Source organism: Lytechinus variegatus, chromosome 3 (assembly GCF_018143015.1).
Source record: "Lytechinus variegatus isolate NC3 chromosome 3, Lvar_3.0, whole genome shotgun sequence".
Lineage (NCBI taxonomy): Eukaryota > Metazoa > Echinodermata > Echinoidea > Temnopleuroida > Toxopneustidae > Lytechinus > Lytechinus variegatus.
This window is the reverse complement of record NC_054742.1, coordinates 68046032-68118120: the sequence shown is the minus strand read 5'-3', so window position 1 is coordinate 68118120 and position 72089 is coordinate 68046032. Positions and strand designations below refer to the sequence as shown.

Sequence of the window (72089 nt, the reverse complement as noted above, 5' to 3'; positions counted from 1 at the left end):
GCTTGACTATTTTGATTTTGTTTACGGTTGCTTCAGCATGAATTTTGGGCTACCGCAAATTTTTAGGATATTTTAGGTGGAAATGGCGGTCGTGAAAATTTGTGGTTTATGTGTATTTTTAATTACAGTGCTCCGTCATTTAAAGGTCCACTACTGGCATATCAAAACGACTCTTGTTAGCAAAAAAAATATGTAGGGCCTATAGTTACCGAAGTTCCACAGTATAATCAACATTATGTGGAGCGTTGTGGCCCAGTGGATAAGTCTTCGGACTTTGAAACAGAGGGTCGTGGGTTCGAATCCCAGCCATGGCGTAATTTCCTTCAGCAAGAAACTGATCCACAATGTGCTGCACTCAACCCAGGTGTACCGTATCAAACAACATTTCAAGAAGCAATTCACGACTCCTCTGAATCCCCTGTCACCTCCCTAAAACCTTAATAGAACCTTTCTCAGCATCAAGCGAGCGCGGAAGATAGGAATCCTATCTTGCATGCGAATCCAACTATTTAACCCATTGTCTACTGCTTACTTTCATTCCCATAGGCTTTCTTTAACGACCACTCGGTTCGAAGAGTCAAGGAGTTAACTGATTTTCTATAAAGTGGTATCGTGAACAGGAAAGCTGAGATAGAATGGCAATGTGTAACAGGCCTTATCTCTCCCTTGACATTTCGTTTACGATAAGTCATTTACAACATCGGTGCATCTATAGCGTTGCGTTCTTAGACACACTGAATGTTTCATGGCGTGTAATGAACATACAACTTAGAGAGTCCTTTACTTTCCAGACGGAGAATCAACCAGGCGAATGTTTATGCGTAATATACTTTTACTTTTACTATTAATTTGATACACGCTAAGAAATTTGGGTTCAATTTTACACCCCTAGGGATGCACAGATACACCCCAAATAGGGGTGTATAGTGTGCACCCCTATTTTGGGTGTCTATCTGCACCTTAGAGGGTGTACACGTCTACCCCTTAGGGTGCATAATGTACCCCACATAAAATAACAAAAAGATTGTCGAGACTTCCGGTCCATTCAATTTCTGTATCGATCTTTTAGTTACTTTAGTTGGGACTCGAACTTTCCTGTTTTATCTGTAGTCAAGATTCTTCCCGCTATGCCAGCGAGAAGCACTGAGTTTGGATGAGGTCCCTAGCGATATGATCTGATTCTTTCAAGTAGATCTATTTACTGTTTCTCAAAATCTATACGTAATCAAAAGTGTTTTTGAAACAATTATCACATAAATATTGAATATTTAACAAATTGTTTCACTTCGGTAAAGTGTGAAGCTAGTGTATTGTTATTTCGGGTAATCTGCGTTCACAAATCAACTTTATATATATCATACTTCTATCAGCGAGACTGGTGGAGTGCACGCAAAGAGTTCATGGGTGTACAACAGACACGGACTCTCGCATAAGAGCTAACTTGCACCTCGATTGTATTGGGAGGTGTACGCACGTATCGTACACCCAATTTGAACCGGGATTTCTTAGTGTGTATATACTGTTGAAATATTATGCGATATACATAAAACTGGATATACTTTTTAAGCCAAATGTGACAAAGTTTTTTATTAGGATCACCCCAAGACCGAATCTACTCGAATATTTATTTCCCTACCCATGCAGCAAGCTGTAAATTGATCATGAAGTCTGACAATCTTAATCCACTAGAAGGATAAATAGTGTTCTACTTTAATACTTTGCCACTCCCAGAAGAAGTCAATAGCAATAAAAAAAAATGCAGTATATTACCATGCATTAAAAAATAGGCATGATAAATGATGTTTGAGGGGGAAACAAATCATCCAACCGCTTGATAAAAAAATAATAGCAAAGGCTTACAAGACTATCCGAACGCACAATCACATTAACCAAACCGACTCCATGGTCCCGTTGCATAAATATATTACTGGAGAGTTTTCGCAGCAATCACGACGCGGCCGCTCTCTGCAACGCACCAGTTCCTTCGAAAATGTTCGTCAAATCACAATAGAGAGCAGCGAGGCTTTAGTCGGAAGTTGTTCAGGACAGCAGCGTCGCCTCGTGACCCAGGACAACGACACATTTCAATTGTTTGTCCGCTCCAAATCTTCGGTCGATCTGCTCTCCCGGTCCACCAACTTTCGACAATAGCCTCTCAGCGCTCCATTGTGATTTGATTTGCATTTTCAAAGGAATTTGGTGCGTTGTAGAGAGCGGCCGCGTCGTGATTGCGAAAACACTACTATAGACTCTAGTAGCGTTGCCATCCAACGGTAACCTTCATGGAATCCTTGATTCTGATTGGCTGTTGATCATCGTTACCATGGTAATTACCATTGGATGGCAACGTAACCATAATGGTAACTTTTATGCAACGGGGCCCAGACCGACCAAATACATACCTGATATTTAATAACATGCCATCGGTCAACTTTGAATCGATTTCGTTGGTGTGACTGTAACTTTCATGACAGTGACGATGAATCATTCACTTACATCGTTCCAATTAATTGTGTTTCAAAAGAATTAAAAAAAGGGGACGAAAACGATGGTCAATCATTAACCCTTCTCGAAATCCTTACTTTTTTCACCCTTGCTTTGTGCTTGTTAAGAACATTAATTTCGTTGCGATTATTTATTGCCGAACCCACAGAAATCTTAACAAACAGGTTGTTCGAAAAGAAGGCATCGGTCCTCCATTCGCATCCTGTGTTTATCTACCGCGTCGTATTTGTTAAGATAACTTTCAAACATCGTCGCGTCAACGGACAACCTCTCTTATTATTATTATTATTATCATTATAATGAACCCATATTATGAGGATATATGCCTCTGAGGAGTGTAATACTTCTTTTTCTTGTATGTACTACCGTCTTCTTCTGTCTCTGGTTTTCGTCGCAATAATATCCTTTCCCGTCTTCTCTGCGACACTTAAGGGCATCTGATGAAAGTAATTAATTCTTCCAGCAGTATACTTCCTGGTCTGATAAAACAGAGAAACGCAGCATACACACGATGCTGGTGATGGATGGTACACCACTGTACTACAATAACACATGTGACAGGTACTTTGTGCCCGGAGGGTGTCCAAATTGGGCGCGGTGGGCAGAATAATGCATCAAAGGACTTGCCGACAGTTTAATTGAAAAGCAATATTCCCAGAATATATGTATCTTTCTTTTTATTGGAAAGCCAGTGCTACTTTCTGCCGTTTCCTCCCCCATTTGTAATCTTCATGAGGTATTGGGTTGTGAAGCCACTAACAAGTTGATGGTGTGTTTTGATATACTTTCCCATACTTCTATTTTCCTGCCTTTTAATTTCGTTTTGTTCTGAACTCTAACAAAATATACAGGCCAAATCTTTATCTGTGTAATAATGATTGATAATTGAGGATTCACTATGACGTTAATAAATGCAGACTTTATCACTTTTCTGTAAGTTCTGTTGATCTTTGGACTTTTCTCTCCCATTTAGCAGCAAAACCAATCCATAAGTATGTCGGTATTTAATGTAAAACAGAGATGCTGATCACCAAAGCACATTCAATAGCAGCCACGCTAGAACACCGGTAGAGCTTAACAACTTCTTCCTCTTTATTCAAACCACGTCCTTATTCCTTGCATGTCGCCCTTTTAAATGCTGCAGGAAATTGAATCTAGATCGTGCATTTTAAGGGGCAAACTTAGGTCCCATACATCGACATCGATGTATAGGGGAACGAGGGGCTTACATGGGGAAAGGAAAATGACTCAAGATCGATAAGACTAGTGTGATGTGTTGGTGGTCTTCCAGGGAGAACTCTTTTTATACCCATCACCAGAAGAGCATTTCCAGAACCTAGCAAACAGAGGCAAATTCATTTGGCAGAGGCAGAATTTATACTTTTTCTGAACATTTTTAATATTTTTTTTCTCAACTCATTCATCCGCCTACGCCAAATTTACAGACCGAATGCTTGAAAAAAAAATTGTCGATACGAATTAAAAGTGCTCCTCATTTCTATTAGGTACCCCCCCCCCCACCACCACCACTACCCAGGTGGATCAACTGGGGTAGAGAATTTGGTTTTCTTGTACTTTGGGCACCACGTCCCTCCCTCCCCCAGACGAACTAGGGGGTGGGTGAAAAAAGAGAAGGGCAATGAAGGAGAAGGGGTAATATGGGGAATAGATGTAAATTTTAAAATTGTATTTTGATTTTGTTTTGCTACCTCGATTCACTCGCTCGTATCACCCAAACACCATGTACCGCCCCCCTCAATCCCTAAAAGGTTAGATTTGTGACTATTGCTTCAATATTTCAATTGCTTCAATATTCAATATTATCGTGACTGTGATTAGCGTTGGTGATTCTAATCATGTTCTAGTTTAGTTTCATACGTGCTAAATATTCGTCATTAGCCTTAGTTTTCACTGGAATCATCATGGAAGAACAGTATGTCATGTCATGTCGACTAAACTGAAAATGGGCAATCAATCCGTGTTGCTTTTTTGTTTTTTTATACCAAAAATAAATACTATACTATACTATTCAAATTACGATTTTTGTTTTACCGTGTGAAAGGGCGGTTAGATGGTTAGACATTTCAGATGTGTCATTTCCATTTTTATACAAAACTAATCTCCGAGTGCCGGGATGATTATCTATTCCTCATCTCAGCTCGTTCTTATCAGTCCATTTAGGCTGACGAACGGCTTGAACGGGGGAGGACATAAAATGTAATGGAGAAACCCATAAATATGCTAATTTTAAAAAATCTTTCGGTGGGATTACACACTGACATATACTATTCATCACTATCATTCAGCGGATTATTTTGCGTTGTTATTTCCTTCTTTGAAAGAGAAAAATCCTTTAAATGTCAACCTTATATTTACGCCCTTATTGACGCATATACCTATTTGTTAAACATGGATCTAGACGTGTATGATAATGTGAGCAGGTATACTTTGAAAATTTGTTTATATTTATTCGTTCACCGTAGATACATATAAATTAGTTAGTTTTCACCAAGATGTCATTCTTGCACAAGGCATGTTAGTGTTTTATAAATACATGGAGGGGTGGATCCATTTTCCAAGGGGGGGGGGCGCGCATTTTCCCGAGGAAAAATTTTGACAAGCAAAGCAAAACAAAGAAAGGGTTTCTACATATATCCCCAAATTAAGAGTATTTCGTCCACGAAAAAAAAACTGACAAGCAAAAAAAAAGAAAAAAAAAGAAAGGGTCTTCAGTTTCAAGGGGGAGGGGGACTTCTGTTTTCGGCATTTTCACCTCCAAGTTATTACAGTTAAAAGGTAATCAAAAAGTTGTCTTCATACTCTTCAGCTTATTCGATTGTTCCCCTCAGATTTCTAAATATACCTTTTTCTCCCTTTCATTTTTCTTTTTTTTTCACAAAGATAACATTTTCATGAGCTTTCCTGTTTCGAGAAAAAATATGTTCCTCTGGGCATCATAATTGAAGCACAAATATCGCATTAATATGTCATTAAGATAAAAAAAATTCTATAACATGGAAGAAGGGTATTACACCAATATGTGATGTATCAAGAAGTTCTAAAAAGGGAGAGACAAGTACAAGAGTACAATGTGAGCCCCCCCCCGTTTTTCTCGGTATTGATTGCATTCAATCTACAATCGTATTCAGGTTAATTTTCCATGTACGCAATCCAAAAAAAAGACTTCATAATATTTCTAGAACAATATAAAGGCTGCCTATTCTCTTTATAAAAACCTTCTTGGAGATGGTGGAACAAAGGTTGTTTTGGCCTGATGATAGGAGTTATTAATCGCAGTTTAACGAGCGAGAATGCGTCTACCAGACCAGTATTCCTATGGGCATATATCACTTGATTGTGACCTTCTCCGTTATTTCAAAGGACTTTTTTTATTCTCGACAACAAGAAACAAGTGAAAATATGACAAAGTCTCTACCTGCTACCTCAACCAACGACAGGTAGGGGAATATACGCCGCCTTATTTCCCGGGCGGCGCTGCAGGGGGACTGTTCCTTCAAAGAGAGGGAGCTACAGGAAACGAAAGGGGAAAAGGGAATAAAAATGAAGAAAGAAGAATATAAATGATAGGTATATAAAACATCAAGTGATACCCCAATGCAATTCAAATAAATGATGTAATTTTGGGGTCAACTTGCTCCCCCCCCCATTTAAAATACCCTGGCACCGACCCTGCTTATCTTATATCAGCAAAAAGGCAGGAGTTTTTGAGGATGTCTAAATTAAGAGGTTTATGAAGTTCATTCGAGGGAGTGTTCTTGTTTTCATTATTTAATTGTATCATTATCATTTTGGGAGGGGGCGGCGAAAAACTGAAATCTTAACACAAGCATCATGAATTATTTTATGAAATATTTCATTTTTATATTTTCTAGGTGGGGGAGGGGGGGGGATCAAGACTCGTTAAAAAAGATGAAGACACCCGCGAAGCGACCGAGCTTTTGCACTTCCTTAACTGAAATCAAGGGAATATACTTTTGGTGAAATACGGCCATATCAATTTCATTTAATTTTTTTATTATTTGGAACTTTACGAGAATGACAACTGATCAAGACTTTTTAAATGAGAAAGGATGTTGTGCATGCAGAGTAAGAGGAAGTTGGACTGTGTAGGACAGTGATATCTCATGCGTATTGAAGCGTAATCGTGCAATATTCCACCCGATTTAGTTCGTTGCATAATGCATCCAAAATAAAACACTCGGGTTTGTACTATTTCACTGTCTCTAACATAAAGTATTATTAGTAACAAATATTGAACCTAATCCACAGCAGTACCAGAAAAAATTACACTGCCATGAAATTGTGGAACTTTATTCCTGGTGATATAAGGATCATAGTAGAAATTCGGCTACAGACTGCATCGTTGATCTCAAATTTACACCAACTCGGCTCTAAATCCTCCTCATGCCATGGGTATTGCAAATCAAATTGAAACTATACTAAAGATAATAACAGATGATACACACGGGGAAAATGTCATCCGAAATTAATTTTGCTTGATTTATAGGAACATGTCTGAGCGAGGATACTGCGCCCCCGAGAAAGGCTCAATTTCGGCATGATTGAAGATTATCTTTGATTGTACGCAGTTTGGCAGTGGTCGTTATTCTATACGTGTATCTGGATTAATTGACTTCTATCTGTTGACAAAGAATAATCGACCCGACCTATTTCAATATTTTAAAAAAGGAAAAAGAATGGTCTAATGTAGGCATCATAACATAAAACGGTATAGTTCTATACATTTATTTTGTTACCTTGTGAATAATTACTTTAACCCCACCCTTCTCTCCTCTATCTTTCTCTCTCCGATATAAATAAATAAACATATTATATTATATATATATATATATATATATATATATATATATATATATATTAATATATATTATATATATTATATATATATATATATATATATATATATATATATATATATATATATATAATCATATATAATCAGTCTTCATCTGAATTGTGTTTATTTTGTTTATTTTCCTGCCCTTCTCCATTCCCTCTTGAATATTGCTCAAATATTCGTTTTCATGATTGCTCCTGTTTACTCTGTCTTTATATCTTTGAGATAATACATATTCATAAGCATGATTACATACAACATTGCGACTCTAAATCTATACATAAATATACATAAATAGGTATACGAACACCAACGCAATTGTGGCTGCTTTTTATGTCCTCTTTAAACATCTTGGCAAATCCTCCCCATATATCCGACTGTAAATCAAAGTAGTTTTTAATTAGAACATCGATATCGTGTAATCTTCAATCATCTTTGTATTTTGATTGCAGACGAGGAATTATTAATGTTATTTAGATTCATGAGTAGCGTGCTTTCCGACGTCCTTCAATTCCAAGGACTTTAGAAAGCATGCAACTCATGAAATTCAATAAAATAATGATTTTCGCAATCAATATTCCTTAACGACGATAAGAGATGTTTCCATTTTTTAATCAACAAATGTTTCAGAGCTTTCTACTGTAGATATGAACACATTTAAAGGGTGGGTTAACAAAAATTACTCCTGGTGGGTGTTTCATAAAGCCGTTCGTAAGTTAAGAGCGACTTTAAGAACGACTGGTGATCCTTTCTTTTGGTAAATGGTATACACCATTGGCGATGGTTTAGAGCGTAAGAAAGGTTTACCAGTCGTTCTTACAGTCGCTCTTAACTTACGAACAGCTTTATGAAACGGCCCCCGTGTATGGTAGTGATATGTGATTTAGTGAAAAGGAAGGGTAGACTTCTCTTGCCAATTCGTACACAGCATTGCGAAAGAAATACACATTTAGCAATATTTGTTACCAAATAAACATGCATGTTTACTCTTAAAGAGAAATGCCAGTAGTTGCAGTAAACACTGATTTCATGAGAAACTCTGTAAACTCAGGTTTAATTATCAGAATATCATCGAGGATCTAGATCTGGTACAGTTACATAAACTGAACTTTGTGAAATCTTGAAATCTACGCTGAAAAACGTTCACACTGAAGATCACCAACACAGATAGGCACACGTGGGACATTGTATTATTATTGCTGGAATAAAGACCCGACGGAAGTGACCGAATCCGCGCTTATTTTGCTTATTTCTCAGCAATTACACAATTTCTCCCAGAATCATTTGGCACATATTTTTTATTCATACAAACAGATACTTGGGTGATCATTATATTAGATTCTGTAAAAAGTCATTTTGAGATCGTTACCAAAACTGGAATTTATCTTTAATGCCACATTCACATCTGGTGGGTATTTCATAGCTGTTCGTATAGTTATGATCGACTTTACGTATGCCTCGTGATCCTATCTTGTGGAAAATGATACTCCTCATGAAGTGTTCATGGGTGATAACTTAGCGCGTAAGAAAGGATCACCAGTCGTTCTTAAAGTCACTCTTAACTAACGAACAGTTTTATGAAACGCCCCCCGTAGGTACCCTAGACAGTGTCCAAAGTATGCAAAGTCTGTTGAAATTATGCTATAATTTTCAAAATTATGTTTGTCAGGTATCTCTAACTTCTACTTCAAGTCCTCAAATTATGTTAAATTTAGCAGCTGAATTTAGAAAAATTATTCCATGAATAATGCTAGATTCCACAAAAGGACAAAATCAAACTTGATTAAGAATTATTCTAGATTTGGCTACTGGTGTATATACGGGGAAAGGAAACGCAATCACTTTGGCGATGCGCATTGAACAAGTCTTATCGAATCAGTAAGACCTTCATATCTTCTCTCTCTCTCTCTCCCTGCAGACGTCCGCATCTTCGACTACCTTCAGTCGAAACACGTGCAACTGGCTCCTCTAATCCAATTTCATCATCCAACGAGCATGAAGTCACATTGATTACCAACCAACAGTTCCTCTAAAATTAAATTTGCCGACGGTCAGGGAGAAAAAAAAGAACTTGGGATTTAAGGTACGGGACGAGAGACAGGGAATGCGATCTTTCCCTTTTCGATTCTGATTCCCAGCATGCACTCCTGCACGCGCGTATAAGGTTTATCATGTTGCAATTACCTCCTGAGAAACGTATGAAATTTCATCAATATTTCTTTCATTGTCCATACCACGCTCGCATTCTGCTATCGAATTTATCTTAAATCTGATCAATTCAATGCATTTTTCTATATATACACATGTCACATACAAACACAACCATGTCTTGCATTTTGCGCTGCATTAGTTGTCTTCAATGGAAGCGTCGTGGTGTAGCGGTTCTGACTCTCGCCTTGTAATCAGAGGGTCGTGTGTTCGAATCCCACCATGGCCTAGCGTCCTTTGGCAAGGCGTTAATCCACACTTTGCCACTCTCCACCGAAGTTTTAAATGGGTACCCGGTAGGTTTAAAAAATCTATATGTAGTATGCCTAGCAATTGAGTCTTGGAACTCTCGTTGGAATGCTCCCAGGGAGTGGAGAGGTGCATACATTGTATGCGGGCATGCAAGGATCCGATGACCGGGGTAATAATATGTCTGTAAAGCGCTTAGATACGTCGTTCCGATGTATTAAGCGCTATATAAATGCGGAATATTATTATTATTATTCAATGCGAAAGTCACATTGGTGAATCCCACTGCAGACCGATCAAAGTTATTGCGTTGATTCCAGTCACACCATCGATCGGATTGGATTCAGCTTCATTTGTATGACTGTATTATGCATAATAATTCTGTGATTTAGAAGTTTGGACATCGTAAGAGGATTCCAACGGAATAATATCAAAGACATTTATTTTTCGTCTTTCATTTCTTAATTATCTTTATTTTTTATTAATTTTTTTTTTTTTGGGGGGGGTTACTTAAATAAAACAAAATCGGCAATTTGAACTATTTGAATCTTACTTTGTAAACTGACCATGAATTTAGCGAAAATCAAATTTTGAGGAAATTTGAATAATTCATCAGGAATCTATTGACTACCAAAATGCATCTCGATAGAGGCTTAACCTTTGTGCTTTTAGTATGTCTATATGAATGAAAAAAAATCATTTTTTTTAAAAAGAAAACCTCTAGTGTTGACAGCATTGCAAAGACATGCAGTCTACTCATATTTCCACATTTCGAAAATTCATCCAATTTCACTTTCATCACGGATCTCGGATAAGTAATGTATATACATAGTCAAATCCAAGTCAGCTACGTAGTATACCCTGCATATGTTATTGTGAAATTATTGAGTTGCTTTCATATTCACATTTAATAGGTGATGGAACCTTCTTTATAGAATGCAGATTTTTTTATTCATTTTTTTTGGGGGGGGGGGTCATGCAAGGGAAATGTCACATACTCCTCATATTTCGTCATGATTCTTGACAATGTGTATCGACTTAAACATTTTGTTTATCCGTCGTTACGCTAAATGCCGTTAAAATGTTGATTGAGTAAAATGCATATAGGTGGTCCAGCTTTGAATGTTTCGTTTTTAATTGATGTCCTTGATTCATTTCATGTCGTTTCATAGAATGCTTTTCAAGAGTCTCCAGACGTGGGAGGAAGCACAGGCGCCCGTTTCATAAACAGGTACAACTGTTGTAACTGTGTCATTATGGCAACTACCATGGCAACAGGGCCCAGTAGCCAATCAAAATCAAGGACACCATGGTAGTTTCCATAATGGCAAAGTTACAACAGTTGACACTCTTTATGAAACGGGCTCCAGTAAATGCAATGTCAATTAGTTCATCTTCTTTTGAATAAAAGAGTAAGTACGTGGGTGGGTTGCTTTCAGAATATGAGAATTCAAGCGACTGAAGGTTTTTTTTTCTTTTCATGCTTGAAGACTTTCATACATTTTAGAAATGAATCGATAATACAAAAACCTTAGGCATAAAAGGATGCAGATTTGGTGAGCTGTCTTTTATGCTTATCATATTTGTTTACAAAGCTCTGGGTATAAAAAGTAACGTCGGTCAGATATTAAAGATGGGTTGATGTAAAATAGGTATCCAACAAAAATGTAAGAGTTTAAAAAGAAAATATGATAAAAAAGAAATGACCACCTTTTATGCAGTGTAGATATTAAACAATGGTTATATTATCGGAAGGGATCCATATTCACAAACAACTTTTTTTGCAACTGATATCTCTGAATTTTATTGGTTAAAGTATGTTTAAAAAAAAATCGTCAAGCAAAGTCTTCATGAAAGCCCCCTATCTAATGAAGATATGAAAACAGCGCACATCCCTAGTATTATCGGTTAGTGACGTATGATGAACCAATGGGGCCAGAAAAGGCACATTGAGTATGGGAAAAAAATTCTAAAACGATGCGAGAGGGGAATTCTTTAACCTTATTGATTAATATCTAGATATTGACATGAATCCATACGCCAGTGTAATCGATGTATGTTGGTTTTTACATGAAAATTAATGTTTGAGATGAAATGATCCATAATCACGTAAAGTTATTTCTATTATGACTACAACAATTTTGCAGGTTGCCCACCTTTTAGATTGATTCATATATTATTAAATTCAATTAATTTATCTCGTTTATATTTCATAGTGCGTACACGTCGTAAAGCAAAGAAAATGTATAATATAATAATGCAAACTAAGCACGATTTGACGAATCATTTTATTGTTAGACTGTTAGACGTTTTCCAAAATATTTATCTTGCCTGTGCCTTTGATTCGTATGTTTTATTGGTTTGTATAAAGGGAAGTTTCTACTGAACTGTTTGATTGATACCCCCTAGGTTTCAGGTTTTTAGTGACAATTATTTTGCTTCATCACACTTAAAGAGATGGAGTAGGAGAGTGGGGTTGGAGAATAAACGCGGTCAGGGATTGCACTTTCTTTGCATAAGCATGGCTTGGCTTGGCTGCGGGATTGGCGGCGATTGACTGGCAATAACCCAACTCATGTTTCCCTCCAATTTGCGAGTCATAAGGAAGCTTGCGTCAACAGAGACCCTTAGCTGCGGGCATGGATTAGAAATGGATACGACCCGAGTTGAGCGACTTGTATTTACATACGGCAAGGGGTGCATACTGCTTCAGTGCCTCGCTAGGACGTAAAAAGGGGGAAAGTTTGTCCTCGCTATAGAGAGAAGAGTTGAAAGGGTCGTGACCTGATCTATCTCTTTTGAGATCCTCAGTTAAAGGTATTTAGTGCTTTCTCGGAATACGCGGAATACGCATTGTAGGCTTTTGATACCGTCATCTTTTATGATGGCATTATGTGCGCATACATTCGTAATTCCGAAGCTTCGTTATTCCGAAGGTTCATTACTCCGAAGGTTCGTATTTCCAAAGGTTCGTAATTCCGAAGGTTCGTAACGAACATCGAGGTGTAGGCAATTTACTTGTTTCGGAATTACGAACCTTCGGAATAAAGAACCTTTGAAATTACGAAGTGTAACCAATATGTGTACCTTGAAATGGACTGCAGAAAACCATCCTGATTGAATAGAGTGAAATAGCGCAAATTTATCAATATCACCGGGAATTCGAGAATCTCCCCATGCACATATAATGCCACAATATCCCGCACGATATGAACACTTTTACCATGGTTGCAAATTGAGAGATTACCCAATATAATGCTTTAGCTATTGGCATTAATCGAAAAATAACATTTCGAAACTCTTTAACTTTATTTAATTTCTTGAATATTAGTAGAGGTATAACATATCGGCATTAATGATTTGCTATCAATTATTCATAAACCCATATAATATTTATTGATACACAGAGCGTATTTAAAGACATCGAATCTATCTAGAAGACAATCAATATTAATGGAGGATTCCGGTAATTCTTGTTTTTCCCAGATTATGGACTTGCAATTATAATGTCTCGCAATATTCACTTGAAGTTTGAAATATAATCGTCTTGCAAGATCCGAGTTTATATTTTTGGTTTAGTTTAATAATTTATCTTATGAAAATAAAACATAAATAATGTAGAGTTCATGAAAGCATAGAACTGTACGTGGAAACGTAAACACAAACTAACAATATTTAGTGGAGCGTTGTCGCCCAGTGGATTAGTCTCCGGACATTGAAACAGAGGGTCGTGGGTTCAAATACCAGCCATCGGGTAATTTCCTTCAGCAAGAAATTGATCCACAATGTACTGCACTCAACCCAGGTGAGGAAAATGGGTACCTGGCAGGAATTTATTCCTTGAAACGCAGCGCGCGTAACAGCTGCACTGCTAAAGCCAATTATGCTGCATATACTGTAGAGCGCTTAGAGACTTTTGATAAAGTAAGTATTAATCGCTATATAAGCAAGTATAATTATTATCATTATTATTATTATTTACTGTTACGAAAGATACCGTCTCTTTTCAAAGTCATCGGGAAAAATTGAGCTTTTTCTTCTTAGATGGTCAATAGAAAACAATGAGAGAAATAATTATACAAAATTATTGACTTTATATAGATCGGTGCATGGACTGGCGGTCTATACAGCAAGAGCTGCCACGATCCCAAGAAATGATTCAGTCCAAATGTACCGTCATGATATAGCTGGTACATATATACCCCTCTATATACGAACTTTCTATTATATTGAAGAAGGGGGGAGGGGGTGGGTCCCTCAAAAGCAAAGAGTGTTTAAAACAAATTGTAACAACATGGTTACCCGTCATCAGATATACACTTGTTCCAAGTTATTATAATTCTTCGAAACTTTAATCGAATCGAGTGACTTCTCGAAGCCATAATGAATTGCAAAAGATGTTTTTAACATTCACTATTTTTTTTTAGAAAGTAGCTCTTGTATATACTGTCAAATCAAAATGGATATTCATCCCCACAGCTCAAGGGATCATTGACTTGGTTCCGAAAAGTCAATGAATAAATCTTAATTTGAACAAGAGAGATTGTAATTCGAGGTCTAGAAACAAATGGGGGCGTACCACCCCCACATCGTCACTCTCCCCTCTCTTCATATTCCTTATCACTGTCCCTCTGTCTTTTCTCCCCTCTTTCTCTCTCGTACTCTCTCTCTGTCCTCTCATCCTCTCTCTCTCTCTATCCTCTCTTTATACCCTTCTCTCCCCTCTCTCTCCTCCCCCCCTCTCTCTCTCTTTGCGATAAATCTGTACTATACCCCTCTCCCACAAAAGTAATCATGATCTATAAAACCAACTTTCATTTCAGATCCAGTGGCCTTTTCTTCCACATCACTCCTCCTGATAAAATGCCATGATGGTCAATAGTGACATCCGTCACAGTAAGTTTATTCATTCCGACTTTCAACTACTCACGTTGTATCAACGTTTGGCATTTCAACGTGTCAGTTCCTCCATGGATACAATGTCAAGATGCAGAACAGCAAAAAAGAAAATTGGTTTTCGTAATAAAAAGCACGTGCAACAATACAACTCTGAATTCACAAACAAAAAATGAAGCAATAATTGGATATTCATTTGTTATGTTAAGAAACAGTTATTACAGGTGTCGTGTACCACAGAGAGAGAGAGAGGAGTAGAGTGGGAGGAGGAGGGAGTGGGGGTAGGGAATTGGGGACGCGGAGGGAGTGGGGAATGAGGGTCTCATTGCTGTGTTAAAACAATATACTTACAGCCTCTGCCAAATGCCAAATTATAACATGCTTTTATAAATTATCTGGTGTGCATCAATCTGTATATTGTTAGGTATTTCTGAAGAAAAAAATCGAATAAGAAATCTTGATCAATTTAGAAGTATAGTTTTCTTTTATCACTTTACCTTCATAAAAAAGGCAAAAAAAAGATCATAAACAACCCCAGAACGATTATAGATGTAAAAAAAGCTAAGCATTTGTAAAATGATCTTATAGAGACTTTATTATACTTAACATACTTAATGTGCCTTAGGCTATAAAGTTAATATCCTTTAACATTTACCAAGTAATACTTGCGTTATTCAATCCCTTGATATAGAGGGTTCTAATGAACATGATGAATGCGAGAATATAGTTTCAGAGCTTCATATTTGCGGGAATGTCCTCATAAAAAACCGAAGACATGAACCGTTTTCGTTTTTTATCACCGGTAATTTTCCGTGCATTGCTCTCAAATTCACTTCGAACTTTCTCGAATTTCATATAAACACCCGTAATTTTCTGCTATCCATATTCATTTCCCGGAAAGCGAACTAACTTTACCCACCCTTGCCTAAGTCTGGAAAATCGTGTTCAACTCTGTTTTATGAAATGTGTTTTTGCAATAGTGAGATCATGATTGACTCTACGAGATGATTTCCCGAGCTAAGCTTGATAATCGTTTAGTAGAATAAATGTTTGCATTATTCTGTTGTTCCAATTACACTTACACAGAGACAGGTTACTGACCCCCCCCCGAAAGATATATTTAAAACTAAAAATAAATAAATTAAATGAATAATAAATAAAACAATTATACTAATGGGTACACGTTACTTATTTCTCATAAGAATACATAATTTTGACACATGGATATTTAAAGCCCTTTCGTTGTTTTTTCTGACTGAAGGTCTTACTGCACTCTGCCTGAAAAAAGATTAAACAATTCGACCAGATTAGCACTGACCTCACTTGTGAAATTTTAGTGAAAGTTGGCAGATATGACTTGGCTGTAAATCCAAAATATACCACTTTATTAGACTGAAAGATAACAATCAAAATGCAATTAACATTAAGATTTTGTTAAATGACTAAAAGATACCAGTAATACGTGAATTTTATTCTAATCATTATTTTCTTTTTTTTTCTCGGGAGGGTGGGGGGGGGGGAGAGTTACCTCTATCTTTAAATGTTTAAGTCTTGTTCAAAGTTTCAGCAAACAGGGATTCATTCTGCTTTCTGCTGCATTACCAAACTAACGAACGCAATGCCTTTCGTGAAGATCACCATATTCATGACATTACTTTGTTTCATTCTAACCAATCTTCCATGAAAACGTTGCCGCATCGGTTTCAAACTTAAATTCACCACTTTCTTTCTCGTCAAGCATAGACAGGATAGAGTCTGTGCAAAGTCATGACAGGCGACAGCGTGGATATTCACCCACCCCACGTTGGGACTCACGGATTCGTGAAACTTGAAGAAGAATCTGAGCGATGTGGCTTGGGATGACATGAACTTGGCACCGTCATTAAGCTTTAATGAGATCCTCCTGTTTGTAGCCGTGAAAATCTGGCTGAAAAGCGAGAAGGCTTGTTGGTGTTGGATGACGAGATCCAGCTTTCAACGCTGCTCATTTCCACGTAAGGACTTGACGCTCTGCAATGATGTGGGGCACCTCGATCGTTCGATTGGTCGGTCGGTCGGTTGGTCGTAGAAAGGGTACTCGGGTGTTCGTTGTTTCCGAAGAGGAAATGAGGTGTTCAGCCTTTGCCGGGGTTGGAGCAACTGAGTCGGTTATTGAATTGATTTTCTGAAAATGAATGATGCCACCTCTTTTTTGTTGTTGGTGAATCACCGACTTTGGAGTGTGCATGCACTCCAAAACGGTTACCATGGATACCCATTATCGGGTGTTAGAGGGAGCATTCGTGTATGATGCCGGGTGAAATAAGGATAAATACGGATATCCACTGTTGTTTTAAAACCTTCCAATCAAACATTCTTTTTATTTCATATCTTACACAACATGCATGCTACCCCCTCCAATATTTTGCATAATCTCTTATCAGAGTGTAGATTGCCCTTTTTGGATAGTCGACACCTACAGACTATTTTCATGCCTTTACCTCTCTTCATCATGCTCATAGCTTCTACGTTCCTGTTTGACATCAATCAAGGATGAAGCTGCTAATAAAAAGCTCAGGTCTTGAATCTTCCTCTGCATAGAGAAACCGTTTAAATGTGAGAAGATTTAGTAAAAAAAAAATTTCCTACGATATTCCTCCATTAAAAACATCAACCTTCACTGTTAAAAAAAACCTGATTTTACAGAAAAATAAAAGAAGATTTTGCAGAAAGCAATACCAGAATCATTCTTTAAATTCATGAAACAGGAATTTTTCTGCATTTTAACAGAACAGGTCTGTTAGAAAAAGGGGAAAAGAGTGTTTTATTTAAGGAAATTTGTAAGATTACACACACCAAATACCAATTTCCTGTAAGATTACGCAATCTGGTAAGATTACAGGTGTTCTCGAGACTCTGCTGCAGGAACTTCTTTTAGTTTAAGGATAAATTTTCTAACAGTGTTTATTCCAATACCAAAACATGAACGAAATACAATTAATCACGGGTGGGGGGGGGTCATTGGATTGGAAGGCAAAAATAATTAATCATCGTATCTCTAAGCTGCTGAAGGAAGTGAAAGATACCTGAGGACACTCATTACCTGTCTTTGAAAAACACCAGTTTCAGGTTTCTCTTTTGAAAGTGACTTTGCCGAGTCTCACGAAGACAAGGGGGAGGATGCTAATTGGTGAGGAGAACAGGTAAATTTTATTTTTCTTGATTAATTCTTCTCGAGCCAGTAATTGATGAAAATATCGGAGCGGATTAATTGGTTGAAAATAGGGGTGTTTTGCAGGAAATGATCGGTTTAAGTCGTAGGCCATCATGAGAGAGGCTGAAGAAATATGGAACAATTTCATATTTTTGCTTATTGTACATAGGCGGCGGAAGGGGGGGGGGACGGGGCAGGGGGTCCTGTCCCCCCTAAATTTGAGGTGGGGCCCCTAAATTTGTGTTGATAACCTGTTTTTTTTTTGCTTGTCGAATTTTTTTACCTGTGTCCATCCCAAAATTTCAGGTGGAATATCTTCTACGCGATATTGCGGAAATTGCACCTTCTGGATACAAATGCTTTAATATTTGTGCCTTTATGAAAACAATGGTTTATTTATTGTCTTGAACTATTAAAAAAAAGTTAATTTAAGATTTAATAATCCACAAGGAAGGGATGCTAAATGTTAAACATCATTCATCGAAGGCCTAACCGATTTATAGTTCCAGATAGAACCCTGTTTAAAGAGGCCCTTATTCTTTCTTCGACACAGACCATCAATTTAAAAACAGACGCGGGAGGTCTTTTGAATACAATATCGACCACATACCCGATCGTCGGGTTGAAGAAAACAGGCCATCTCGAGAGCCATGTTCACATTATAGGTACTTTTTTAAATCACATTCTACACTGTAAAAACTGTGATGTTAGTACTGACACCAGTTGGTGTTAATAGAGGACCACACCCTGAGGTGTTTAATAAAATTACACCCTAGAGATTGAACATAACACCAAAGAGTGTAAATGTAACAACCAAAGGTGTCGTAATAACACCTATAGGTGTAAAACTAACACCACCAATTTAACATCGGTGTAAAATATCTGGTGTGGTCCTCTATGTACACCGGTTAACACCACAGTTTTTGCTGTGTATAGCCCACGTTCACATCGGATATGTTTTCTGATCCGTATAGATACCACATGTTTGGTCTGACACCATTTTGTGAGCTACAAACGCCGATCGCATCTATAGTTGTCCATGCTCACATTGAGTAATCTGCTCATGACAACCCTTCGCATCTGTTTTGGTTTTGTTAAAATCAAAGATGTCTGAAGACATGTCTTACATCACATCCTCCACATCTTTTCAGAATTCAGTCTGCCGTTAGGCACTATATATTCTTCTAAATATGACACTCCCAATCAGACATTATCAGCGGACTACCACAGGTTAAGCATGGATCTCGAAGGATCCATGGTTAAGTCCGAATTAAGTTAGGCCCGAATTCTTAACTTCTTAAGGCTAATGCGCCCTTGTTCTACATTACGCCACGGAAGAAATACCACGAGTTCCATACTTTAAATCCGTCTTAAATTATCCAAGGTTTTGTTTATATAAGTATTAAGTCATAATTCCTGGTCTGTTCCTGGTTAAAAATACGCACCCTGACGGCTACGTTCACCCATTAAACCCAAAGAGCACCAGACATCATATACATACTGTATTGAGGAATAAGAACTTTTTGAAAAAAATGCCCTTGTCCTTAATACGTCAGCCGATAAGATAGGCAAGATATACACTGGAATTATCAATTAATTTATTAAGATCAATCGTTAAAAAATCATTAAAAATACAATATCTGCATTATCATAGACGTGTTCTTCAGCGTTGTAACTGCTGTATTGTCTGGCCTTAATCTATACCGGCTTTGATATGACTTGACGATGTGAACCCCGCATACGTTGTGAGCTTCCATTACAAAGCTGAGTCTCTCACCACGAGATTTGACTTGTTATGTGAGAAAATAGCGTCGTGTAAAAAGATATTCAACTTCGTGCGGATCTGCCATGTTGCCGAATTATGTGAAGACGGGGATGTTTTGACTCGGTTGAATCTGATTCGTTACATGCTAAGGTTCAAATGCTGTGCACATAAAGTCTGCATGAATAATGATTAAAAAAATTACATAGTACAAGGAGCAGGAGACTAGATGACGTTCCGAAGGAGCAGAGGAGGGGGGGGGCAGGTTTACAATAAGGGGGGGGGGGGGGTAGACGATCTAATCTCCAAGCTGACGGAGTAACTGAAAGTGCAAAATTTAGGAGAGCAAATAAATATGGATACATGCAGAAGAAGAGACGATTGATTAAAATGATATAAACAAAAATATAAAACGTAAAGTTTGTTGACGGTTGATGTATTTTGTGTGTATAAGCAAAGAGAAATTTGAACTGCATGCGAGAAAGATATGGAATATCAGATATGAAACCCCATTCGTTCTCCTCATCTTATTTACATAGCTCGAAATTCTAGTGTTATTATATAAGTCCTTTATTTTACATGTTTATTTAAAAAAATACAAACATTATAAAGAATATAAAGTTTTAATAGAATCAAAATTAAGTGATGGGTTACAAGATCTTTCCAACATCATACTCTTTCGAATACTCGAGGAAAAAAACGATTAGGCGATAGAAGATATCGAAAATAGTACAACATGACTATTTGGCATCAATAAAAGTGCATTTCAGAGAATATTGAGGCAAGAGAACGGAAATGAAGGGGTAATTAATGATTGAAAAGTTTGAAAGAAGAGGGATCACTCAAGAGCTTCTCTGCTCTCCCAGGCTTTCGACTCTCATCGATCTGTCAGGAAAAGGAGATAAAAATAAACCTACCATGCAAGGATCCATTGAACCTATAATGATCCAGTGTGGTCATATGCGAACATTGACACCGGATGGTGAGCGTAAAGAAAGCCTTAAGCCACTTTCATACTGACAGCCGGAGTGGAGTTACTTCGGAATCCAGAAGGAGTTACTCCACTTTGGAGGGTAGTATGGACATTTTAGGATTATTTCGATCCGGATTCAAAGCGAAGTGCTGAATCCACTTCGAAAAGAGGATTACAAACGGAGCTGGTCTGATCTAGTCCGCACCGGAAGTCCGGTATCGCCTATCCTTGAGCCTTGAAGAAGTACTCTCCCAAAATGCGTGCACGCTGTCCTGGAGAGGGTTGTGCTGTGTGAGGTGCTGCTAGTGCTTCAGGTGATGTGGTGATCCCGTGGTGGTATTCTTGGTGCAGTATATACAGTGTGCTAGGTGCAGTGTGCGGGTGGTGCGTGTATGTCCCTCTCACAGCATCTTAAGGGGAGGGGGAGGCAACATTTGCAGAATGATAGGCAATGTTGCTCCTCATTCATTTCCACACAAATGGCGCGAACTCGCTTAGAAATCACGGAAACGACTGCCTTGTCAGTTTGAAAGGGGTGTAATTTCGGTCCGCAGTACAATCGTATCAACTCACTCCGGGGTTACTCCGGAGTAACTCCACTTCGCCTTCAGTATGATAACGGCATTAGTTTTCTGAAAATTAATGTGGTCTAATAGATATATGTTCGATATCTTTCTCCCTGAGTGGGTATGGTCCAATTTATTATTTGTTCTTATACCCTTACCCCAAGCATCTTAATCTACATTCTCCCTTTCTCTCTCGCTCTCTCAATCTCTCCCGCCTTTCCCTTTTCTGTTATCTTTGTATCTCTCTCGCTAGAATGACAATTCAATCTCTTCCCCCTCTTTGTTGCGATCATCCTACTTAACCATCAAACACATAGGTGTTCCAAATGAGGATAAAGATTTTAATCGATACACTTTTACCATGCTCCAAGCGCCAAAATTACATCTTAGATATACTCAGAGATTTGTAAAGTCGTACACTGTCGGCACTGTAAACACAAATACTCTCCCAAACAGCTCGATCAAAAGACACCATGTTACACAGAAAGGAGCCATGGGTATTCTGTCTGCCGACTTACGTCGTAAGGTACGTCATTCTTGGTGAAATGAAGGAAGGAAGCTTTGCGAAGTGCTTTGTTATATCACTGTGGAGTATAAATATTAAACATACCGCTCCACAGCTAAAATAACATAACGAAGAATCTTAAAAATTGATTTCCTCATGTATTCAGAATGTCCACGTATAGACTGACAGTATGGGAGGTGAAAAAGATGTGTATATATTCAATTTTATATAGTCGGCTAAATGCACTAATTTTTCATCATATATAAATCGCACAAAATGGGTTGTCTTTTTTATAGACGTATCTGCAATGAATATTCACGCTTCATAATAATAAGACTTCAACTGAACAAAAAAAAACACAATTACATTTAAAATTAATGATTGATCAATATGTACGATTCCTCAGTTTAAGTTGATCTACCTTGACTGAAGCCTAAATTGAAATTTCATCAAATACATAATACACTGACAGTTTGAGTTAGTAATTACTGAAATCGAATGAGTAAAGTTTTTAAAAAAATCCCGATATATTAAAAAACTGAAATCTACATACATGTACATAAGATGAATATCCTACTGAGTAGGTTTTTTTCTTTTGCAATGTAGGCAGGATTTTACCATTGATAATCTTTCCAAATCTTCCACACGTCTTCTTCTCAGTGCAGTGGCGTAATGAGCCAACATTTTTGATGGGGCTATGTCGTATCGCGTATAGTCTAGGAGCCAGGGGGCTTTATTCAGAATTTTTGGTGGGGAAGGTTTGAAAAGCATATCCGGGGTAAAATTGTGCGCTGATTCCAAAAATGCCACTCTTATTGACCGTACTCACGCCATTTTGGTCATTTTGGCCAAATTTTGGCCAAAAATGACCATTTTGACCATTCTTTGGAAAATGGTCCCTTAACAGACTGCTTTTGTAGCCACATGCAATTAAAAGGATCTATCTTAAGTAAAAATGCACACAGATTCCAGATAAAGTGCTTTCATTTGCCAAATCACAATAGCAGTGGTCATTTTGGCCATAATTTGGCCAAAAATGACAATTTTCATGATTTTTTGGCCGAAATGTGTTACAAATATTGATCAGAGCTTCGACTGGATGTTTTTAGAAATCCACATTTATTTTCAAAATGTGCGCTGGATTATAACCATCAACCTCATGTAATTTATTCCGTCAGTTTTGACCTATGAGGGTCATTTTGGGTACTTAAGACATAACTGACCATTCGCGCAATTTGCATTATTAACTGATCAAATAGGCAGGAAATTGAGGTCTTCAGCATGTTTTTTCTTCTTCCCTCATAAAATGAGAAGGCATTTAAATGTCCTTTAAGTGTAAAATTTTATGCTGATTCCAAATATATCATTCATAATAACCCTATTTAATAGCTTGTGGTAATTTTGACCACTTATGACCCTCAAAATGGCCAATGACATAGGTTCATTTTACCCCAAATACTTCGAACGTTACCAGAACCATTACAAGGTGTGCTGCGACTCCTAACATTGGTGTGTTAATCCTTTAAATTGAACATCTCACAAAGTATTTTGACCTTATGTAATTTATTCCATCAGTTTTGACCTATGAGGGTCATTTGGGGTACTTTATACATAACTGACCCTTTACGAAGTTTTGCATAATAAAGTGCACATATACATGTAGGCAGGAATTTGAGGTCTCATAGCGTGTTTTATCTTCTTCCCAATATAAAATGCAAATGCGTTCAAAAATCCATCCTGTGTAGAATTTTATGCAGATTCCAAATATATCAGTCTTATTGGCCCTATTCAATAGCTTATGGTTATTTTGGCCACTTATGGCCCTTAAATGACCAATGACATCAGATCATTTTACCCCCAAATACTTCGAACGTTACCAGAATCGTTACAAGGGCATACTGTGACAACTAACATTGGTGTATTAATCCTTGAAATTGAACATCTCAAATTGAACATCTCAGTATTTTGACCTCATGCAATTTATTCCATCAGTTTTGACCTATGAGGGTTACTTGGCGTACTTTAGCCACAACTGACCATTCACGCAGTTTTGCATATAATAAACTGCACATAGACAGGAATTTCAGGTCTTCAGCGTGTTTTATCTTCTTCCCATATAAAATGGAAATGCATTCAAAAGTTCTTCTTATGTAAAATGTGATGCTGATTCCAAATATATCACCCTATTTAACAGCTTTAGATTATTTTGGCCACTTATGGCCCTTAAAATGGCAAAAAAACATCAGTTCAATTTATCCAGAAATACTTCGAATGTTACCAGAATCTTAACAAGGGTGTGCTGTAATACCCAACACTGGTGAATGAATCCTTAAAATTGAGCATCCCCAAAGTTGACTACCTTGGTCATTTTGGCCACCTTGACCCCTCCCCCGGCCAGCCGCCTGCTCATTGTGTATGTTAATTCATGTGATATCGAACATGGTGAGGAGAAATTTTGGATTGCGTTAATATTAGCATCAATTATTGTTAAATGGGGAAGTTTGAAAGCTTCTTGGTGGAAATCAATGAAATTATTCCACACAGACCATAACTATTGGACCCTGTGGTCATTTTGACCACGTTTCCCTCAATATTGACCAGTGACCATGGACCCTAGGAATCTCCAATTAGTGGAGAGATCAGCTAAGAGAGAGACCTTGCATGCTTTGATGAGTCAAAAAGGGCTCAAATGCTGGTCAGTATCATTATCAGCATGAGCTACCAATAATCGGTGAAGAGTGTCGATAATTGTGATAAAATCCTTTACATCGTGCATACATAAGGTTGTTTGACCATGGCACTGTCGTCATTTACATGATTTTAGCCACCTTGACCACACAGTAAATGTTTATGGAAACCTCACATATATGGGGCAGTAAATTCAGGAATGAGACACTTTAGCATCATTTACATGTTATTTTAAGACACTTTTCTAGATTAATGTAGATTAATGATTCCAAATATATTAGTCTTAATGACCATTTATGAGCTAGTGGTCATTTTGGTTGCTTTTGGTCCCGAAAATGACCAATCACATTTGCATGTATCAAAGAGGATTCAAATGTTGTTGTCGCTCCGTATTGTTAATAAGATGTATTATATCAATTATTGATTTCAATATGATATGACTAATAGCACATTATCAAAATTTTGAAACCAATTTGGCCATTTTGACTATCTATCGCATGTATGACTTTTGTAAATAAACATGACAAGAGCAGTTGTGGAAATGCGTTCAATCCCTTTCGATTGGAAATATTAAAAGCTCACCTTGAGTAAAAAAAAATGTGCCAAATACCTCACCATTTGGTTATTGTGTGGTCATTGAGTAGCCATAACACTGATGTTATGGCTACTCAATGATATCATTCCCTCCTTTTTTATTTAAATTATACAGATAACTATATTCTAGAGGAAGGCACTAATCCTGAACTCAAAGGTGCGTCATTACAAAGCTATTGGTCAAAGTGGATTTCACGAATAGATTTAACCATGGTGCATTTTATTACCTTTGCCATTTTGTGTAATGTTTCACAAACCTCACATTGGCATGATTGGTAAAGTTGAAAGTGGAAAACTTGCCCTAAATTGTTAAAGAGTGACCAAAATTCGGCACAGAGAATAATTTCATATGGAGAATGTATTTTATTACCCAGTACGTCTTCAAAAGAATTAAGAGTAAGTTTGCTGCTCACCAATCATGCCAATGTGAGCTTTGTGAATCACTGTACAAGAAAAAACAAAGATTGTAAAAATGAATGATAGTCAAAGCTCTTTGTGAACTTCACTGTGACCTATTTTGCTTTGTAATGATTCAGTACAATTTGACTTTAAAGAAGGAAAAAAATTCTGGCTATTTAGGAACATACAGTGATCAAAGGGGCCACAGTCGACAGTCACATGATATCTGGCACAATAATTTTTACTCAAGGTGAGCCTTTAATATTTCCCATGAAAAGGGATTACGCATTTCATCATGTTCATAGACCTACAATTGCTGCTAAGTCATGTTTATTTCAAAATTCACACATTGGATAAACGGTCAAAGTGGCCAAAGTGGTCACATTTTGATTATGTACTATTAGTAATATCATATTGAATTAAATAATTTGTCATTGATTATGATTGATACAACAAATCTTACAAAAATGTAGAGCAAGAACATTGGAATACTTTTGATACATGTAATTGTCATTGCTAATTGTAGGGACCAAAATGACCACTAAGTAGTCATTAAGACTGATATATTCTAAATCATTGTATTAATCTGGTGCAGAAAGTTTTTGTAATATGTCTTATCTAACATCATTCTTGAATTCGTTTCCATGAATTACAAAATGGTTAATGTGCCTAAAATCATGAAAATGACCAAAGTGCATGGTCAAACAACCTTATGTGTACTTGATGTAAAGGTTTATTGGTGTAGTAGCTCAAGCTGAAAATAATATTAAGCACCATTTGAGCCCTTTTTAAATCAAATAATGTGTGGTCACAAGAAATTATTGAGGAAAGGTGATCAAAATTACCACAAAGTCCAATAGTTCGGCCAATAACATTGATTTATATGGAATCATTGCATTGATTATCACCCCAAAGCTTTCAAACTTTTCCAATTTAACAATAATTGATGCTAATATTAACACAATCCTGAATTGTCTCCTCACTATGTTCACTATAGGCTAATTTAGTATACACATTGGGCAGGGGACAATCTGGCCAAATTGACCAAGGCTGTCAAAACTATTTTGGGACACTCAATTTAAATGATTAATACACCAGTGTTAGGTGTCAGAGCACACTCTTGTAACGATTATAGTAACATTCAAAGTATTTTTGGATAAATTGAAGTATTGAACAGATGGTATTGGTCATTTGGGGCCAAAAAGTGGCCGAAATGACCATAATCTGTTAAATGGGGTCATTAAGACTGACATATTGGGAATCAGCTTGAAATTCTACACAAGAACGACATATGCATCATTCCCATTTTATAAAGGAGGAAGATAAAGCACACTGAAGACCTCAAATTCCTGCCGATTTGCACAGTTATTATGCAAAGTTGCACGAATGGTCAGTTACCCAAAATGGTCAAAAGTCAAAACTAATGATATAAATTACATGAGGTCAAAATACTTTTGAAATGTTCATTTTAAAGGATTAATACACCAATGTTCGATGTCACAGCACATCCTGGTAACGATTCTGGTAACATTGAGGTATTTTGGATAAATTGAACTGATGTTATTGGTCATTTTTATGGCCATAAGTGGCCAAAATGACCATTAGGTGTTCAATAGGGTCATTAAGACTGATATATTTAGAATCAGCATAATATTCTATACAAAAGGGACATTTAAATGTATTCCCATTTTATAAGGGAAGAAGATAAAACACACTGAAGACCTCAAATTCCTGCCTATGTGCGAATGGTCAGTTATGTCTAAAGTATCAAAATGACCCTCATAGGTCAAAACTGATGGAATGAGGTCAAAATAATTTTGAGATGTTCAATTTGAAGGATTAACACACCCCAATGTTAGGTGTCGCAACACACCCTTGTAACGATTCTGGTAACGTTCGAAGTATTTGGGGGTAAAATGATCTGATGTCATTGGTCATTTTAAGGGCCATAAGTGGCCAAAATAACCATAAGCTAATACACCAGTGTTAGGTGTCAGAGCACACTCTTGTAACGATTATAGTAACATTCAAAGTATTTTTGGATAAATTGAAGTATTGAACAGATGGTATTGGTCATTTGGGGCCAAAAAGTGGCCAAAATGACCATAATCTGTTAAATGGGGTCATTAAGACTGACATATTGGGAATCAGCTTGAAATTCTACACAAGAACGACATATGCATCATTCCCATTTTATAAAGGAGGAAGATAAAGCACACTGAAGACCTCAAATTCCTGCCGATTTGCACAGTTATTATGCAAAGTTGCACGAATGGTCAGTTACCCAAAATGGTCAAAAGTCAAAACTAATGATATAAATTACATGAGGTCAAAATACTTTTGAAATGTTCATTTTAAAGGATTAATACACCAATGTTCGATGTCACAGCACATCCTGGTAACGATTCTGGTAACATTGAGGTATTTTGGATAAATTGAACTGATGTTATTGGTCATTTTTATGGCCATAAGTGGCCAAAATGACCATTAGGTGTTCAATAGGGTCATTAAGACTGATATATTTAGAATCAGCATAATATTCTATACAAAAGGGACATTTAAATGTATTCCCATTTTATAAGGGAAGAAGATAAAACACACTGAAGACCTCAAATTCCTGCCTATGTGCGAATGGTCAGTTATGTCTAAAGTATCAAAATGACCCTCATAGGTCAAAACTGATGGAATGAGGTCAAAATAATTTTGAGATGTTCAATTTGAAGGATTAACACACCCCAATGTTAGGTGTCGCAACACACCCTTGTAACGATTCTGGTAACGTTCGAAGTATTTGGGGGTAAAATGATCTGATGTCATTGGTCATTTTAAGGGCCATAAGTGGCCAAAATAACCATAAGCTATTGAACATGTTGAATAGGGCCAATAAGACTGATATATTTGGAATCTGCATAAAATTCTACACAGGATGGATTTTTGAACGCATTTGCATTTTATATTGGGAAGAAGATAAAACACGCTATGAGACCTCAAATTCCTGCCTACATGTATATGTGCATACTTTATTATGCAAAACTTCGTAAAGGGTCAGTTATGTATAAAGTACCCCAAATGGCCCTCATAGGTCAAAACTGATGGAATAAATTACATAAGGTCAAAATACTTTGTGAGATGTTCAATTTAAAGGATTAACACACCAATGTTAGGTGTCGCAGCACACCTTGTAATGGTTCTGGTAACGTTCGAAGTATTTGGGGGTAAAATGAACCTATGTCATTGGCCATTTTGAGGGTCATAAGTGGTCAAAATTACCACAAGCTATTAAATATGGTTATTATGAATGATATATTTGGAATCAGCATAAAATTCTACACTTGAAGGACATTTAAATGCCTTCTCATTTTATGAGGGAAGAAAAAAAAACATGCTGAAGACCTCAATTTCCTGCCTATGTGAACAGTTAATAATGCAAATTGCGCGAATGGTCAGTTATGTCTTAAGTACCCAAAATGACCTTCATAGGTCAAAACTGACGGAATAGATTACATGAGGTTGATGGTTATGATCCAGCGCACATTTTGAAAATAAATGTGGATTTCTAAAAACATCCAGTCGTAGCTCTGATCAAAATTTGTAACACATTTCGGCCAAAAAATCATGAAAATTGTCATTTTTGGCCAAATTATGGCCAAAATGACCACTGCTATTGTGATTTGGCAAATGAAAGCACTTTATCTGGAATGTGTATTGTGTGCATTTTTACTTAAGATAGATCCTTTTAATTGCATGTGGCTACAAAAGCAGTCTGTTAAGGGACCATTTTCCAAAGAGTGGTCAAAATTGTCATTTTTGGCCAAAATTTGGCCAAAATGACCAAAATGGCGTGAGTACGGTCAATAAGAGTGGCATTTTTGGAATCAGCGCACAATTTTACCCCGGATAAGCTTGTCAAACCTTCCCCACCAAAAATTCTGAATAAAGCCCCCTGGCTCCTAGACTAGTAACATTCATAAAAAGATGCGGGATAGCGAGCAAAAGTTTTCGACATTTTTATTTACAAAAATCAAATTTTGTGATAGGTTTTGAGATAACAATAAGAGAATAATATCACTTTTCACCCTTCTCTCTTTTCTTTTCTACCTTTTTCTTTTTTTTCTTGGTCGTTCATTTTGTCGGGGGGGGGGGGTATAAGAGCCCCCCTCCCAACCCTTCTTCATCTAGTGTACGCCACTGCCTCTATGTTTAGCATTTCCCCGAATGTTCCTCATCACACGTTTGAATGAAACATGCTCTTGTTATTCAGGAGAAGAACTGCGTGAATGCCCGATACATCATCACCTTTCCGCTATGTGCGAAGAGGTTCAGATGAAGAATGTGCGCCCAACCCTCCAGGATATTTATCAAATCAATGCTGTGGGTGTTCATCGCGGTGTCTGGTTTATTTTACTATTTATTGCTTGTATCGCCTTACATATACTGGAAAAGTATGGAACGCCAACTGTCTTGAGGTTGGTGCCTTTGTTATGTCAGGAGGAGAGGCGTGAAAAGGCACAACTCCAAATTCGCATCTTTTCTTAGAACAATAGAGAAACTTTAACGCGCCATTTACCTGACGAGATAATTTATCTCGACTTGTTAACATGTTATAAGTCGACTTGGCAAATAATGTAAACAGTTCGTTGATATATTTTTAATTCCAACTGTCCTTTATATTGATCAATAAATAAAAAAAGTTATGGTAGCATATCTCGCAACGAAAACGGGTCGACTTGGCAAGAAAACACATCTTGCCATTTAGACATTATAAATCTTTTAAACCGATACGACTAGACATCTCGCCAAATAGAATAAGTTAAAATACAATCTTATTTAGAATGGGAATGAAATAACGGAATAGAAATATACCGCGACTGTAAAATACTAAACTCTATGAAAGGGCCCTTTATGCGCGTATGACACTTTTGAAGAAACATCCCAAGGGCAAACTGACAACCGCCACACCGCAGCCGTTTTCAGCATAATATTGTAATCGGGAGTCTTTCCCTGTGAGTTTTGCCGGTATTGCAGACGTAAAAGAACCTAACATGAAAAGGCCGATATAGCTTCTATATCGAAAATTTCCTTAACTACCAAAACATCAAAAAATATTTTTTTAAATGCGCGCTTGCTTCGCTCGTTCTCGATTTTTCCTCCGGATTTTGTCCCATACACCATACCCTCAAAATGTTTGCGTCATCGCGCTTTCCTGTCCAAAAGGGTTCAAAAGCTTTCGGACAAGATCAAGGTCGTGATTTTTTCCGCGATAAAATCATTTCCTTGTTATAAACGCGCCAATGGCGTAATGTGATTCCTTAAGTGACAGTAGAGTTCTAAAGGAAACAGTAAACCCTTTACTTCGCGGTTTTTATTTTCACAAGATGTTGATGTATGTCGTCTTTTGGTTAAACTTAACACTCCGATTGGGGAGATAATTTTGAAGTTTAGGGAAGTGATTAAATCTGGAAGTGCTCGTAGCCCACGGCGCCTCGTTATCGCAGCATAATGGCGAAGAATATTCAAGATCAATCAGACGATTAATTCATCACGGCTCGTGAGTTAACCGGTCGAAAATTTCTTCGGGTTCAGCATTGTTTTTTTTAATGGAAATTTAAGGCTAATACAGTACATTAAACAAAGATGTCAGATTTAGAAAGCGATATGTATCATCCTGGATTAGGGGCCCGTTGCAGAAAGAGTTGCAATCGATCGCAACTCTAAAAAACATGCGCAACTTGATTTTCAACCAATCAACAGCGCGCATCTGGGACTTGCGATTGATTTTTTGGCTTGCGTTTAAACGCAACCCTTTCTGCAACAGGTCCTAGATTGCTCCTCTTTATCCATTTTTGTCTACGCTATACGCAAAACCACCAGTCTGGCAAATAGACGCATGCATAATATAATCGAGGTTAAAAACTCCTTCTTTATGAGTCCATTCTCCCCCAAATAAAAGATCATTTGGCTGACATCAGATATTTTTTCATCAGATAATTATTCACTGAAAAAAAATGAAGTGCTAATTTAGCAATTACAGTGCATGTATAGGGACTGCTCTACTAGTGCTGATTTTCTAGTTCAAATTTGAACTAGAAAATCAACACTCGTAGTGCAGTCACACTGTATGTGCTAAATTAGCACTTCATTTTTTAAGTGTTCTTTCATTTTCTTGTTTTAAATTAAAGTTGAATAATAGAAGCCAGATATGAGAAGCGAAAGTGGTTTTATTTTTTTTACACAATGTACTTTCCCAAATTGTGCTTTGATAATGAATTGAATTCATTGGAACATTATTGGCACCTGCCAATGTACTGTTCAAGACGAAAATATAAAGTAACACAAAACATAATTATATTCAATTCGAGCAAGATTTGAGGCAAAGCAAAATAAACACACAGTGAAAAACAAGGTATAACAAATTGTTCAATACAAGTAATTATGAATGGAATACTGACATTAATGGCAATGAAAATCCATATCCGCAATGAAAATGTGGAGCGTTGTGGCCCAGTGGATTAGTCTTCGGACTTTGAAACAGAGGGTCGTGGGTTCGAATCCCAGCCATGGCGTAATTTCGTTCAGCAAAAAACTGATCCACTATGTGCTGCACTCAACCCAGGTGAGGTAAATGGGTACCGGTAGGAAGTAATTACTTAAAAAGCTGTGTGCGCTATGAACGCCTAGATTAGCCGCCGGGTTATATAGGAGCGCCTTGAGCACCTATAACAGGGTCGATATGTGCGCAATATAAATACCCTATATTATTATGATTATTATCATTAAAATAACGCAAAAGGAGAGGGGGGGGGGGGGATGGGATGGGATTGATGGTGACACGATACTCCTGCGACATTTGCTCCGATGTATCTCAGAGGGCATAGAGTTGGAGTTCAGAATATAAAAATAAGTATTAGGGTTTGTTTAGTTTTTGAGGTTTGGTTTTATGTTTTGCTTAACTTGCAGATTTTCCATCGGAGCAGTTGTCGCCGGAGGAAGTGTCATAAGAACGATATGATAGATACATACATACATAAATAGATAGATACCTATCAGTATCGTTCTTATGACATTATTTTCCTCCGGCGACAATGAATAGATATGGAGGGGGAAGACACGAAAGCGTTAGCGACATGATATTTCCTAATCATGCTTAGTATTGTTTTGAACGTCATGGATCGATTCCCAGGAGAAGAGCTGAAATAATCAGCTAATAGCAAAATAAGAGGATTATCTCTTTCAGCAATTTGGATGAAAGTTCTTTGGTGCTTTGGTAGAATTAAAATGATATTTTTATGGAAATTTTCATCGGTCTTACAATCATGGTCTTTGTCGTTAATATGATAACGGGATGCTGTTGTCTGCTCGGAGTACATACTGACGCCATGCCTCATTATGTCGTACAGAAAAATCGATGCAAGATTTTCAGGGAAAAATGGGTATTAGACGATAAAAAACCCCTCTAAAAATAGATGTAGTTACTTAATTTCCAGATAAGTGCATGAGAATGTTGCATTTTAAGCCGAATGTGGAATCAAGTAATATAATTTTTCTGATCTCTTAGAATTGCAATCTCCCAATTGCGAGATTCATTTCAAATCAAAAAAATCATACATTAGATGACCACATTGATGTGTAAAAAGCAAGCATATCCGTTTGGTTGTGTAAAATGTATATATATATATATATATATATATATATATAAATTTACTGCGTTAATTTAATGTAGTGTTGCGCGAGTTTTTATCCATGAAACTTGCATTATACCTAATATCTTCACCGAGGAAACAAAAACCTACACACATTATTTTACCAAATATATTTCTTTCATATTTTTCAGAGTGTATAGATCTTTTAACGGAAAAGATAAAAATCCTTTGGGATTATTATTTCAACAGAATCCCACCAGTGATGGATCTATATTTTTATATTATTTTTAAAGTTTCGAGATACGAATGTTTTCAGAGAAATTATAATTCAGACCAAGTGTTATGTTTATTTCAATGAAACCAATTGAAAAGTGTAATAATAATAATAATAATAATATGCAACATTTATATAGCGCTTAATACAAATGTTTCTAAGCGCTGCATACTATTACACCGGCTTTAGTACGGCTCCTACGCGCATCATCGATCGATTTAAATAATACCTTCCTACACATACCCGGTACACACTGGGTAGTGAAGAATGTGCCAAGGAGTGCTGCGGTGGGATTTGAACCCCAGTCCTTGTGGTTCACAGTCCGGAGACTTATCCACTGAGCCACAACACCTCTACAAGTGTAGGTACACATATTAATAGTTTTTCTATTAGAGTATTTTAATGGAGTTGGCGTGAGACGACCTGAAGTTATAACGTCGATTTTCTATCAATTCTGTAATTTGAATATATCATAGATCTATAAAAATACCTATCACTTTAACATTTAAAAGAAATATTTCTTGCTTTCCACCACCCTCATTTCTCATCCGCTTTCAAAATTGAAGCGCAGTTGCACCCTAATTGCCCCCGACCTCCTGTACGCTGCTGCGCCACCCTGTATCATCTTTGAAGAATTAATACAAATTGACTAGAATTGGCAAGAATTAATATTTGACAAAATATCATGACGAATTAAACAAACAATCAATGTTTGGTGTAAAGAGTCTCGAGTGAATAATCTGCCATTGAACATTGTCGATTTTTTTTTGGATACCAGCTTGAATAAAATAAATATATAGAGAAGGCAAACTAACAACAAATACATACAGACAAAAAGTATCACAATACTTTTGATAAAAAAATAAATTAAGTATCCAAATAGCGCATAAGTATTTACTTCACTAAATAGCCAATTTTTTTTAAATGACTTAATTTTCCAGTTGTTGATATGTTACTATCTCATATGTCATATGTAAAATACCCTTTTTCACTCTCTTCATAAAACATACGCTCCCGTGACATAATATTGAACCCTCTTTCCCCACAAATCATTTAACTCTGAGCATAATGGACTAGCGAGAAATAAAATAAAATTCCAGGCACACTTGCGGATGTGCAGTCGTGCGCAGAGAATTAAAGGAGAAATATTAGAACGTGTAATCTAATCTCATCCTTCAGATAAAAATTTCAGCGACGTTTTTTTTTTATTTGGTTGTCTGATGCGTCGAGGAATTCTCAGAGATTCCTTTAAAACAGGTCTCTCTAATTGAATACTTGAGGATACCCTCTTTTGTGCCTGTTGGCCGTCATAATTCATAACGTTCCCCAGCCGGCGCGCTCCTCAATTTTAATGCAACTCTTAACACGTTTAGCACCGGACCAACTCTCTGCAGTGGTTGACTATTCTTTTTCTTCTTCTTCTTTTTTTTTTACCACGTTACCGTCCCTCTTTCTCATTATGTATCAATCAATATAGAAGCACGTTCATTCGGACCGTCCTCTTATGCAGGCTGCTTTCATAATTAATAAAAAGGAATTCCTGAAAGGAATGGAATTGAATAATGAACCTCTTATATCGGGCGTCATTTTGTACAAGGGAGGGTTTTTTTTCGATAGTATTTCGCAAAAACACTAAGGAGATAATAATTAAGGACGTTATGCAGAAAGGGAGGTAGGGGGGGGGGGAGCAGGGAAGAATATTGGATTGGAGGTGGGAAAGAGAACAACGAGAGCTTGAAATAAATAAGTGGATCACCGAGAAGGAGGGAATAGAAAAAAATTAAGAAGGGCAACACGAATGATTAGTTATTTATTTCACGTGTTATGTGCAGGTTGAAATTAATTTATCTAAATCCGGCCTCTCATGAAAATTGTGAAGCCTATTGGTCCTGTTTCAGCGAGAAAAAATGTAGAATTACATGAAATACCAAATCAAATGAATTTGATCTCTTGATTTGAGTTTAAATTATGTTTATTATTATTCCACATTGTGCTGCACTCAACCAAGGTGAGGTAAATGGGTACCCGGTAGGATTAATTCGTTGAATGTAACAAGCGCCTTTACAGCCGGGGTAATATATAGTGCGCCATTAGGAAAATAAATCGGCTCCTCAAAAATGCTATATATTTTTATTATTTATTATGATTTTATTCAAACAAGTAGCATTTTTTTTATATTGGAGGTATATGAGAAATGAAGGGCGGTGGGGGTGGGGGTGGGGTGGGGGGTTAAGAAGGTGAAAGGGAGTGGTAAAATAGGCTCATGTAAGTGGAAAGGGGGGGGGGATGCAACACGGCAAAGCTGAAATCATAATTGACCGGGCATGCATAATATAATTTAGAAGGAAAATTTTCTCGTCGTAGTTCATTAAGCGCGGCCGATTAAATCTGTGTTTTCGAAGACATACTCTTTGGCACCTTGTCGCTTTCACGTGCGTTCCCTTGTATATATTTATGTATTGCCATAGCAACAAGCAAGCTTGGTCGATAAAAAAAATGTGGCGCACTTTGATATTAATATTATGAAAGGCCACGTTAGAAACGTTTGTAAGATATTATCCTAAAAAGATATGGTCAATTTAACACTGTTTATTTTGTTTGTGCAAGTGAGTAATTTCATTTGATGGAAATGAAAATTGACTGTCAATAATAAGCCAACCAACTAACCAAAGTCGCCCGACTTATTAACAGTAATCTGATGAGAATATTAATATCCAGAAATAGCGTCTTCTAAATAGTCTCTCGTTTGCACGGGGACTTTGTAGACTGTTTAATTGGTAATAACTTGTAATATTCCCGATTGAACGCACCGACTCCGGGTTATTAATTGTTATATTTCCCATGTTATATTCAAAACTGTCGTCGTATACAAATAAAAAAAAGCACATGTTCTTTTTTTCGCCTCTTGAAAACCGTCTTAGAAATAGTGTAACGTTGAACTAAACCCAACATACATTCTAAATTACAGTCATGTAATAGTGAATTTTAAAATTCCAAGACATACTCAAAGCCGTATTGCATATACATGATGATGCCGTATTTTCAGCGAGACCACATTGTGCTGCACTCAACCCACGTGAGGTAAATGGTACCTGGCAGGAATTTATTACCGAAATGCGAATGAGATGTAAATGTTTACGGCCACCAAGCTAATACCGGGGTAATAATGTTCAAGTCCTTCATTATCATAATGTAATATGCCTCATAAAGGAACGGTTTATTATTAAGAATATTATTACGCAATCATGCCATGTATTTGAATATGAAGCAAAACAGACTAAGTTAAATTGAAGATATGAATGTCATCTCTAAATTATTATACATGTAGGTTAATTGGCAAGTGATGCATGGAAATGAAAATGAGGTTGAGGTTATGCCTCATTGAGTTTTCAAGAGGTGAAAAAATGAACATGTGCTTTTGTGATTCGGATAGATGGTTTTGAATATTACATGGGAAATATAACAATTAATAATCCGGATTCGGTATCGGGAATACTACGAGGTGTAGTATTTCCAAATTAGAGAGTCTACAAGGTCCCTGAAGCACAGCAGTTTATGTAACTTATGAGGCCACCCTGATTAAATAAAACTGAAAATAAATAAATGAATAAACAAATGCAAACATTAATAAACAAACACACCATTCATACACATTCAGAGACCTACATTACAATCAGTTTTGCATCTGAAGGAGTTATGCAAAACAGTACATCGCGACAATAACCCAGCGATCTGTATTTCCAAGCGACATACGTTCCGACGACAATTTATGCGATGAAGAAAAATGGCGCTAGCGACAATTTGTTTCTTGACATTACGATCATCAGAGAAATCCACATTTAGTATGTCAATTCAGCAACTGGAAATGTCGCCAGATATTATGTCGTCGTTCCATATGTCGTATTGGAACAATTGGGCTACGGCAGGTTGATTTTCGTCGGATCATAATCTTACAAAAACTATTGAAACGGGTATCGGTGAGGTCAGTGACGTCATTTTCTTTATAAAAAAGTGAATGCAGATCACTCGTTTCATATCTTACTTAGATAGCTCATGTGTTTTTCCAGGGGGCCGTTTCATAAAGCTGTTCGTAAGTTAAGAGCGACTTTAAGAACGACGGGTGAACCTTTCTTACATGCTAAACTATCGCCAATGAATATACCATATATAAATAGAAAGGATCACCAGCCGTTCTTAATGTCGCTCTTAACTTACGAACAGCTTTATGAAACACCCACCGGGCCCCGTTTCATAATACTTGTTGCCTTGCACTCGTTATCAATGACAAAATACAAACCCATTACAACCCTGCTATCAACCAATCAGGCCCCATGATTTCAGTACCTTTTAACAGCCCTAACCTGTTATTGGTCACATGTTTTATCATAAAAGGGGACCAACTTTAAATGAGCATATAGGCAATATATTTTCTATTGGGAATGTTGACCTGTATTAGGCTACGAAAAGGAGACATGCAAATTTAATAAAGTATTATCTGTTATAAAAAGTAACAATTATGTCTATAAATGATTTTGAAAATAATCATTATCTTGTGTAGACCAATCGGCGACACGACATTTGCTCTTGCGACAATTTCTCTGGCCTTAATTTCGTCTAAGATATAGGGTTGGGGTTGCGATAGGGTTTGATGTTAGGTTTAGGGTTAGGTCTAGGGTAAGGTATACTATATAGAAGTGTTAAACCCTGGGTTGAGGTTGGTCATCACTGTGTGGAATTTACAGCGGGGCAATTGTCGCCAGAGCATATGTCATGAACCGAACGACCATCGACTCGTTTAGTATGTGGAAATTGTTGTTTTCTACATTTTTTCACATTGTTTTTTCTTCCCCTCCCCCGGTGAAAGAATGCGTTCGTATGCTACTACACTCACTATTCCACCAAAATTACAGAGCTGTTGTAATGTAAGTTTATACTTTTATCAATACGGAATAAGGAAAAGTCGTTTTATTTTTTTAGATTACAGACGAAGATGAAAGTGGACTAGGAATATTTCTATTTTCACTTTCATATACTGATAACCTCCATAAGTTTTTATGCGATTGATCAAACCAAATGGTCTTTCGTTTCCGATTCTAATGTGGATATTCCATTCCTTTTCCATACGTTTGAAACACTCCCTTAAACATATTGTTGTAATGATTGACGAATCCCAATACATTGCTTGAATCCACGCTTGTAACGGAAATCCGTCTGGTTAAGTAATACCAAGAAAAAAAAAACGATGCTGAAAATATTTTTATTTAGCCGTCACAAAATTGTGTTGACATCACTGCCCCTTCAATCACCATTTTGTTTTTCATCGAAAAAAAAGAGACAATGATGTGAAAATAATGTTCTTAAAAAATACTAAAGTGCATTTTCAAATGTATCCATTGATCCCCGGATATACGGATGTTGATGTTCCGACATCGCCCATGATGTTTTCGATTGAAGTCCTCACGAAATTATGTCAACTGGCCACAGATAAGTTACAGTCGACTTTATAACTGAGAGGAATTACAGTGAATAAACTTCATAACCCATCGCCCTTTGAAACACTGCCATACAAGAAGGTTATTTTTGAAAACGGGTGGAAGGCGTGGGTCTTGAGATGAAGCATCAGTCAGTCACCTCCAGGGTATGGTATATTGGTATTCACGCTCGAGCCTCAACATTAATTTTGAATTTAAAAAATGTTCCTCGCCACGAAATATCATTTTGTCACTCTTAATGAATTGCTACTAATCAAGCAGAAACCTTTCCCTTGGTGACAAAATGATATTTGATAAAATGTTGCAGATGCACAGAGCTCGCCTGCCACTTTCGCCGGTTTTGTTTATCTATCTGATCATTACTTGCCCAACCGAGAATTCGAGAATGGTTTTGTTTTCCCAGCTGCTTTCGACGTTTCATTTTTCTTTCGCATGAATTAGGAATGTCCTGCCAGGGAAGTAATATCGATAAAACCATCATGCATGAGAGAAGAAATGACATATACTGTATATCGCCAGATGCACAACGCGAGTTACCTCCACCACTCTGTTCTTGTATTTAGAACTCGCTCTTGGCGATCGGCAGCCACCCCTCGTTCCTTCGACCATTTTGTCGACAGACGCCATTCTTTACGACTGACTGACAAGAGTCTTAATATTTTCTATTTTTTTAACGGCTGGACCCAACATTAACTTCAGAATGTTCAATATTCAGTTCCCCCACTCCAACATTGCTCATTGATCAATGGCGTCCCAACACGTCGCCGCCTCCCCCTCTTTGAAAATCGGCCATGATACCTATCAATCGATTAGAAGGCCCGGTCTCTCACCGTTTTTAACACAAAGTCATAAAGAATAAAAGAGGACCCCACCCCTATCCTTGCGCGACTCTCCACCACGCACGCCGGGGAAGCTTCTGCTGCTGTTTATACCCTATGCATTGGTGCAGAAACGGTTGCCTCTACTGTCAACACTGTGTTGTTTGATCAGTATCCCCTCATTGCGGCTCCTCGTGCCCATTTCCACCACCGATCGATCAGCAGTCATTGTCTCAGCTGCAGGTTCATCCTATCTCTCCCACTCTTCCATGCATCCTTTGGGAGAAAGATGGAATGGAGAGAGGGGGGAGGGAGGAAGGAAAGAGACAGAGTGGGATGGAAAGAGCGACAGAGGGGAGGGGGGGGGGGGTAGGGTGCCTTTTTCATTCTTTAGACTTCTTTGGTTGGGTACAATGACGAATGATAGGCCTACCTGGGGAAAAGCCCTCTTGCTTCATCTTTGGTGGAGCGCATCTTTCAATTCACAATTATGTGACGTTTAAATGAAGATGTCAGCAGATGGGCACAACAAGGTTTCTTGCTTGGCTTCCATTGGTGTCAGTCACAACGAGTTTACTCATTTATATCCGGGCCTTCTAACCGGGCATGGTGGCTCAGTGGTAGAGCGTCCGCCTCATGAACGGGAGGTCGTGGGTTCGATCCTCGGCCGAGTCATACCAAAGACTTATAAAAATGGGACCTCCTGCCTTCTTGCTTGGCGCTCAGCATTTAGATTAGAGAAGGGTAATAATAACATGTTATGATATGCAGGGCCCGTTGGTAGAGCAGTTTCCTAACTGAAGTGGCTACCCTGGGTAAATAAAACGTTATTATTATTATTATTCTTAACTACAACTTTAAATTACAATGGTATGAACCGATAGATATTATCGAATGTGCATTTTGTGTCGCGTAATGACGTTTGTGGCCTTATCTGATGATTGGTGACCATTATACCTCAGCAAATGCAGTAAAGATGAACCTTCGGTCAGAGCACCCCACCCACATGCACAAGAGTTCACACGGATACGCCCCTCTTAAACCGATCGCATGCGCTCTAATTTGGTTTGAACAATCTCAATAGAGACGTACCTGTACAATTTCTATCTAATCCCTGAACATATCGACCCCCAAAATGGATGTTGCCTTTTGAAAGTAGAGTTTACATTTTGAAATTGCGGGTTTAAGAAAGAAGATTTTCTACAATCTGGAGCGGAAAGGATGGGGTGGAGAATGTTTACTTTCATAATTGCAACCATATTTTGTTTGCTTAAGGCTCGCCCGTGAACGGAGAGTAATCAAAGTGGTGTATGTTTTGTCGTTAACTTGAAAGAATACTGCAGAGGAGATATTCGAGTTTGGAGCATGTTTTTTTTCTCGAAGATATAGCTGTAATTTTGCTCTCATTTTCATGCAGATATTTCAGTGGTCTCAATAGCAAATTAAGTAGTCACACGAGTATATAGTTCAGTTCATCAAAAATGTATGGCACCGAAGCGACATCGTCCGTGACGCATCATAATTATTGAGGTGACATGATACACATATCTAATTATACTCCAAAATTAAATAGATCACGGTTAGTATCATTAGACGCAAGAGTACGAAGATGGTGTTCGATTGGTCAATACACTCTTAATGATGTGAGCAAAATAGCCTCGCAAGTTGATTCATTTAAATCAATACAATATTGCCAACACCTGCAAATATTATTTGACATACTTATAGAGCACATGCACTGGTGCATTTATAATCATTTCTTCTGTGAAATTTTGGAGTAAAACCAACGAAGTGTTGAAGCCCAAGGTATACATATCTCTGTTCCATGCAAATAAAGACTGTCCACTCTGTTTATACAAACGTTTGGTGAGAGTACGTTTCCCTCAGTCAATACATTGCAAGGAGAGAGATATAGAGTGATAGATAAATAGAGAGAGAGAGAGAGAGAGGGGGGGGGGGTGGGAGAGGAGAGAGGAAATTGTTGTGTGTGTGTGTGTGGGGGGGGGGTGTGAACGAGCTAGATGAAGTAAGTTAGAGATGAACCATGAACAGGAAAGGAGAAGTGAGGTTTAAAAAGCCTTTTTTTAATAGAAAAGGATGAAGAAAAGGAATAATCTACATACAAAATTATTTTTAAAGCAATGTAATTTATGTTGGGCATGATATGGGTGTTAAAAAGAAGAGAAGACGAATACACTATGACAATAATGCAACACTGTAAAAACTGCGGTGTTAAAACTGACACCAATCGGTGTTAATAGAGGACCACACCCTGAGGTGTTAAAATAACACCCTAGAAATTGAACACAACACCAAAGAGTGTAAATGTAACAACCATAGGTGTTGTAATAACACCTATAGGTGTTGTAATAACACCTATAGGTGTTATTGTATAACAACCATAGGTGTTGTAATAGCACATATAGCTGAAAAAAATAACACCACCAATTTAACACCGGTGTAAAATAACTGGTGTGGTCCTCTATGTACACCGGTTAACACCATAGTTTTTGCTGTGAATAGATGGTATACTATTTTACTAATGCATACTTACCATTGTATTAGCCATCATGTGAATAGGTATACTACTTTGCTAATGCATACTTACAATCGCATTAGCCATAACGTGAAATTTGATTTGCGTATACTGATGACTCGAATTGGCATATAAATTTACTCGCTTTTCATAATTGTCTGTAAGACATTTTTGCATGATACAAGACATCACGGAGCAAAAATGTCATTTTTGGCGGGTATATGATGAAAATACAATGTAAACTACAAAATTGAAATTGCATATTTATAGAGCATCCAAACTCAATTAATCCTGCCATCGGGATACATGTAGGATATAATTAATAATAAGTCTAGACATACACACCAACAATGCGTGGCGACAGATAACAATGCTCTACAATGACAGTCCATCCAACATATCCAAGGTCTCGATGCAACCTGTAATGGATTATTCTTAACTACACATCATAACTTTCGAATGGTTTCTTTCATATGAAGAACAATGTCACTTTGTCCTTAGGCGACATTAAAGCATGAAGGTTGGAGGTTGACTGAAATTTCGCTGTAAAAGGGAGCTTTGGCGTGCCGATGAGAAGAAGTGAGGAAAAATCAGAGAATAAACATGATGAGATAGAAGGGAGTGAGACCGACTCAGAAGAATATTGATAAATAGATAGATATATAGATAGAGAGAGAGAAAGAGAGAGCGATGGATAAAGATAGATAGAAAGATAGACAGATAGAGACAGAGGTGGATGGAGGGGGAGAGGGGAGGGGGGAAGGTTGTGATTAGAGATACTGTACTTCTGCTAACATTAGTACAAGGACACTTGATACTAGATTAAAACAAAAATTATCATGCATGATTACGCTGCTGCCATGAATGATACACCTTGAACATGTTGAACGTTGTTGCAGTTTGGACTCCAAAGTCAACAGCGATCGATGCCAGTTAAAGCATCTGGGTACATATTCCACCGGGACGCCGGATACTGGTTACCATGGCAATAGAGATGTTGTTGCCATCATTCATTGTCCAAGCACAAGCAGTGTCGGAGAACCTCGGTCTATATAGGCTTTGATCAAGTAAGCAATTATTGATCGTTCAACACCCACTTCCCAAGAATTAGTCATTATAAAGGCGCTGGTTTGAGCCGTGGGGTCGAGCATTGCCGCCCAGGATGTGGTTTTAATTGCTTTTTTTTAATATATAAAGGTGAAATTCAATAACATCCATGAAAATCAACCCTCTTCGTCTTCATAGTGGCAGGCAAAAAACAAAATGATTTTAGTTAATAGCACATCCCCAACATATTTGATATACTCACAATAATTTCAAATCATGTACATTCATAGTTGATTCTAAATGTTAGGGGCCTCATTCTACAATATGCAAACATGGGCCCAAGGCTTAAGTTACAACACCATAATTCAGCTGACTGCTGGATTGTGTATTACCACATAGGCGTAATCCCGGAAACATCCGATTCTACGATAAGAGTCAATTGCTCAAACGATGTTTTGCACCAGAGATTTATTATACCTAAAACGAAAACTGCAATGCTTTAATATAATCTTAAAACAAAATAGCTTATTAAAATGGCTACGAAACGGATCAGATCAGTGTGGTGCAACTAATGTTTTACTAACAAGTCAATATATTTTATTACATTCATTTGACTATAGCACAGTCATCTTTATATACTCGACTGATAAATTAATTGCACCAACCCTATACTCATATTTTTTTTTCACTGTAATTGATATATTCTTAAGTAATTCAGACTTAGATATGTTTGAAAATAAATTTTTGATTTAGTAAGGATGTCTTGATTACAGGGGATAATTTGTTAATCAATATATTGCTCAATATATTTTAACAATAGTTTATAAATTGAATAAAAAATGATATGAAATTATATAATAATGAATTTAATAAATGTCAAAGTGAAGATATATAATGGATAGTGAGTTCAAATAATAATGATAAAAGAGTCATATCAGTTTTTATCTTCTCAAAGCTAACTACTACTCTTCATGTCCCATTCCTGTTTATTTTGATACACATGATACAGAAAGAATAAGACAGTGTGCTTCCTGTAATCTTAGGGGCAGATGAATAAAAAGAGCTGAACATTTTGAAAGAAAAAAAAATTACGTTACCTCATTTTCCATATTGAAGAAATTTCACAGGTCTTAGACCAAGGAGGGAGATTTTGATCAGTTTCTAATTAAATTAAATCAAAAGAAATAAATAATAAAAGGGCGATGTGATCTTTCCTTGAAGCAATGACCTCATAGAATGATACACCGCCCCAGTATATAATAATAATAATAGCTGGATTTATAAAGCGCTTTTTGCCTGAGGATACAAAGCGCTGCTATTATTACCCCGGCTTTAGCTCGAGCTACCATCACCGGCGCTTAGTGCATGCAAGGAAGTACTCCTGCCGGGTACCCATTCACCTCACCTGGGTCGAGTGCAGCACAGTGTGAATAAATTTCTTGCTGAAGGAAAACAAGCCATGGCTAGGATTCGAACCCACAACCCTCTGTTTCAAAGGCGAGAGTCAGAACCACTAGACCACGACGAACCCACGTAGGGCTCTTACTATAATTACTTAACCTATACAATAAAAAAAATCGTATTAATATACGCACTTGGTATTTACAATATTGCGCTTGAAGAAAAACTAATCTAGGAAATTGAAATTCAGATCATATCTACAAGAAAACATTGGGCATAATGATTAAGCCTACCTACGCATGTGTATAGCAGTATCGATACCAATTTTGAAGATGCGTTTCTGGAAGGATCTTCTCAGGCAAGTTCCTACTCTGGCTCATGAATGATGGAAATATTGCAAAGAGCTGGTAGGCATTTAATTAATACGATTGCAATATAGACCTTAAGCAAGTCGGTACATTTCAGTTTACAATAACCTTTCTTTTGGGTTCTTACCATATAGGTAGCGGGTTTGGTTAGATAAAATGGAAGAAACGGGAAGAGTAACTACAGAATGATTTAAATATCATAAAGGACAGAACATGACAGGATATTAAAGAAGTTGCAATTTGAAGATTGCATGAAATATGGCCCTGGACTGTTTCCTGCCTCCAGAAATCTACATTTAATGGGATTGAGAGTGTCAAGTTGTTCCATTTAAAAGCTTATCACATTTAATGTGACTTTATCATTCTATCATTTATAAAATGTACATTCAGCTTGTTCGAATTCAAAGATTAGGGTATTATGGGTAAAATGAACAGAACTAATTAATGTTCACTCCAAAAACACAAAAGGCGAAAAGGGTGGAAAAGGGCCGAAGAGTGAACACATTATTTTTTCACCCTTAATAAAAGTGGTGTCACTCCTCGCCCCCTTTAAATGGTGATTTACCCCTTTCTATCCTTTAATTTTTTAGAGTATATATAGCCCTGTATCTTTTATCATCTTGAGAGATAAAGATGGCAAAGAGCGGGTTTTTTTTTTGGTATATAACAAAAAATATCTCCATTTATATAAAATAAAAGGCATTACTTAAATAAAAACCAATACAATCATATTCGAGAGATTTTGAACTCAGCATCCTACTTTCCACAAAGTACACAAGACAAACAAATGTTATATATGGTTTGACTGAAAACTCATGTCCAATAATTTGTCGATTGATGCATGAAATAAAATGGAAACTTTTATAGGATTGACATTACAGGTGGAGCCAAAGCCGATGCCCTTTTTAAAAAGGATCCATCAAAGTGCAGATTTAGGAATTCACAAAAGAGGGGGTGGGGGGGGAGGCATAGTATTCTTAAAATAACTGTCAAATAAACAAGGGTCTACCATCATGATAAGATTCCGACGGGGTTTTCTGTCAAGATATCCATAAGGTTATCAATAACAAAGGCGAAGGAGGCAATACACTATTTTGGGGAAAGGCAGCGGGGGAAGAATGTGTCCCTGTGTACCCACTATTTGCTCCGCATATACGGTATACCATCAATCAGTGAGGCCTTACTTCAAACCTCTATGGGGACGAGATAACGATTGTCTTGAAGCTATGTGTTAACTAGGCTGTGAAAATCTCAGAAACCAACTTTGAAAAAATCTTTCTCCAAAGAAAGGATACGAGATAAAGAGAGTGGGAGGGGGAGAGAGATGGGGGGGGGGGGGGGGGGTTGAGAGAACCTGTCAGGGATCAACAAAAAGGCAATCACCTCCACAAGTCAAAGACGGTCAGGGGAATTGGAACACAAACCACTTCTGACGTATGTTACACGTAGAATGCACAAAATCACATGAAAGAGATTTCAAATGTCGAGCGTGTTTGAGACAAAGAAAACCAAGGAGAATTGGAAAGGTAAAAGAAGAAGAGACTTGAAAGAGAGAGAAGGGGGGGGGGGGGGTATATACGGAAGAGAAACGGAGGCACTGAGAACAGACAAATGAAAGACAATGAACGAGATATAGAAATAAAGAAGAATAGATAGTGGGAAGGCTGGAGGGAAAGACAAAGAAGAGAAGACAAACACAGAGAAAGAGGAGATGGATAAAATTAATGAAAAAATAAAACAGAAGTAGAATACAATTAAAGCGAAGAGTGAAAAGGATAAAGAAAAGGGAGAGAAATAGAGGGGAAAAGAAAGAGGGTGCGATTGGGAAATTGAAAAAGAAAGGTAAATAGAGATAGGAGAAAGATTAAAGAAGAGAGAAATAAATATATATATAGAGAGAGAAATGCACAATGTATTGTAAAGGCAGTTGAAGCCGATTATTTCGGGAGGAAATTGAGAGCAAGTGAGAAATAGGATTTCGGTCCTATGCGACTTACATCAAATAGTAAAAGTAGTCGGCTGAATTCACCCGTTTGAGACATCAAATAACAAGGATTAGCTATTCTGGTGTGAAAACGTCTCGCGAGTGCTTCCTTTCTGTAACAATATTGACGTCTTCCTGTGATTCGGAATATTTCGTCACTTTATCCCTTAACTTAAGCGTCAAAAGATAGAGGTATAGCAAAGAGTCAAATGAAATAAAACCTTATTTCATCCTGAATTTTTCACACGTCTACATGCTTGCGTAGTGGTTTTATTTTAAAGAGAATTTGAGGGAAATCAGACTTTCATTTTTTTTATTCACCGAGGTCCCAACTTTTAATTGGAGAATCTTTATTCTATATGTTAATATTAGTATAATATTTCACATCGCAATTTTACTATAACATAAGATTATTTTACCATTATAAGAACTGTTTTGGTACACAAGTATTTTGAATTATGAAAATGAATACCAAAACTAAATACATGCTTTAAAAACTAGTGAAACATGTCTCATTATGTTATAGTTCAAATATTTTCTAAAAACCTATAGCACTATCCTGCAGATCACTTTCTGCAGTATGTCTATTTATCAGGGTGACCTGCCCCCCCCCATTGCATAAAGTTACTATTATAATAACTTTGCCATTCTATGGTACACACTTAAAATGGTGGGCAACATACTGTCCACTGATGGTGTTGGGTAATGTATGTTGGTAAAGATATATATATATTCTGGGCAATTATTATCAAATAATTACCCAATTAGTAGGTTCTTTTTTACCCATTTGGACAGATTTTAACCAATAGTTGTGTGGATAGTATGTTGCCCAGTGTTGGTTAAAAGTTGGGCATCTTTCCCCACAGAAATTGTATATTTTTTGTGCCATCCTTAAATGTTTCCATTAGTCTGTAATATAAAAAGCCTCTGTTTGAAAGTGACATTGCCCTAAAAATATATAAAACAATTTTAAGGCCTCAAATGGCACCCATGGCACACGCACCCTTTCCCCTGTAAAGTGCTGCGATGTTCAACAACAGAAATTAGGTTTCTTGGATCCTTTAAGGTGAAACATGGAGAAATATCTCCTTTGATCATTAAGGAGGCGAGGTGTGGGATGAAATGGCGAATGATACACGAGGGAGTCGTAAGATAGAGCATGCAGTCGTGCTTTGGAATATTTGGTGGCTAGCCTGCTGATTGCTGCTTAGATCCGAGAGTCACTTGGTCAAACATCAGAAGAATAAAGAAGCTTCATCGTATGGAGAGTTGTCTATTCAGTACATGCATATCCCACTTCCCCTTTTTCTGGTTGGGCATGGATTCAAATGAAAAATATGATTTCCTGAGCTGATGCATGTGTTCCCAAATCAGAAAATATAGAAAATTAGTGAGTCGTATCTCTTCAATTAAAATAAGAAAGAAATGGGAATATAATATGGGATGGGTGCTCACATATGGGGCCCAGCTTACAAAGACTTGCGATTGGATCTGGGCACTGAAACACAAAGGTTAGCGATTAATCGCTAAATGAAATGACCAATCAAGATCCTTGTTGCATGCGCATTTTGCTAAGTAGACCGACTATGAACCAATCGGAATTTTTCTTTGAAATTAGCGATCAATCGCTAACCTTTGTGTTACGGGACTCTGATCTATTGCAACTATGGAAAGCCGGCAATGTCAACATTTAAATACATGTTTATTCAAAATATTGTCTAGAAATGACGTATATTTATACATTCACTGCTCTTTATGACAATTCAGTATGCTTCTCTTTGTTTTCAAAGGACATTGAGCAAAATTTCCTGAAGAAAAAAATATGACATTGATGGATTTCCATATACTTGAGATTGATTCAATCAATCGTAACTCTGTAAGACGGGGCCATGATGTTATAAATTCAAATCTTTCAACATTCATTACTCTCTTAAATATTTGAGAGACTGGTTTAAACCCCCTACATTACTGCCATTCTTCTCTTTTCTGCTTTTATCTAAAATACCTTATCATCAGGTTCAACTTAACCTTTGAGCCAAAGTTTTGAATTCATTTTCTTATACCGGTCGATAAATAAAAGACATTTTGTTACAAACAAGCCCTCATAAAAAAGATCCATGAATTTGAATGACTTTGTAAAATTATCAGGCCTATTTTCTCACTCATCGGGTTATTTTGTAAAACTTTTTAATTTTATCAAACATTAAAAACAATGCAAAAAAATATTTCAGCCAACCAGATGCCTCAATTTCAGTAACTTATAACAACAGCGTATGTGTATAACTTGTAATTAACAATTAGGCTACAAGAAACAGGGACTCCACAATGAATAACACTTTCACAACATGGGGATTAGGTATTTTGTTTTCTTTATACAAGTAAATGTATACATTTCTTTTCATTCTACAATATTTTATCACCATCATTTGTAATGATAAAACCAATAACACACAATGTCATAAATCAAATTACAAATTGGCCTACAGGTAATGTTTTCGTTTTACTCCTGAATATTCTTATTGTTATCAGGATAGATTTACCAATAGTTTTTTTTTCTTTTAAAGGAGGAGGGGAGGGGTGTGCTGAGCATGTATAAATCTGTTTGATAGTAATTTTCATGTTCTTTTTGTACTAGCATATTGAAGACAAAAATGGGGGCAGGGGAAGCTTCAACAAAATTAATAAAATTTACAAATGTCAATTTAAAATAAAATTCATCCAAATCTTAATGAAATTATCAGTGCTACTCTGGTCTACTTTCTTCTCTCTTGATACAAATCCCTTTTTTGGTGGGTTGGTCTTGACCTCTACGCTGCATTAACTGTAATATGTCTGGATATGACTTCAATCAAATATAGCACATGAATACAGCAGACATTCATGAAGTTATTTAAGTAATTAAATTCTATTCAATTTTATACATGATTTTTAAACAGCCATTGTTGTTCTCGATAGCATTAGAGTTTGCCAGACATAGCAACAAGACATGGATTCCAAGTCTCATACATCAGTCATAAATAATGCAATATTTCTTAGCAATTTTACCTGGAAAGATATCTACGTTTATTTGAAGATTTTCAATAATTATTTTCTCAAAACAGGAAGCTCTTTTGCTTGACCTGAGTAATGGTAAAATGCAGATCTCCCTTTCAATTGATAAATAGCCACTTCGTCTCATCCAAGTTTGTCTATGACTAGTTAGTCTACTATCCAAGGGATCTTACTGCCATTTTGCCAAAATAATATCTGATGGAAGTGGAAAGGTAGCATACAATGAATACATTTTTTGTTTATCAGTACAGGGAAGGCTGTTTTTATCATGTGACACACCATTTGCTCCGGCGACAATTGCTCTGAGCTTTATTTCGTCGAAGATACAGGGTTAGAGCTGCAAAAGTATTTTATGTTAGGTTTAGAATAGGGTATAGTGGAAAATCAAGGGTTGAAGTTGATAATTCCATTAGTGTATGGAATTCACAGCAGAGCAATTGTCGTCGGAGCAAATGTCATAGAACCATTTCACAAAGCTGATCGTAAAGTTATGCATGACTCTCTGAACGACTGACTGAAATAAGAAGTGCCAAAATTCAAGCCCAAAGCTTTTCATGATAAAACTGCGACTATTATATCATAGAGTTTGATTCAAATTTTATGGCAAAATATAATTTGAGCTGCAAATGTGTTGACTTCTATTTTAGTTGTTGAATTGTTAATAAATATCTGCTCATTTCAATTAAAACTAACGCAATTAAAATATGACACATGCCTGGCTTACCATAAATGTATTTCATTAGTTTGTACGGTACATGCATACAATTGAAGGTATAGCTTTACAAATAGCTTCATGAAACAGCCCCTACTAAAATACAGGTCAAAGAATGAATGGTAGCGTAGATTGAACGGATTGTCCGTGATCACTACTGATCAAGCATTTATGAATATACCCCCTCGACCAACCAATTAAATGGAATGAAACAAAATGCAATCCCGTAGTTTGTGTTTTTTAGGTCAGTGATCATCATCCTCATTTTAAATGGAAATAACCCCTCAATGCACCGGGGCGGAATAATATGAGGCTGACGAAGCCTGATTGATTGGGATATACTGATGGAGATCTATGCATCATCTTTCCCCTGTCATCTGCTCTCATCAAACCAGCTTTAAAAGTGATTTCTCATCATGCAGGCATCGCTACAACACAAATATTTTGATGAATACTGATTATGATATTGGTCTGACTTTGGTAGTTGATGGAGTAGTAAGAATGAGAAGGGGAAATACCTGTTAGAATAAGTAACTTAAAGCAAATAAAGTGACGGGAGGGAATATTATGTCCTGACGAAGGGGACATAATATTCTTGAGGGAAAAAATAGTCACACACCAACATGTTATCAAAACCCAAACATATAGAATACAATAGAAGATAGCACACTCAGGTACGTCATTCATTACTATACTGGTAAACTATCCATGTTGGCACAGAATTCTGGTAACGATCTACTTCTAAGTGTTGCACTATTCCCAAACTCTGGAACACTGATGGCTCTACGACTTCTAGTGTGAGCGTACTGTCTGTCCACCTGCTCCGAGACGCTCGCCAGCGGATGCACCCGAATGTTTTGTTTGACTTTCGTCAGGTTATTTGTCTTTTTCCACATCCAGTCCGTGATTGTTTCCTCTGGAGGACGTTCCTGCAGCACCTGGACGATGATGGCCTTGAGGATGGCCGGCACCTCCTTGACGTCTGGCCGCCGTGTGAGCAGTTCCCTGAAGCGCGAGATGATCCTCCCCGTTTCGCAAGCCTTGACCTTGCTACAGAGGTCCTCTAGTTCAAGCTGCTGAAGCTGCGGGATGATGTAATACTTAGGTTGGGTGCTGACGAGCCAGCTATAGTCCACCGTCTGCTTCCGCTGTTTCTCATCTTGATCGTGTTGCCACTGCTGATGCTGTACCTCCTTCATCTGACTTTCAAGTTCATTGAAGATGCACTCCCGTACCACGGCGCCCTCGGTTTTGGCTGGTATGCGAGGGTCTTGCCTGAAGAGACCGGTCAACGACATCTTGGTCATGTTAAGTACATCCTGAGGGATTGGCTGGAAGTAACTGGGTAAAGGAATGAGAGAAAAAGGGGTCAAGTGAATTTCAAGAGAGCATGTAATTGTTTTTATAATATACATGTACATGTGAAAGAAGCGGCAGTGAAAAAATGTGTACATGTTGAAAGTAACAAAGAACATATAAATTAAGAAGTGACAAAAATTATACTGACAGGCAAAATATAATTTGATACACATATTTATTCAATATAACTTAAAGGGAAGTAATGTACAATAAAATAAGTCAAGGTTGCTCTTTTTATTAGAACAAAGTACTGTAGAAGGACTAATATAAAATTTCATAATCATGTTTGTGTATAAGGTTTCGATACATCCAGAGTAAGCACACATTCACATTACTGCAACAAATCAGCATCGACAATTGCATTATGGTATCCTATGTTTCAACATTTATGAAATTCAATATGATTCATGAATTCAATCACACCGATGGCATATTTATTCAATTTTCCCTGGAGACCATGTTTTTTAAATAGTTTTCACCACTCTATTCTAAATTTATTCTCTTCAAAGCGCAAAAACCCCAATCCATCAAATTTCTGAGTGAAAGAAAAAAAGAAGAAATACTTCTGAGAAAAACGTTGCACAGCATTTATACATAACATACCTGCGACAATGAGTGCCCCACATATGCACCCCTATCAAATTAAACAGGTAGGTAAAATGGAACATGGAGAAATTGTTCCCATGCCATTCCATGCAAATTAGATTTTTTGGGGGGTACTCCATGTAAATGGACATGTTTGCATTCATTGGTACACCGTATATATAAGAAGGTATTTTCCTGTCCGTTCTTGGTTCATCCAAAATCAAGATATTCTTTAGTATAAATGTATGAAAAAAAAAATTAACTGAGAATTTGATATTTCAGACCAACTTTCTCTTAGTCCCAATATAAGAGCAGACGTTCCAACATGTACGTGCGTTTGTGACAGGTGATTTTCTTATCACCATTTCTTTTCAACCATTAGAGTTGCATAAGTAAGTGTTCACACATTTTGTGTTGAGAAAGCACCAGGATGTGTATGTTGCATACGTGCTCTATTGATTCGAACACCTTTGACAAGAGCCAAATGTCATGAAAAATAATAAAACTGCCTTTTTAATCTTTTATTTCGGGTAGAAAATGAAGATTTGTGTTGAGATCCCAAAGAATGAGTTTTAATGGTGTTATCATTGATGTTGTTGCATCAGTGTTTCAACAATCTTGTGTCCTGTCCACCAGGTGCTACATAAAGATTATTTGGATCAATAACGTTTCCTCAAATCCCTAAAAATAGTAAATACAAATCAATAGCTCTATATATTTCTGATCACTTAAGTATTAAGAAAAGTTGCCTAAATCTATTATGATCATGGATGCACATAAATCAAGAGAGAGAGAGAGAGAGATGTATAACTAGTATATGAACTGGAAAATATCATATATATAATGTATCATACTCATTTGGATTATTATAGAGTTGTGTTTTGGTGAACGATCTTTATTGCTTTTAGTTTGGTATAGTCAAGGAAGGTTTGAAGTTAGGTTTAATTTATGATGGGATTGATTATCATCTAATCATTTAGGAGTAATCGTTGCCAGAACAAATGTCATGGACTCTTCATAAGGCTGAATAATTCATGAAAGGGAGAAAATGAGTAGGAAGGAATATACATGAATATGTATTTGATAGTGTTTTTTATTTTCATTTATTTATCTATTGTTATCATTTTTATTTATTTATTTATCTAATTTTTAGTTTTTTTTTTTTTTTTTTGGGGGGGGGGGGGATTTTTTTTAATTCATGATAGCTGCAGGGAATAAGATGGGGGGGGGGGGGGGGGCTGTCCAGAAAGAAAAATCACAACTTCCATGCAGAAACCCATTAAAAATAAATCAGGCAAAATAAATGATTTTGAATGAAATAAAGCAATATACAGAACCAGGACATTGATCTATACTAATTTACTAATAGTAATGATAATCTGCTTGAATAGTGCTTAATACTTAAACCCTGGTCATCGGATCCTGGCATGCCGTACACAATGTATGCACTTTCTCTGCTCCCTGGCAGCATTTCAACAAGATTTCAAAGACTAAATTGCTAGGCATACAACATTAATTTAAGATACGCATTTAATGTCACTTGGCTCCGAACAGAAGACCAAGAATCAGAACGATGAAACTGACTTATTCCTTAATGAATTCAGTTGCCAAGAAGCAGGTGATGGCATGAAGTAACCTGCCCCATTTAAAATAAGGATGGTATAAATACAAACTTGCCCTTTTTTCGTATTCCCTTTCACTGGGATACACACATACAATAGAGCAGGTGCTACCTCTGACAAGTCATTCATTTTCCTAATTTTATTTTCTTATTTGGAATTATCGCTGCTATGTTTTCTTTGCTGGGGGGTCAACAAACCCATTATGGGCTGATTCAGGCATCGTGCAAAGAGTAGAGGTAACTCATTAACTTTGTTTTAGAAAGTAATGAAAGGACCTGCATTAAAAGCACTAGAAGCTTATTTAGTGTAGTCTGTCAAAGTATAAAATGCATTTCTTTTAAATCTGTTTTAGTAAACAGTTACAGGCTTGCATATACAGTCAAACCTGTGTTAGTGGCCACCTGCCTATAGTGTGTATAAGAACCTGTCTATAGCAGCCACCTGTCTATAAAGGCCACATTTTGTGTTTCCCTTGGGTGGTCACTATACACAGGTTTCACTGTACCTGATTGCCTTGCATTATAAACCTGGGCCCCATTGCATAAAAGTTACCATTATGGCAACTTTGCCATGCAATGGTATCTTGCATGGAGTCCTTGATTCTGATTGGCTGTTAATCAGCATTACCATGGTAGTTACCATTGGATAGCAAAGTTACCATAATGGTAATGTTTATGCAATGGGGCCTAGATTGTCTTAGGTCCCCACCTCAACTGCATTGGCTGCCCTTAACGAGAAATGCCAGTACTTGCAGTAAACACTGATTTTATGAGAAAGTCTGTAAAAACCAGGCTAATTGTCAGTATATCGAGGATCTAGATCTGGTACAGCTAAATAAACTGAACTTAGTGAAATCTTGAAATCTACACTGAAGTTCACCAACACAGATAAGTGCATGTGGGACAGTGTATTTTTTTGCTTTGAATGTCGGCCCGACGCTTGACCCCTATCCTGTGCTTATTTGCTAGTTTCTCAGCAATTACACAAATTCTTCCAGAATCCTTTGGAACATATTTTTATTTATACAAACAGACACTTTGGTGATAATTTCATTGGATTCTGTACAAACTCATTTTGATATCGTTACCACAACTGGCACTTACCTTTAAAGTTTCCATAGTACCACAAGAGGTTCTAAGACTATTAAATAAAATTTAACTCACACTCTCCAAGCCTTATACTGCATGAACTTATTATACTTGTCAATTATTTTAATGAAAATAGTATTGAATAAACTATATTTTTTATTTGGTAATTCAAATACTTTAATCATCCATATTCATGATAAAGATAAGAGATCTAACACACTCTAAAATGGGGGAAAGGGTTAAACCAACCTTTAAAAAGCGCCAAGAAGTGAATGCATTGTAAATAAGAATGGACGATGCTGTCACTCCTGACCCCCCCCCTTTCACCAATTGTGTTTTTTCTAATGTAAATTATGTAATTATCATTAAGATATTAAGGCTATCTAGGCCTCCTCATGTACTATGGATTGTACTCTGATTAGAAATATCTAGGGAGTTCAATTTAGTTATGATTTATCTTCGAAAATTGACATCTAAACAACCAATGTTATATTGATATGCCTCAAATATTTGTGAACAGAAAAATAGATTTTGGAAAAAAACCCTGAAATGAGATGCTTAAGTGTCACTACAATTTAATCCATCATCTAACAAGATATTAGCTGTCAGCAACGCAAGGAGCAATGAAACATGATGAAACTGATAATAAATAAGAAAAGAGGCCACAAAATGGATCTACTCATTACACCCCGAGTATCCATTTATGAATGATGAGTGCAGAATCCTCTGGGCTCCATATCCCATTATTACAGAAAAATGCAAGACATCTCTTTTCAATGACGAGCTAAGCACAAAGCCAAGGATCTCGGTGTCTTCGGGGGTCACAAGCAATGGAGTAGACAACCGTGCAGGGGGAGAGACGGTGGTTTCTTTAACTTAATCCTATAGGTTTCTGGAGAGTTGTCAATCAACCTGCTTCTCACCTGACAAGACCCCTCCAAGCGTGAAGTGAGGAAGCAAGTCAATGAGGAGATCATATCCTTATCTACCTATCTAGATGTTACATTTTCACTCCGCCCAGAAGTGCAGTTTTAGGTCACAGCCTGTTGTTTATCAAAAGAAAAAAGCAGGGGTCAAGAGACTTTATTCTGTATATTGAAAGTTGCTTTATTTCATTGCAACCTGGGAGATTGCAGTACTAAAATCAGTATTGTGCAGTAGTGTGATGGTGGTAGTAGTATATGAAGTAGTATAGTAGTAGTAGTAGTAGTAGTAGTAGTAGTAGTAGTAGTTGTTGTTATTGTTGTAATAGTAGTAGTAGTAGTAGTAGTAGAAGTAGTAGTATATGTAGTAATAGTAGTATAGTAGTAGTGTAGTAGTAGAAGTAGAAGTAGTAGTAGAAGTAGAAGTAGTAGTTGCAGAAGTAGTAGTAGTAGCAGCAGCAATAGCGGCAGCAGCAGAAGTAGTATAGTATAAGAAGAAAAAGTAGGAGTAGTAGTAGTAGTAGAAATATTTATAGAATAATAACTATATAGCTAGCATCACATGGTAAATATCTTACCTTACCTTACTTTTACTTCAAATCTGACCAACTAACCTAAAAGCTAATATAATGCAAACCAAGGCAGCCTAGACATTTGATGAAATAGAGCCTAGGGCATCCGTCACATGAAATCATCAATTGTTGTATGACCTTATTGCTACTTATCATACAGCTTTCTGTCATTTTTTTTCTGGGTCTTGGTATATTGAAAAAAAAAAAGAATTCCAATTTCATAATAAACAAGAGAGTCGCTGGGGCGAGCAGATAATATGCCTGCCTGTAACGAGGAAAATAGAGTTATTGGTCGAGCAAGAAAAGTGGAAGTGCTTTAGTTTTTTACCTTTGGACCTCAAAGTCAAAGAATTCCTGGGATCCATGCTGGAATCATACACACCAAATCATATGAACCTAGGGTAAGTTAAACTGAAGTTATCGTGTTTACAAGGACTTCAGAAGGGTAAGATGAAAACATGTCACTGTGACCTTGACCTTTTGACCTCAAAATCAATAGGCTTCCTGGGATCCATGCTAGTGTCATTTGAGCCTAGAAGTTAAACTGAAGTTATGGTGTGTACAAGGAAAGGTTGACAGATGGACGGACACATGGACAGACAGACACTGATCTTGATACCCGTCTAGGACGATGTATACATGTATGTATGAAATTATTGCCATTACAACTTGTGTCCTTTAGCATAAGTACAATAGTATTTTCAAAGACAGCTTCATTATGAACCAAGACTTTGCATAATTCATCACTGAAAACTATCCTCTTAAAAACTTGCACAAGAAAGCATGGATCACTTTCACTGAACACAGAGTGCAGAGATTGTGTGTACAATGCAATTATTGACAATACTTGTCACTGTTTGAAGAACGGATAATGTCTTATGTGGTTTTAAATTAAATTTGCTTTAGATCCCTTGAAGCAGACAGTTCCGAAATGAATTTGAAACAGATAATGAAAGAATAACAAGAGCAGCAAATTGTTTTAATTTTCATTTTTTTTTGTTCAAATAAAATGTTCATTGTTCATTCCCTGCTAGAAGAACGCACAGCATCCTACACTGTGTTCACAGTGTGTTCAGTGTAAAATCATCTTCACACTGTTCAAATTTGAACATTTCAACAGTGTGAAGTCTCATGCGAATCTACTGTGAACTCTCACACTGTAGAGGTATCCACAATGTAAAATCATATTCATTGTTGAATATGCATATGACAGTGTGAACCACAGTTCACAGTGTGTTCAGTGTGAAATCATCTTCACACAGTTCAAATTTGAACATTTCAACAGTGTGAATACTATGCGAATACACTGTGAACTCTCACACTGTAGAGGTATCCACAATGTAAAATCATATTCATTGTTGAATATGCATAACAGTGTGAACCACAGTTCACAGTGTGTTCAGTGTGAAATCATCTTCACACTGATCAAATTTAAACATTTCAACAGTGTGAATACTATGCGAATACACTGTGAACTCTCACACTGTAGAGGTATCCACAGTGTAAAATCATGTTCATTGTTGAATATGCATATTTTAACAGTGTAAACCACAGTTCACAGTGTGTTCAGTTTGAAATCATCTTCACACTGTTCAAATTTGAACATTTCAACAGTGTGAATACTAAGTGAATACACTGAACTCTCACACTGTAGAGGTATCCACAATGTAAAATCATATTCATTGTTGAAATATGCATATTATAACAGTGTGAACTACAGTTCACAGTGTGTGTCAGTGTGAAATCATCTTCACACTGTTCAAATTTAAACATTTCAACAGTTGTGAATTACTATGCGAATACACTGAACTCTCACACTGTAGAGGTATCCACAATGTAAAATCATTTCATTGTTGAATATGCATATTTTCAACAGTGTAAACCACAGTTCACAGTGTGTTCAGTGTTGAAATCATCTTCACACAGTTCAAATTTGAACATTTCAACAGTGTGAATTCTCATGCGAATACACTGTGAACTCTCACACTGTAGAGGTATCCACACTGTAAAATCATATTCATTGTTGAATATGCATATTATAACAGTGTGAACCACAGTTCACAGTGTGTTCAGTGTGAAATCATCTTCACATTGATCAAATTTAAAAATTTCAACCGTGTGAATACTATGCGAACACACTGTTAACTCTCACACTGTAGAGGTATCCACAGTGTAAAATCATGTTCATTGTTGAATATGCATATTATCACAGTGTGAACCACATTTTGTACACACTGTGAGTACACTGTGTAACAATATGTTGTTTCCATCAACAGGCTGGTGTACAATGCTTATAGCATTAAGGTTATGATAGCAGTGTATATATCCATGTTACCTCCCCAATGGCTTGCATCACATTTCAAAGGAAAAATATGTTTTGCCCACCTGGGGGGGGGGGGTGGAGACTGCCCCCCGACAAGTCACACCCAAGCAAGAGACGTATCCCTCCCACCTGATGAGTCAAAACTGATCCCTAGCCTGCTCCTTTGAACCTGAAGACCTTTTTTTTATTTGCTTGTCAAATTTTTTTCTGGTACAAAATCCCTTTATTTGTGGTTGAAGACCTTTTTTTTTTGCTTGTCAAATTTTTTGGCGGACGAATTTGCCCCCGCTCTGGAAAATACTTGGTACGGCACTGTTTTTGCCCACTTCTACCTCTTGATCTAGATATACATGTATTACCTTACACAATTATAAATAAAAACGATTTCAGAATATTCCACTTTGGGATGATTTCAAAAAGTAAGTGCACTCCTCTTGTTACTCAAGAACATCAAACCAGGAACCCCAAAAACAAAAAAGATGGCAAAATACAGAAAGAAGAAGAGTAGAATAAAGAAATCGGAGATTGAAAAATGCCAAAGGGGTTGAAGATGCTCCTCTTGAATAATATATGTAGCATGGCAGGGAAAGGATATTGATACAATGAAAGGGGATTGGAGATGGAGAGAATAGGATGGAGGGGCTAAATTACCAAGACGACTCGATGGTCCAGAAGTTGTTCAATCGGTCTGCAAATTGGAGAGAAAGCAATATTGCCGTTCACCCCACACAACCTGGAGTATTCTAAATTGCCGAGGATCCACACACAGCTAAATTGATTGAACTTTGTGCTACATTGTAGGGCTGCGCTGTCTTCATTTCTATTTATAGGAGAGTTTTAGCGGATTAAGGAAAACAAGTACAAATCATATTAAATCATTTAGTACTGGCAGTTAAGATCGATAACTCTTGGGCGAATGCGTGTAAATCGTATACTCTTTAGTGTTTTCCTTCTTCGGAATGCCAAAGCCTTACTAGTAGATTTGAATTTATTTACAAATTTCAATGGGATTCAAATTACATGTCCAGCATTTATGAAATAGATTCTAACATCCTAGATAATAGTAAATAATACGCAAATTGAAGTTGAAGCATGTCAAGGCAAACCACCAAGAATCTTTAACAGGATTAAGGGGAATCTCAATGAGATTCTGCACTTATATGTGGATGCCAATAAATCGATAATTATGTTTACCCTTTCATATTCTCTTTGCAATTTGTTCTTCATAATCATGAATACCATGGAACACAAGTACATGGATTTGGATGCAAAGGGCTTATTTTTTAATTTTTAATTAAACCAAGGCCAAAAAGGATATCATCCTGGATATTTTATTGATTGGACACAATACCCCTCTCATTGATTGACCTTGTATGATTTTGTGCCCTTTTGAATATTCCCAATAATGCTGTGAATAGATATGTGACCCATAAAAGAAAAGTGGCCTTGTCCTAAAATACCAAATATATAAGGCCTGAATACAGAATTGATTCATTTAAAGGACAAGTCCACCCCAACAAAAAGATGATCTGAATAAAAAGAGAAAAATCCAAAAAGCATAACACTGAAAATTTCATCAAAATCGGATGTAAAATATTAAAGTTATGAAATTTTAAAATTTCGCTTAATTTCACAAAACAGTTATTTGCACATCCTGGTTGGTATGCAAATGAGGAGACTGATGATGTCATCCACTCACTATTTCGTTTGTATTTTATTATGTGAAATATGAAATATTATAATTTTCTCCTCAACGTCAAGTGAAACAACAATTAATCCCTCCCTGAAAAATGTGGATTCAGCATTGTTTGATACTATATGGTTCAGTCAAGTTGGTCTTTATTGTCAAATCTGTAAAAAATAAATTTATTGCATAATTCAAATAATAAAAAACAAAAGAAATAGTGAGGGACATCATCAACTATCTCATTTGCATGTCACTGAGTTGTGCATATCACTGCTTTGTGAAAAATGAGCGAAACTTAAAATATCATAACTTTCTTATTTTACATCCAATTTTTATGAAATTTTTAGCATTATGTTACGTTCTTTCTCTACTTATTCAAATTAACATTTTTCTGGGATAGACTTGACCTTTAAGTACTTTATTTATTTCATTAACAGGTATTTCAGTTGAAGACCTGTAACTCAAATGCTGCTAGGTATAGTGAGAAAAGAAACCCGATTTTTTCAAGTACATGCTGTTGACAAACTAACTGATTCTTGAATCTCCTCATATGTATATATAAAACTATTGTGCATTTTTAAGCATGATACATCATCTGTTTTGATTCTTTTTAATGTTTGTTTGCAAGTTCTTCATTTTGTATATTTTTAATGGAAAATGAAAATGAATTCAATTCAATTATGTCCTAGGATTATGTCTCTTAGGATTGCCGTGAAAAACACAAAGCTTTTTAATAGGTAGCTATAGATTTCATTAGTTGCTATATGATGTATTCATGTGTATGATGTAAAGTTGTATTCTCTGATATATCCATCTGGATTGCCATGAATATTAAGAGAGTCCCTGACAGCACATTAATCATGGGTTTCACACATCAATGGTACTGAAGGAAAACATTCACTCGGTCATTTTACACCCACCCAATAAAAAAAATACCAAGTTTTTTGCTGGTATCAAAACACTATAGATGCTAATTGTGAGAACTTTCACAGTAATTTCTCTCCTGTTGCTGGGTCATAAATCATGAAGGGTGAAAGAAAATTGTGCAAATCTTTGATGAGGGGCCACAGGAATGTAAATATTGTTGCAGGTTCTCGCTGGTGTGAATGTGAATTATTTGCTTTTGTGAGATCTGAACGAGCTCTCATATTTTAAAGGTTCATGATGGGTGGGTGTGAAAGTGCCCATTCAAAGGGTATGTTCTGTCAGGTGGAGGAAGATCAATTATTGAAAAACAAGATTCCACGCATCACCAAATACAATGAATACCGGAGAACACTTTGCATTTGTATTCTCTCCTTCAATTATCAGGGGCAGCGGAGCTAATTTGAAAGTGGGGGAGGGGGGCACAGGGAAAAAGGGCACATTTTTTTTTCAAAAGGGCGCTATCTTAAAACAAATGACTTATTTATAGGGCGTAATGAGCCAAAAATTTTGAGGTGGCTAGATACGTCATATGACATTAAATTTATAATAAACTGCGAGCGAGCAAATATTTTGACATTTTTTATTACGAAAATCCAATTTTGTGATAGATTTTGACATAATATTCGGAAATACAAAAACATATTTCACCCATTTCTCTCTCTCTTTTTTCCTTGGTCGTGAACAATTAGGGGGGAGGGGGTAGAGCCCCCAAGCCCCCATCTGTAAACCACTGCTTATCTACCACACTCACATGACTCATGAAACGTAAGGCATGTATGATTATGACAAGTTTTTTTCCTTCATAAGTGGTAACAATTAAAATATTGCTTTTTGTTATAAAAGGGAACTCGTTAACACATAAAACGGGTACTTCTCAGGTGAAAGGGGATACAGAACACGTTTGTGAGGGGCACTTTAGTTGGGTAAAAAAGGGCACTGATTCGGAAAGGGCACCTATTAGAAGGCAAAGGGCACTTGCTAACGGCATAAAACGGGTCAATCTCAGGAATGGAAGGGGCACAGAACACGTTCGTAAGGGGCACTTTTCTTGGGTAAAAGGGGGCACTGATTCAAGAAAGGACACTTACAAGAAGGCAAGGGGATGTGCCCTTGCTCACACATAAAACGGGTCCTTCTCAGGTTAAAGATGGTCTAAGTTCATTGACCCTAAATGACCTTTGACCTTGGTCATGTGACATGAAACTCTAAGAGGATGTTCAGTAATACCTGATTAACCTTATGGCCAAGTTTTATTAACAAGGTCCATATACTTTCTAAGTTATGACGTCATTTCAAAAACTTAACCTCAGGTTAAGATTTGATGTTGACGCCGCCTCCGCCGCCGTCGGAAAAGCGGCACCTATAGTCTCACTCTGCTTCGCAGGTGAGACAAAAACAGGTCATTCTCAGGTATGGAAGGGGCACAGAACACATTTGTGAAAGCACTTTAATTTCTTGGTTAAAAAGGTTCACTGATTCGAGAAAGAACTCTTACAAGACAAGGGCAATTGCTCGCACATAAAATGGGTCCTTCTCAGGTGAAAGGGGCACAGCATTCGTTCGTTAGGCTGCATTATTTTGCAGGAAAAGGGCACTTTTTCAGTGCTTCAAAAGGGGGGGGCACTGTGCCCCCGGCACCCCTGAGAAAGAATTATTCTTTCAATACTCTGATGTCTGAGCCAATTACTTTTCTGTTCACATCTTATTAATTAATGCAAGTATTGATCACTCTTTAATTTAAAAATGGCACCTTCATATTGACTAAGAAAGGAAGTCTATATGACATGTACATGTATGATGATTTTTTTTTTAAATCAAGACAGGTACATGTAAGGAGACTATAATGAAAATAAATCAATAACAATCAGCATGAAAGGAACAATTCAATGAATGCTTTAGAAAAATCAGACAAAATAATAAGATTGTTCTTGATCCTCATTTAAATCTATTACTCAGCAATGGAGTCTTTGTATGATATTATCACCTCACAAAATATGCATCAACTATAATGCAAGATGACATCATGGTAGAGATATCTTCATATCTCTCTTAGAAATTAAACTTACAAAAAATAATGTTATTTTTTCCATTCATTTTCAACCAATGCTTTCATCATCCTTTATTAACTCTCCTTCTTTTATATTGAAGGTCAAGTCCACCAAAGAAAAATGTTGGTTTGAATCAATAGTGAAAAATCAAACAAGCATAATCGGATGTAAAATAAGACTGTTATGGCATTTGAGTTTTGTTTGATACTTCTCACAAAACAGTTACATGCCCAACTCATTGATATTCAAATGAAAAAGTCTTTTGCTGGGAGAGTAATCATTTCATTTTGTAATTAAGGTCCATTTTGAACAGCAAGAAATAAGACATACTGGATTCAATCCCAGAGTACTCATATGCTTCACTCTAACTTATAGATACTGATGCCTTCCAACACAGTAAAAAAAACGTTGTTTAAAATCTTCATACAACACAGTTCATTATATGAACTTTACAGCAGTTGTTTAGCAGTTAATTGATACACAACTAAGATTATTTTTTGATATTCAAGTTTCAATAAATAATCAAAGCATTGTTTAAAATTCTTAACACTTGTTAACCTGTTAAACAACTACTCTCTAATTGATATAGTAAACAGCATTAACAGCTTTCTTACGATGAATAGACATGCCTTCTTATTATAGATTTGAAGAGTCTTTTAACCAACCCATGATTGAATAGCCTGGGCATGGCGGAGAAAGCTCTTTACCGTCAACCGTAACGTTAGGCAGAGTTGGCATTGATTTTGGGGTTTTTTCATTAAAGCCACAGCAGCTGGAGGAATCAAAACAGTTAACCTCCTTGAGGTGAAGTGTGAACAATTGACAAATAAGATTCCATGCATCACCAAACAAATGAATAGAATCTTCATCGGAGAAGAAATTACCCAGCAGTCTCTGATCTCTCACGGAGGCTTTGGTAGAGGAAGTGTTCAGAATACTGCATATATATAGGCTTTAAATTTTGATACTTTGGGGGCTAGGTCTTATTATTCCAAAAGGGAACATTTTCATATAGTGGCAAAGACAGAAAAAAAATGTGATGAAGACCCCATGAAAAAAAAATCTGAGAGGGAAACTTGGAATGTAGTTGGAGTGACTAAGCTCAATTTTTAAAGCAAATTTACAAATTTTCTGAGTAGAAAATATGGATGATTTTTAGTTGAATAAATATTTCAAGATTTCTGATTCTTGTCAGATTGTATGAGTTTTCATCCAGTAGTATATCTAGCGGGCAGCTGGATTTTTACCTCCTGACAGAATTTTAACGTCTCTCTTTCTTTTAGTTGCCAGAAAATTTGTGCCCCCAAATGGACTTTCAACGTATGCCATTGTTTGCAACCCACATTTTTGCTATAATCTTGTTCCTGCATGTAGTTTAAAGCTTCCAACATATTTTCTCAGCATGGGGGGAATTATTTGAGTAAACAAGGCAAACCAATATGTTACACACGGATGCTTCATTTGTTAGTTGTGACCCGATGTGTAATAATCACCTTGATCAAGGCTTCATATTCACTAATTAATTACAATCATGAAGCTCACATGAAACATCCAAAGATTTTACGACAGGATGCAACAGTGTTTATAGGGATGTGTTACAACGAAGAGGGAGGGAAATTTAACAATGTGCTATATACATGACGCTAATTTCTTCATAATTTTTAACAAATAATATTTGTACCATCATCATATACATGTATATTAAATATGACCGGTTTACCAAAAAGGTTAAACATAATACTTAATGTCTGTTTCAATAATAATCATTGCTGTTGTGAACTGTTGTTTAGGCTACTGTATTTATCATGCTTATCAATAGAAACCAATAATTTTGTCCCGTTCTGTCAAATGCAAAACGCAAAAAAAATATACATCAAGTTTGTACACAATAATGTTTTGAGGTAATATTCCACAAAATATATCATCTGAAAGTTTTCAAAAATTGGTAAATGTTATGAAAAAAAAGCTTTGTAAAAGCCCTACAAATCATTCCCTACCACAAAGATCTCTGGGTATCTTTTAACAGTTGACATTTGGGCATCTATAAGATTTTTAAAAATAGAATTTCCTTGATATAAGTGTTGAATTGTGAATGCCTGGTTACAACAAACATTGAAACATGTTTTTATGAGACATCAAATTCAATTGTTACTTTTTTCAGTCATGAAAAGCAAATTCGCTTTGAAGAAGTTTAATTCTTCTTAACAAACATACAAGCAGCCACCTCCATATATCATCGTAGATGCAGCAAACGTTATCCTCTCAAGATTTTGAAGGACATTTCTGCTATAAAGAGGGCAATATTCATTACTTTAAAAGCATCATCCCACTCCAATGCTACACCATAAACCCCAATTACCCCATAAAAGATCTCCTTGAACTTTGAGAAATCAAAAAGTAGGCATATTGTTTAGTCCAGAGGAATATTGCATGGTAGATGGTTTGCTGTATGCTTTTATGAGCTGCCTCATATTACCTGGCCACTATATGTTTCGCCCTTTATATTGGAAATCGCAAATGAGTTTAGAGCTTGGCTGTTTTCAAAATTCTTTAATAAATTGGGTTTTTCTTTTTGCTGATATCGATTTAATTTTAGATTTCAATGTAGACAAATTGATTGAGTGACTCATGTTTTCAATGGAAAATACAACAAAATTGTTTTTACAACTTTATTCAATATTGACAACTGTTAACAGGCTGAAACCTATATATGAAGAGATATTAACCCAAGGCCCCATCTTGTTTAAATGTCAACCTAAATGCTCATAAAAAACATGGATCCTATTGGAACAAACACATGAAAAACCCCTTATATTGTGCTTAACATATTAATCATCAAAAGCACCCCCTGCCCTGCAAAAAAAAGTTTGTAGTCTTAAGAATTAGATTATCTACCGCGTGTTCATTACATATGTACAGTTGTAAACTACAAGTAAATGTATTCCTGATACTAGAAATTTTCGGGCAATGGTAAGCAATGCACATTAAAAGTAGGGGAAAACACTGTAAAAGTATTTTAATTTAAAAGTTTTAGCACTCTTGGACAAAGCTAGTTGTTATTTTCCAAGCAGGTATTAATAAAGAAATACATACTTTCCAAATACTTGTAAAGTAAATTGTTCAAGAAATTTCTGACTGCACCATGCACTGGTACTCCATTAAGTGCCATTCATCCAAGCAGATGAAACAACTTTTGACATGAACTTCATCGATTTCTACAAGCACATGCAGCACGTGTTAATCATATTGTAGTCACTGAGCGAAAATACCCCTTGTCTGGCTCGGTAGAGGCTCCCAGCTCTAATCGAATCAATGTTCTTTACATTACTGGGTATACTGAATTTGCGGTTCAGGTGTGCACTTTCCAAGTTCATTCTTCTTTCTTTGGTTTCATGATCGCTACCTTATTATGACGATATCAATACAGATAGGTTTGCACAATAACAGATGCTATGGCAGTGTGTATTGCGCATGAATACCTGAACCAAATCGTGGTGATTAGTTTAAAAGCTGCTAAAAGACAGATCTATTTTAAAAGAAATAATCAAAATTTGATTTAGAATACAAAAGTATGATGTCTTATGGTATTTTGGAAGGCTTTCACAGACAAAGGTGCTACATGCATATCTCTCTTAGTACCCAATTGACAACTAATTGACTTTTTAAACTTACAGAGACCATCAAGGCACGTTGTATATCAAACCCTGAGTACCTTATATTTTAATGAATTCCATTTCAGGTATAAGAATATACTAGGAAGAGATACTCTATACCTCTCATTCTATCAAAAGCAAATTTGTCTAATTTTGACATATCCAAATCCCTAATTACTTGCAATATCAAAAGGCAATCAGATCAAACATTATTTGTACACCTAAACGACGATGGAAAAAAATTAACTGCAATTTGTAGTTACAGCAAAAGTATGCCTTGAAAGCAGAAAAACCAAGGCAAACATATCCCATGGAAGAGTAAATGAAGATAGTGAAATGAGAAGCCTCCGCGGCTCAGTGGCTACCTTATTCTGTCAATCATAATTGGTCACAATCAGGCAATAACAAATGTAATATGAAGAGCACACATGGCTTGATATTAGTGCCATTTTATTAGTAGACTAACTTTGGTGTTAAGAGGTTGAACGCTGCATTTTTGAGTACAAATGTCCCACTTGGCACAAATGTTCCTTGAGTCAAAAGAAAAAGATTCATCCAAAGAGACACGCTGTATCTATGCAAATAAGCGAGTAATTTGCATATAATTTGCATATTATGTCGATATGGTATAAACAAGTAATTCAGAATATATATTTCACCAGAACTGCCCTAAAATTGGAAATAAAGACTTAGGGTAAGACAGGGAAGAAAATTGTCATAAAATAATTGGGATATCCTTGTTTATTATTACCTAATTTACATAAATTATGCAAATTATAATTTAAAACAGAGTATTTTTTCAAGAATCCTGAACTGTTTATAAATAAAAGCAATTAATACAAAATGTCAACATTCTACATGAAAGAGAATATATTAGCGAAAACATCGATATGCTTCATGACAGTATTAGTGTCTTAATTTGCTTAGAAAGAGGGCAAATATGTCAAAATGTATGACGTGATATTGCGCTAAAACGAGACAAAAACAACCTCAATGTCACAGTCACACTCGGGAATCGGACAATAAAGCGACCAATGGTATGTCATTCGAGATAACACAATCTCAACACAATAGCTTCCATCGGCTTCTCGTATCGCTTTTGTTGGTGTGTCTGCCACACCGTAATCTATGATACATAAGGGCAAAATGCATTTTGGTATCGGTAAAACACTATTAATTTTGTTTTATTTGTTTATAATTTGTTTCTCTTGGAAAATTTACAGGAGACATTGCTTTGCAGGTTACTGCTTTAATGAAGCTCTGGCACATGAATCATGACGAATGTACCCCACCTCAATCCATATTAACTTTGTTAAAATATATATCTTTCCGCTACTTTACAAAACCAGTTTGACTTGTATTATCAACTTAGAAAACACAGATATATGGGACATCAGACAACATGATTCCTGAAAAAAAGCCCACGGGAGCCCTCCGAATTTACCCCATCCCCTCTCCGTATTTCGACTTTAAAAAAAAATATCATGTTTCAAAGCATGCATCGGCAAGGCAAATTGCGGTTTTTGTATAATAAAGCAACCTTTATATCTATATTTTCATATTTACATTCATCATTATTGATATATATTAATTATCAATAATATTATTATGATTATATTACTATTATTATTACTATTATTATTCTGCCGTTTGTAATAGTGCTCTAGCACAGTAAAGGCTATAACCCCACAGGAGCATGCCTAGGATAACCTTTCCCTTTTTGGTTTTATGTATTAAAAAATAATTTATTGTCTTTAGAACTCTTAAAAGAATACTTTTGTTTGTATTGATACCTTGGAATAGATTGAGGAGAAAATACTCTTCAACTGACATGTAGAGGAGCTGTGGTAAATTGAAGAACAGCCACACGGCCCTTTATTGATTCCACTCTATCATGTCTATGTTGAATTTAAATATTTTGAGAGCCCAATCGGAAGAAAGATACATTTCTACTACACATATTCAAGCCTCTTTGCGTTCTCCTCTTGAAAAAAAAAACATAGAAGGCATTGTTTTATATCTTATAAAATAAGTTCGTGTACGTGACGGTGGCCTGTCGAAGTTGCCAAAACCGTTTATTTTGTTGTCTCACCTGCGAAGCAGAGTGAGACTATAGGCGCCGCTTTTCCGACGGCGGCGGCGTCAACATCAAATCTTAACCTGAGGTTAAGTTTTTGAAATGTCATCATAACTTAGAAAATGTATGGACCTAGTTCATGAAACTTGAAAATAAAGTTAATCAAGTATCACTGAACATCCTGCATGAGTCTCACGTCACATGACCAAGGTCAAAGGTCATTTAGGGTCAATGAATTTTGGCCGAATTGGGGATATCTGTTGAATTCCCATTATAACTTTGAAAGTTTATGGATCTGATTCATGAAACTTGGACATAATAGTAATCAAGCATCACTGAACATTTTGTGCTAGTTTCAGGTCTCATGATTAAGGTCAAAGGTCATTTAGGGTCAATGAACTTTGGCCGAATCGGGGGTATCTGTTGAATTACCATCATAACTTTGAAAGTTTATTGGTCTAGTTCATTAAACTTGGACATTAGAGTAATCAAGTATCACTGAACATCCTGTGCGCGTTTCAGGTCACATGACCAAGGTCAAAGGTCAATGAACTTTGGCCGAATCAGGTGTATCTGTTGAATTACCATCATAACTTTGAAAGTTTATGGATCTGATTCATGAAACTTGTACATAAGAGTAATCAAGTATCACTGAACATCCTGTTCGAGTTTCAGGTCACATGATCAAGGTCAAAGGTCATGTAAGGTCAATGAACTTTGGCCATGTTGGGGTTTTTTGTTGAATAACCATCATATCTCTGTAAGTTTATTGGTCTAGTTCATAAAAAGTGGACATAAGAGTAACCATGTATCACTGAACATCTTGTGCGAGTTAGAGTAGTATTCAAAGTCAGCACTGCTGCTATATTGAACCGCGTGATGCAGGTGAGACGGCCAGAGGCATTCCACTTGTTTTGACAATATATATTTAGAATATCGTCTAAATGAAGCCCTCATCTGGAAAAGGGCACTTATTAAAGGCAGCATCTACATTATATAGAGGAGGCCTTGGCACTGGGAAGAGGGGGCTGAAGCTTGTTTAATTTCTTGGGACCAAAATTTTACATTGAACCTTTTTTTTATTTTCAAATTTACATCAATTAATTTTACAGGCAAATAAACAAAAAGGATTGCACTACAAAATGAAGTTTTTTGGGTAACGTTTCTTTTTTTTGTCACATCTGCCGGAATTCCAGGGGGTGCTATCTATCGAGAATAATACACGCAGCACCCCCCCCCCCTCTTCCGGAAAATATTGCGGGTGCTTCAGCCCCCGCTTCCAAGTACCTGGGCCTCCTCTATATAATGTAGATGCTGCTTTTAATAAGTGCCCTTTTCCAGATGAGGGCTTCATTTAGACGATATTGTCAAAACAAAATAAAGGGTTGGGCAACTTCGACAGGCTACCGTCATGTACACGAACTTATTGTATGCGATATAAAACAATGCCTTCTATGTTTTTTTTTTGAAGAGGAGAACGCAAAGAGGCTTTACTGTGTGTAGTAGAAATGTATCTTTCTTCCGAATGGGCTCTGAAAATATTTAAATTCAACATAGAGTGGAAGCAATAACGGGGTTTGAGTATTATACAGCTTACAGGTGGATTCTTTTTCAATGTACTACAGCTCTTCTGCATGTCAATTGTAGAGTATTTTCTTCTCAATCTATTCCAAGATATCAATGCAAACAAAAGTAATCTTTTAAGAGTTCTAAAGACAATAAACTATTTTTGAATACATAAAACCAAAAGGGAAAAGGGTATCCTAGGCAAGCTCCTGTTGGGTTATAGCCTTTACTGTGCTAGAGCATTACTACAAACTGCAGAACAATAATAATAATAATAATAATAATAACATTAATAATAATATTAATAAAGATAAATATGAAATATAGATATAAAAGTTGCTTTATTATACCAAAAACGCAATTTGCCTTGCCGGTGGCTTTTAAACACGATATTTTTTTTATTTAGTGTCGAAATACAGAGAGGGGATGGAGTAATTTCGGAGGGCTCCCGTGGACGTATGCTTAAATAAACAAAAAAAAAAATCTTCAGGAAACATGTTAACTGATGTCTCATACATCTGTCTTTTCCAAGTCGATAATACAAGCCACACTGGTTCTGTAAAGTAGCGGGAATGCCTCGGGGGAATGCAGTTTTGCCACTTCGGGGTCTCCAAAAGACATATATTTTAACAAAGTTAAAATATGGATTGAGGTGGGGGTACATTCGTCATGATTCATGTGCCAGAGCTTCATTTAAGCAGTAACCAGCAAAGCAATGTCTCCTGTAAATTTTCCAAGAGAAACAAATTAGAAACAAATAAAACAAACTTAAGGTCAAGTCCACCTCAGAAAAATGTTGATCTAAATCAATAGAGAAAAATCAGACAAGCACAATGCTGAAAATTTCATCAAAATCGGATGTAAAATAAGAAAGTTATCACATTTCAAAGTTTCGTTTATTTTCAACAAAATAGTTATA

The 72089-nt window shown here is 36.6% G+C and overlaps 1 protein-coding gene across 1 annotated transcript; it reads right to left on the bottom strand.

Moving 5' to 3' along the window:
- Positions 1-50219: 50219 nt before the first annotated feature.
- Positions 50220-52085, bottom strand: LOC121411760 (protein RD3-like). The gene has a single exon (XM_041604605.1). The coding sequence runs from the start codon at positions 52045-52047 to the stop codon at positions 51430-51432; it is 618 nt and encodes a 205-aa protein (XP_041460539.1). The 5' UTR covers positions 52048-52085; the 3' UTR covers positions 50220-51429.
- Positions 52086-72089: the final 20004 nt, after the last annotated feature.

Excerpts from the sequence above, each read along its gene's own strand:
- LOC121411760 (XM_041604605.1), bottom strand. The coding sequence starts at position 52,047 with ATGACCAAGATGTCGTTGACCGGTCTCTTCAGGCAAGACCCTCGCATA.